General features: G+C 39.8%; 1 protein-coding gene across 1 annotated transcript; it reads left to right on the top strand.

Moving 5' to 3' along the window:
- Positions 1–31,390: 31,390 nt before the first annotated feature.
- Positions 31,391–35,675, top strand: LOC124128611. Its single transcript, XM_048396249.1, has 3 exons — positions 31,391–31,616; positions 31,708–31,848; positions 33,818–35,675. Exons 2-3 carry the CDS (start codon positions 31,749–31,751, stop codon positions 34,825–34,827), a joined length of 1,110 nt encoding a protein of 369 aa, XP_048252206.1. The 5' UTR covers positions 31,391–31,616; positions 31,708–31,748; the 3' UTR covers positions 34,828–35,675.
- The last annotated feature ends 36,414 nt before the right edge of the window (positions 35,676–72,089 follow it).

Raw genomic sequence — 72,089 nt, 5'->3', positions numbered from 1 at the left:
ACGTTGACGATTTGAAGAAGTTTCGGGCACGATCCAAGTCAGGGACCGCAGGCCAGAAAAAGATGGGAAGAAGTAGGCAAAGGATGAGTGCTCGAAGCATGTCTTCTCCCTCTTTCGGTCAGCCGTGTCTACCAGAGTCTCATCTTATGGCCTGTTTGCAGTTTTAATCCTAGTTGGTGTGCTATTTGGCCTTTGTTATATTCTTCCACGATTGAGGCAATTAATATGTTTTGTTGTTGATTGTTACTGTTGTAATATTGTTACAATGTTAGCATGTTACTATGTCCACGATGGTTCATGCATTGTTTTTTTGTAAAGAAATTGCAAATGGACATTATTATCCTGATGCGCATGCAATTGTATATCATGTGTTTGAAGTGGTTGTTAACGATTGTTACTGTTGTAATATATTTTACTTTGTGTATGACGCCGATTTATGTCCTGTTTTCAATAAAACGAATTTCAACATTACATCGATTCTGTTATTACCCTGACGTATATGTGACAAGTCATTATTTTGAGAACTAGCTCCTGGCAGAGTTCAAGAGAGAACACATACCCACAGATGTTTGCTACCCAAGTAACATTACTTTCTATCCAAAACAGACGTATATATATTTTTAAGATATGTGATTTTTTTCACACACAAAGAGTTATCATTTAGAAAAGCGTTTGAATGCATATATGTATACATCTGATCTGAGTAACTCGGATACAGTTTGTTTATGTTATTGTATGTGAAGCCACTTACATCAATGCAGCTCCAAGTTACTTGGTATGGGGGCATTGCATTCAATTAACATCAAAGGGATTTCAATAAAGCTTATTTTGTATTTCAACGTCGTCATTAAATCTGACCTCCAGATCAGTGTATACAGTCACGCCTACAAACGCGTGTTGCTTTAAGCTGTAATTGAATCAACGTTGACTTGGTCTCTGTCACTCAACCAGTCACCTCACTGTGAAATGAGCTCACACTAATCCAATCAAGAGAACATCTCTGGCTTCATTAGGAAACAGCTTATAAGCAAGCGCCCTCGGGAGACTGACCATTATATCCAGCGTCTACCAGTTGCATTGCATTTTCTTCCTAGTCCTCCAATACAAGAAGAATGTATTCCCCTAGTTTCTCTTTGAGTGTTACTTCCGAGGCTGACATCAGCTTCACCGACCTGAAGACCTTACTCTTTGACAGCCCATGTGCCTGGAGAAACAGCGACTCCGAATCAGGTGACAGTGGTTTTGGGTCACCCGACTCGTTATCAGAGGTGGGTATTCTTGGTCTTTAATATTTGAATGTAATACCTAGTACATATTTGAATGTAATACTCTAGTGAGTAACTGACACGATCAGGAGTTCATTTCGATACAGCATTCGTTTTATTCTTGATTGGTAAATTATGAGTTTGATGAATTTATTATTCTATTTCAGATTTCCACGGATGGTAGCCCCGTTTCTCTGTGCGGATCCCTTGCCAGACGTTCACTATTCTCTTCCAAAAGGCAGCGCGAGGATGTGGATGACCATGAAGATTCACCCCTCAAGCGTTCACGACAGGGGCTGATATCCTGGGATGGGGATTCTGATGATGAAGAAGAGAGAACTCGATCCGCCGTAGAACGGTTACAAGCTGTTGAGAAAAACCTGGTTGGTGATGGCTCAAAAGTACATTCCCTTCCCACTGTGGAGACGAGAAACCACAGAGATTTGAAGACTGTTACTCCTTTAACGGTATGTATGACAATATTGCATTTATCTGGAAACAACAATCAGAATATACAAAAATATGGAACTTTCTTGTATGCACAGTTTAATAACTTCATGATAAATTAGGGTGAAAAACATTTTATGCATGTTTCTTATGGTTTGTCTTCTTGTATATTTTCAGGTTCAACAGCTTATGAAAGGCCACTTTCCAGAGATTAGCGAGTATCAGATCGTTGACTGCAGGTACCCCTACGAATTCGAGGGAGGACACATCCAAGGTGCAACCAACATATACACAGAGGAAGGCATTTCCGAGCTTGTTCAACGTCCTGCTAGCCAACCGACAGTTCTCATTTTCCACTGTGAATTCTCATCTGAAAGAGGTCCCAAAATGTAGGTTGTTTAGCAATTTCATATTGCTTATGTCTATGAGACATCGTACTTTTGCTAACTTAATGTATTATCTTAAACACTATAATTTGTAAGAAGTTGTGTATCATTATTTTAATATTTGTGTATGTATTCTTGGATGTATGATGTTGTCCCTTTGCGTTATAAATTGTATTTTATATCTTTATTATCTTTATACAGGATGCGCCATTTGAGAAGCGAAGACAGGAAAGCCAACAGTCACCGTTACCCAGAGTTGCATTATCCCGAGGTCTACCTCCTACATTCAGGATACAAGACCTTCTTTGGTGAGCACAAGGTAGGTTGGCTGCATATCAGTTTATTCCACATTCATATGGACAACCTTAACAGCCCACTCTGGCATATACTTTGTATCTTGTACGGAGACTGCACGTGACTGAATTCGCTAAAGGTAGATTTTAATGTCTCTTCTTTGCAGGATATGTGTGAACCCCAGACCTACGTTCCCATGCTGCACGCTGACCACGTTGACGATTTGAAGAAGTTTCGGGCACGATCCAAGTCAGGGACCGCAGGCCAGAAAAAGATGGGAAGAAGTAGGCAAAGGATGAGTGCTCGAAGCATGTCTTCTCCCTCTTTCGGTCAGCCATGTCTACCAGAGTCTCATCTTATGGCCTGTTTGAAGTTTTAAACCTAGTTGGTGTGCTATTTGGCCTTTGTTATATTCTTCCACGATTGAGGCAATTAATATGTTTTGTTGTTGATTGTTACTGTTGTAATATTGTTACAATGTTAGCATGTTACTATGTCCACGATGGTTCATGCATTGTTTTTTTGTAAAGAAATTGCAAATGGACATTATTATCCTGATGCGCATGCAATTGTATATCATGTGTTTGAAGTGGTTGTTAACGATTGTTACTGTTGTAATATATTTTACTTTGTGTATGACGCCGATTTATGTCCTGTTTTCAATAAAACGAATTTCAACATTACATCGATTCTGTTATTACCCTGACGTATATGTGACAAGTCATTATTTTGAGAACTAGCTCCTGGCAGAGTTCAAGAGAGAACACATACCCACAGATGTTTGCTACCCAAGTAACATTACTTTCTATCCAAAACAGACGTATATATATTTTTAAGATATGTGATTTTTTTCACACACAAAGAGTTATCATTTAGAAAAGCGTTTGAATGCATATATGTACACATCTGATCTGAGTAACTCGGATACAGTTTGTTTATGTTATTGTATGTGAAGCCACTTACATCAATGCAGCTCCAAGTTACTTGGTATGGGGGCATTGCATTCAATTAACATCAAAGGGATTTCAATAAAGCTTATTTTGTATTTCAACGTCGTCATTAAATCTGACCTCCAGATCAGTGTATACAGTCACGCCTACAAACGCGTGTTGCTTTAAGCTGTAATTGAATCAACGTTGACTTGGTCTCTGTCACTCAACCAGTCACCTCACTGTGAAATGAACTCACACTAATCCAATCAAGAGAACATCTCTGGCTTCATTAGGAAACAGCTTATAAGCAAGCGCGCTCGGGAGACTGACCATTATATCCAGCGTCTACCAGTTGCATTGCATTTTCTTCCTAGTCCTCCAATACAAGAAGAATGTATTCCCCTAGTTTCTCTTTGAGTGTTACTTCCGAGGCTGACATCAGCTTCACCGACCTGAAGACCTTACTCTTTGACAGCCCATGTGCCTGGAGAAACAGCGACTCCGAATCAAGTGACAGTGGTTTTGGGTCACCCGACTCGTTATCAGAGGTGGGTATTCTTGGTCTTTAATATTTGAATGAAATACCTAGTACATATTTGAATGTAATACTCTAGTGAGTAACTGACACGATCAGGAGTTCATTTCGATACAGCATTCGTTTTATTCTTGATTGGTAAATTATGAGTTTGATGAATTTATTATTCTATTTCAGATTTCCACGGATGGTAGCCCCGTTTCTCTGTGTGGATCCCTTGCCAGACGTTCACTATTCTCTTCCAAAAGGCAGCGCGAGGATGTGGATGACCATGAAGATTCACTCCTCAAGCGTTCACGACAGGGGCTGATATCCTGGGATTGGGATTCTGATGAGGAAGAAGAGAGAACTCGATCCGCCGTAGAAAGGTTACAAGCTGTTGAGAAAAACCTGGTTGGTGATGGCTCAAAAGTACATTCCCTTCCTACTGTGGAGACGAGAAACCACAGAGATTTGAAGACTGTTACTCCTTTAACGGTATGTATGACAATATTGCATTTATCTGGAAACAACAATCAGAATATACAAAAATATGGAACTTTCTTGTATGCACAGTTTAATAACTTCATGATAAATTAGGGTGAAAAACATTTTATGCATGTTTCTTATGGTTTGTCTTCTTGTATATTTTCAGGTTCAACAGCTTATGAAAGACCACTTTCCAGAGATTAGCGAGTATCAGATCGTTGACTGCAGGTACCCCTACGAATTCGAGGGAGGACACATCCAAGGTGCAACCAACATATACACAGAGGAAGGCATTTCCGAGCTTGTTCAACGTCCTGCTAGCCAACCGACAGTTCTCATTTTCCACTGTGAATTCTCATCTGAAAGAGGTCCCAAAATGTAGGTTGTTTAGCAATTTCATATTGCTTATGTCTATGAGACATCGTACTTTTGCTAACTTAATGTATTATCTTAAACACTATAATTTGTAAGAAGTTGTGTATCATTATTTTAATATTTGTGTATGTATTCTTGGATGTATGATGTTGTCCCTTTGCGTTATAAATTGTATTTTATATCTTTATTATCTTTATACAGGATGCGCCATTTGAGAAGCGAAGACAGGAAAGCCAACAGTCACCGTTACCCAGAGTTGCATTATCCCGAGGTCTACCTCCTACATTCAGGATACAAGACCTTCTTTGGTGAGCACAAGGTAGGTTGGCTGCATATCAGTTTATTCCACATTCATATGGACAACCTTAACAGCCCACTCTGGCATATACTTTGTATCTTGTACGGAGACTGCAAGTGACTGGATTCGCTAAAGGTAGATTTTAATGTCTCTTGTTTGTTTCTTTGCAGGATATGTGTGAACCCCAGACCTACGTTCCCATGCTGCACGCTGACCACGTTGACGATTTGAAGAAGTTTCGGGCACGATCCAAGTCAGGGACCGCAGGCCAGAAAAAGATGGGAAGAAGTAGGCAAAGGATGAGTGCTCGAAGCATGTCTTCTCCCTCTTTCGGTCAGCCGTGTCTACCAGAGTCTCATCTTATGGCCTGTTTGCAGTTTTAATCCTAGTTGGTGTGCTATTTGGCCTTTGTTATATTCTTCCACGATTGAGGCAATTAATATGTTTTGTTGTTGATTGTTACTGTTGTAATATTGTTACAATGTTAGCATGTTACTATGTCCACGATGGTTCATGCATTGTTTTTTTGTAAAGAAATTGCAAATGGACATTATTATCCTGATGCGCATGCAATTGTATATCATGTGTTTGAAGTGGTTGTTAACGATTGTTACTGTTGTAATATATTTTACTTTGTGTATGACGCCGATTTATGTCCTGTTTTCAATAAAACGAATTTCAACATTACATCGATTCTGTTATTACCCTGACGTATATGTGACAAGTCATTATTTTGAGAACTAGCTCCTGGCAGAGTTCAAGAGAGAACACATACCCACAGATGTTTGCTACCCAAGTAACATTACTTTCTATCCAAAACAGACGTATATATATTTTTAAGATATGTGATTTTTTTCACACACAAAGAGTTATCATTTAGAAAAGCGTTTGAATGCATATATGTACACATCTGATCTTCAGAGTAACTCGGATACAGTTTGTTTATGTTATTGTATGTGAAGCCACTTACATCAATGCAGCTCCAAGTTACTTGGTAAGGGGGCATTGCATTCAATTAACATCAAAGGGATTTCAATAAAGCTTATTTTGTATTTCAACGTCGTCATTAAATCTGACCTCCAGATCAGTGTATACAGTCACGCCTACAAACGCGTGTTGCTTTAAGCTGTAATTGAATCAACGTTGACTTGGTCTCTGTCACTCAACCAGTCACCTCACTGTGAAATGAGCTCACACTAATCCAATCAAGAGAACATCTCTGGCTTCATTAGGAAACAGCTTATAAGCAAGCGCGCTCGGGAGACTGACCATTATATCCAGCGTCTACCAGTTGCATTGCATTTTCTTCCTAGTCCTCCAATACAAGAAGAATGTATTCCCCTAGTTTCTCTTTGAGTGTTACTTCCGAGGCTGACATCAGCTTCACCGACCTGAAGACCTTACTCTTTGACAGCCCATGTGCCTGGAGAAACAGCGACTCCGAATCAAGTGACAGTGGTTTTGGGTCACCCGACTCGTTATCAGAGGTGGGTATTCTTGGTCTTTAATATTTGAATGTAATACCTAGTACATATTTGAATGTAATACTCTAGTGAGTAACTGACACGATCAGGAGTTCATTTCGATACAGCATTCGTTTTATTCTTGATTGGTAAATTATGAGTTTGATGAATTTATTATTCTATTTCAGATTTCCACGGATGGTAGCCCCGTTTCTCTGTGCGGATCCCTTGCCAGACGTTCACTATTCTCTTCCAAAAGGCAGCGCGAGGATGTGGATGACCATGAAGATTCACCCCTCAAGCGTTCACGACAGGGGCTGATATCCTGGGATGGGGATTCTGATGATGAAGAAGAGAGAACTCGATCCGCCGTAGAACGGTTACAAGCTGTTGAGAAAAACCTGGTTGGTGATGGCTCAAAAGTACATTCCCTTCCCACTGTGGAGACGAGAAACCACAGAGATTTGAAGACTGTTACTCCTTTAACGGTATGTATGACAATATTGCATTTATCTGGAAACAACAATCAGAATATACAAAAATATGGAACTTTCTTGTATGCACAGTTTAATAACTTCATGATAAATTAGGGTGAAAAACATTTTATGCATGTTTCTTATGGTTTGTCTTCTTGTATATTTTCAGGTTCAACAGCTTATGAAAGGCCACTTTCCAGAGATTAGCGAGTATCAGATCGTTGACTGCAGGTACCCCTACGAATTCGAGGGAGGACACATCCAAGGTGCAACCAACATATACACAGAGGAAGGCATTTCCGAGCTTGTTCAACGTCCTGCTAGCCAACCGACAGTTCTCATTTTCCACTGTGAATTCTCATCTGAAAGAGGTCCCAAAATGTAGGTTGTTTAGCAATTTCATATTGCTTATGTCTATGAGACATCGTACTTTTGCTAACTTAATGTATTATCTTAAACACTATAATTTGTAAGAAGTTGTGTATCATTATTTTAATATTTGTGTATGTATTCTTGGATGTATGATGTTGTCCCTTTGCGTTATAAATTGTATTTTATATCTTTATTATCTTTATACAGGATGCGCCATTTGAGAAGCGAAGACAGGAAAGCCAACAGTCACCGTTACCCAGAGTTGCATTATCCCGAGGTCTACCTCCTACATTCAGGATACAAGACCTTCTTTGGTGAGCACAAGGTAGGTTGGCTGCATATCAGTTTATTCCACATTCATATGGACAACCTTAACAGCCCACTCTGGCATATACTTTGTATCTTGTACGGAGACTGCAAGTGACTGGATTCGCTAAAGGTAGATTTTAATGTCTCTTGTTTGTTTCTTTGCAGGATATGTGTGAACCCCAGACCTACGTTCCCATGCTGCACGCTGACCACGTTGACGATTTGAAGAAGTTTCGGGCACGATCCAAGTCAGGGACCGCAGGCCAGAAAAAGATGGGAAGAAGTAGGCAAAGGATGAGTGCTCGAAGCATGTCTTCTCCCTCTTTCGGTCAGCCGTGTCTACCAGAGTCTCATCTTATGGCCTGTTTGCAGTTTTAATCCTAGTTGGTGTGCTATTTGGCCTTTGTTATATTCTTCCACGATTGAGGCAATTAATATGTTTTGTTGTTGATTGTTACTGTTGTAATATTGTTACAATGTTAGCATGTTACTATGTCCACGATGGTTCATGCATTGTTTTTTTGTAAAGAAATTGCAAATGGACATTATTATCCTGATGCGCATGCAATTGTATATCATGTGTTTGAAGTGGTTGTTAACGATTGTTACTGTTGTAATATATTTTACTTTGTGTATGACGCCGATTTATGTCCTGTTTTCAATAAAACGAATTTCAACATTACATCGATTCTGTTATTACCCTGACGTATATGTGACAAGTCATTATTTTGAGAACTAGCTGCTGGCAGAGTTCAAGAGAGAACACATACCCACAGATGTTTGCTACCCAAGTAACATTACTTTCTATCCAAAACAGACGTATATATATTTTTAAGATATGTGATTTTTTTCACACACAAAGAGTTATCATTTAGAAAAGCGTTTGAATGCATATATGTACACATCTGATCTGAGTAACTCGGATACAGTTTGTTTATGTTATTGTATGTGAAGCCACTTACATCAATGCAGCTCCAAGTTACTTGGTATGGGGGCATTGCATTCAATTAACATCAAAGGGATTTCAATAAAGCTTATTTTGTATTTCAACGTCGTCATTAAATCTGACCTCCAGATCAGTGTATACAGTCACGCCTACAAACGCGTGTTGCTTTAAGCTGTAATTGAATCAACGTTGACTTGGTCTCTGTCACTCAACCAGTCACCTCACTGTGAAATGAACTCACACTAATCCAATCAAGAGAACATCTCTGGCTTCATTAGGAAACAGCTTATAAGCAAGCGCGCTCGGGAGACTGACCATTATATCCAGCGTCTACCAGTTGCATTGCATTTTCTTCCTAGTCCTCCAATACAAGAAGAATGTATTCCCCTAGTTTCTCTTTGAGTGTTACTTCCGAGGCTGACATCAGCTTCACCGACCTGAAGACCTTACTCTTTGACAGCCCATGTGCCTGGAGAAACAGCGACTCCGAATCAAGTGACAGTGGTTTTGGGTCACCCGACTCGTTATCAGAGGTGGGTATTCTTGGTCTTTAATATTTGAATGAAATACCTAGTACATATTTGAATGTAATACTCTAGTGAGTAACTGACACGATCAGGAGTTCATTTCGATACAACATTCGTTTTATTCTTGATTGGTAAATTATGAGTTTGATGAATTTATTATTCTATTTCAGATTTCCACGGATGGTAGCCCCGTTTCTCTGTGTGGATCCCTTGCCAGACGTTCACTATTCTCTTCCAAAAGGCAGCGCGAGGATGTGGATGACCATGAAGATTCACTCCTCAAGCGTTCACGACAGGGGCTGATATCCTGGGATTGGGATTCTGATGAGGAAGAAGAGAGAACTCGATCCGCCGTAGAAAGGTTACAAGCTGTTGAGAAAAACCTGGTTGGTGATGGCTCAAAAGTACATTCCCTTCCTACTGTGGAGACGAGAAACCACAGAGATTTGAAGACTGTTACTCCTTTAACGGTATGTATGACAATATTGCATTTATCTGGAAACAACAATCAGAATATACAAAAATATGGAACTTTCTTGTATGCACAGTTTAATAACTTCATGATAAATTAGGGTGAAAAACATTTTATGCATGTTTCTTATGGTTTGTCTTCTTGTATATTTTCAGGTTCAACAGCTTATGAAAGACCACTTTCCAGAGATTAGCGAGTATCAGATCGTTGACTGCAGGTACCCCTACGAATTCGAGGGAGGACACATCCAAGGTGCAACCAACATATACACAGAGGAAGGCATTTCCGAGCTTGTTCAACGTCCTGCTAGCCAACCGACAGTTCTCATTTTCCACTGTGAATTCTCATCTGAAAGAGGTCCCAAAATGTAGGTTGTTTAGCAATTTCATATTGCTTATGTCTATGAGACATCGTACTTTTGCTAACTTAATGTATTATCTTAAACACTATAATTTGTAAGAAGTTGTGTATCATTATTTTAATATTTGTGTATGTATTCTTGGATGTATGATGTTGTCCCTTTGCGTTATAAATTGTATTTTATATCTTTATTATCTTTATACAGGATGCGCCATTTGAGAAGCGAAGACAGGAAAGCCAACAGTCACCGTTACCCAGAGTTGCATTATCCCGAGGTCTACCTCCTACATTCAGGATACAAGACCTTCTTTGGTGAGCACAAGGTAGGTTGGCTGCATATCAGTTTATTCCACATTCATATGGACAACCTTAACAGCCCACTCTGGCATATACTTTGTATCTTGTACGGAGACTGCAAGTGACTGGATTCGCTAAAGGTAGATTTTAATGTCTCTTGTTTGTTTCTTTGCAGGATATGTGTGAACCCCAGACCTACGTTCCCATGCTGCACGCTGACCACGTTGACGATTTGAAGAAGTTTCGGGCACGATCCAAGTCAGGGACCGCAGGCCAGAAAAAGATGGGAAGAAGTAGGCAAAGGATGAGTGCTCGAAGCATGTCTTCTCCCTCTTTCGGTCAGCCGTGTCTACCAGAGTCTCATCTTATGGCCTGTTTGCAGTTTTAATCCTAGTTGGTGTGCTATTTGGCCTTTGTTATATTCTTCCACGATTGAGGCAATTAATATGTTTTGTTGTTGATTGTTACTGTTGTAATATTGTTACAATGTTAGCATGTTACTATGTCCACGATGGTTCATGCATTGTTTTTTTGTAAAGAAATTGCAAATGGACATTATTATCCTGATGCGCATGCAATTGTATATCATGTGTTTGAAGTGGTTGTTAACGATTGTTACTGTTGTAATATATTTTACTTTGTGTATGACGCCGATTTATGTCCTGTTTTCAATAAAACGAATTTCAACATTACATCGATTCTGTTATTACCCTGACGTATATGTGACAAGTCATTATTTTGAGAACTAGCTCCTGGCAGAGTTCAAGAGAGAACACATACCCACAGATGTTTGCTACCCAAGTAACATTACTTTCTATCCAAAACAGACGTATATATATTTTTAAGATATGTGATTTTTTTCACACACAAAGAGTTATCATTTAGAAAAGCGTTTGAATGCATATATGTACACATCTGATCTTCAGAGTAACTCGGATACAGTTTGTTTATGTTATTGTATGTGAAGCCACTTACATCAATGCAGCTCCAAGTTACTTGGTAAGGGGGCATTGCATTCAATTAACATCAAAGGGATTTCAATAAAGCTTATTTTGTATTTCAACGTCGTCATTAAATCTGACCTCCAGATCAGTGTATACAGTCACGCCTACAAACGCGTGTTGCTTTAAGCTGTAATTGAATCAACGTTGACTTGGTCTCTGTCACTCAACCAGTCACCTCACTGTGAAATGAGCTCACACTAATCCAATCAAGAGAACATCTCTGGCTTCATTAGGAAACAGCTTATAAGCAAGCGCGCTCGGGAGACTGACCATTATATCCAGCGTCTACCAGTTGCATTGCATTTCCTTCCTAGTCCTCCAATACAAGAAGAATGTATTCCCCTAGTTTCTCTTTGAGTGTTACTTCCGAGGCTGACATCAGCTTCACCGACCTGAAGACCTTACTCTTTGACAGCCCATGTGCCTGGAGAAACAGCGACTCCGAATCAAGTGACAGTGGTTTTGGGTCACCCGACTCGTTATCAGAGGTGGGTATTCTTGGTCTTTAATATTTGAATGTAATACCTAGTACATATTTGAATGTAATACTCTAGTGAGTAACTGACACGATCAGGAGTTCATTTCGATACAGCATTCGTTTTATTCTTGATTGGTAAATTATGAGTTTGATGAATTTATTATTCTATTTCAGATTTCCACGGATGGTAGCCCCGTTTCTCTGTGCGGATCCCTTGCCAGACGTTCACTATTCTCTTCCAAAAGGCAGCGCGAGGATGTGGATGACCATGAAGATTCACCCCTCAAGCGTTCACGACAGGGGCTGATATCCTGGGATGGGGATTCTGATGATGAAGAAGAGAGAACTCGATCCGCCGTAGAACGGTTACAAGCTGTTGAGAAAAACCTGGTTGGTGATGGCTCAAAAGTACATTCCCTTCCCACTGTGGAGACGAGAAACCACAGAGATTTGAAGACTGTTACTCCTTTAACGGTATGTATGACAATATTGCATTTATCTGGAAACAACAATCAGAATATACAAAAATATGGAACTTTCTTGTATGCACAGTTTAATAACTTCATGATAAATTAGGGTGAAAAACATTTTATGCATGTTTCTTATGGTTTGTCTTCTTGTATATTTTCAGGTTCAACAGCTTATGAAAGGCCACTTTCCAGAGATTAGCGAGTATCAGATCGTTGACTGCAGGTACCCCTACGAATTCGAGGGAGGACACATCCAAGGTGCAACCAACATATACACAGAGGAAGGCATTTCCGAGCTTGTTCAACGTCCTGCTAGCCAACCGACAGTTCTCATTTTCCACTGTGAATTCTCATCTGAAAGAGGTCCCAAAATGTAGGTTGTTTAGCAATTTCATATTGCTTATGTCTATGAGACATCGTACTTTTGCTAACTTAATGTATTATCTTAAACACTATAATTTGTAAGAAGTTGTGTATCATTATTTTAATATTTGTGTATGTATTCTTGGATGTATGATGTTGTCCCTTTGCGTTATAAATTGTATTTTATATCTTTATTATCTTTATACAGGATGCGCCATTTGAGAAGCGAAGACAGGAAAGCCAACAGTCACCGTTACCCAGAGTTGCATTATCCCGAGGTCTACCTCCTACATTCAGGATACAAGACCTTCTTTGGTGAGCACAAGGTAGGTTGGCTGCATATCAGTTTATTCCACATTCATATGGACAACCTTAACAGCCCACTCTGGCATATACTTTGTATCTTGTACGGAGACTGCAAGTGACTGGATTCGCTAAAGGTAGATTTTAATGTCTCTTGTTTGTTTCTTTGCAGGATATGTGTGAACCCCAGACCTACGTTCCCATGCTGCACGCTGACCACGTTGACGATTTGAAGAAGTTTCGGGCACGATCCAAGTCAGGGACCGCAGGCCAGAAAAAGATGGGAAGAAGTAGGCAAAGGATGAGTGCTCGAAGCATGTCTTCTCCCTCTTTCGGTCAGCCGTGTCTACCAGAGTCTCATCTTATGGCCTGTTTGCAGTTTTAATCCTAGTTGGTGTGCTATTTGGCCTTTGTTATATTCTTCCACGATTGAGGCAATTAATATGTTTTGTTGTTGATTGTTACTGTTGTAATATTGTTACAATGTTAGCATGTTACTATGTCCACGATGGTTCATGCATTGTTTTTTTGTAAAGAAATTGCAAATGGACATTATTATCCTGATGCGCATGCAATTGTATATCATGTGTTTGAAGTGGTTGTTAACGATTGTTACTGTTGTAATATATTTTACTTTGTGTATGACGCCGATTTATGTCCTGTTTTCAATAAAACGAATTTCAACATTACATCGATTCTGTTATTACCCTGACGTATATGTGACAAGTCATTATTTTGAGAACTAGCTCCTGGCAGAGTTCAAGAGAGAACACATACCCACAGATGTTTGCTACCCAAGTAACATTACTTTCTATCCAAAACAGACGTATATATATTTTTAAGATATGTGATTTTTTTCACACACAAAGAGTTATCATTTAGAAAAGCGTTTGAATGCATATATGTACACATCTGATCTTCAGAGTAACTCGGATACAGTTTGTTTATGTTATTGTATGTGAAGCCACTTACATCAATGCAGCTCCAAGTTACTTGGTAAGGGGGCATTGCATTCAATTAACATCAAAGGGATTTCAATAAAGCTTATTTTGTATTTCAACGTCGTCATTAAATCTGACCTCCAGATCAGTGTATACAGTCACGCCTACAAACGCGTGTTGCTTTAAGCTGTAATTGAATCAACGTTGACTTGGTCTCTGTCACTCAACCAGTCACCTCACTGTGAAATGAGCTCACACTAATCCAATCAAGAGAACATCTCTGGCTTCATTAGGAAACAGCTTATAAGCAAGCGCGCTCGGGAGACTGACCATTATATCCAGCGTCTACCAGTTGCATTGCATTTTCTTCCTAGTCCTCCAATACAAGAAGAATGTATTCCCCTAGTTTCTCTTTGAGTGTTACTTCCGAGGCTGACATCAGCTTCACCGACCTGAAGACCTTACTCTTTGACAGCCCATGTGCCTGGAGAAACAGCGACTCCGAATCAAGTGACAGTGGTTTTGGGTCACCCGACTCGTTATCAGAGGTGGGTATTCTTGGTCTTTAATATTTGAATGTAATACCTAGTACATATTTGAATGTAATACTCTAGTGAGTAACTGACACGATCAGGAGTTCATTTCGATACAGCATTCGTTTTATTCTTGATTGGTAAATTATGAGTTTGATGAATTTATTATTCTATTTCAGATTTCCACGGATGGTAGCCCCGTTTCTCTGTGCGGATCCCTTGCCAGACGTTCACTATTCTCTTCCAAAAGGCAGCGCGAGGATGTGGATGACCATGAAGATTCACCCCTCAAGCGTTCACGACAGGGGCTGATATCCTGGGATGGGGATTCTGATGATGAAGAAGAGAGAACTCGATCCGCCGTAGAACGGTTACAAGCTGTTGAGAAAAACCTGGTTGGTGATGGCTCAAAAGTACATTCCCTTCCCACTGTGGAGACGAGAAACCACAGAGATTTGAAGACTGTTACTCCTTTAACGGTATGTATGACAATATTGCATTTATCTGGAAACAACAATCAGAATATACAAAAATATGGAACTTTCTTGTATGCACAGTTTAATAACTTCATGATAAATTAGGGTGAAAAACATTTTATGCATGTTTCTTATGGTTTGTCTTCTTGTATATTTTCAGGTTCAACAGCTTATGAAAGGCCACTTTCCAGAGATTAGCGAGTATCAGATCGTTGACTGCAGGTACCCCTACGAATTCGAGGGAGGACACATCCAAGGTGCAACCAACATATACACAGAGGAAGGCATTTCCGAGCTTGTTCAACGTCCTGCTAGCCAACCGACAGTTCTCATTTTCCACTGTGAATTCTCATCTGAAAGAGGTCCCAAAATGTAGGTTGTTTAGCAATTTCATATTGCTTATGTCTATGAGACATCGTACTTTTGCTAACTTAATGTATTATCTTAAACACTATAATTTGTAAGAAGTTGTGTATCATTATTTTAATATTTGTGTATGTATTCTTGGATGTATGATGTTGTCCCTTTGCGTTATAAATTGTATTTTATATCTTTATTATCTTTATACAGGATGCGCCATTTGAGAAGCGAAGACAGGAAAGCCAACAGTCACCGTTACCCAGAGTTGCATTATCCCGAGGTCTACCTCCTACATTCAGGATACAAGACCTTCTTTGGTGAGCACAAGGTAGGTTGGCTGCATATCAGTTTATTCCACATTCATATGGACAACCTTAACAGCCCACTCTGGCATATACTTTGTATCTTGTACGGAGACTGCAAGTGTCTGGATTCGCTAAAGGTAGATTTTAATGTCTCTTGTTTGTTTCTTTGCAGGATATGTGTGAACCCCAGACCTACGTTCCCATGCTGCACGCTGACCACGTTGACGATTTGAAGAAGTTTCGGGCACGATCCAAGTCAGGGACCGCAGGCCAGAAAAAGATGGGAAGAAGTAGGCAAAGGATGAGTGCTCGAAGCATGTCTTCTCCCTCTTTCGGTCAGCCGTGTCTACCAGAGTCTCATCTTATGGCCTGTTTGCAGTTTTAATCCTAGTTGGTGTGCTATTTGGCCTTTGTTATATTCTTCCACGATTGAGGCAATTAATATGTTTTGTTGTTGATTGTTACTGTTGTAATATTGTTACAATGTTAGCATGTTACTATGTCCACGATGGTTCATGCATTGTTTTTTTGTAAAGAAATTGCAAATGGACATTATTATCCTGATGCGCATGCAATTGTATATCATGTGTTTGAAGTGGTTGTTAACGATTGTTACTGTTGTAATATATTTTACTTTGTGTATGACGCCGATTTATGTCCTGTTTTCAATAAAACGAATTTCAACATTACATCGATTCTGTTATTACCCTGACGTATATGTGACAAGTCATTATTTTGAGAACTAGCTCCTGGCAGAGTTCAAGAGAGAACACATACCCACAGATGTTTGCTACCCAAGTAACATTACTTTCTATCCAAAACAGACGTATATATATTTTTAAGATATGTGATTTTTTTCACACACAAAGAGTTATCATTTAGAAAAGCGTTTGAATGCATATATGTACACATCTGATCGTCAGAGTAACTCGGATACAGTTTGTTTATGTTATTGTATGTGAAGCCACTTACATCAATGCAGCTCCAAGTTACTTGGTAAGGGGGCATTGCATTCAATTAACATCAAAGGGATTTCAATAAAGCTTATTTTGTATTTCAACGTCGTCATTAAATCTGACCTCCAGATCAGTGTATACAGTCACGCCTACAAACGCGTGTTGCTTTAAGCTGTAATTGAATCAACGTTGACTTGGTCTCTGTCACTCAACCAGTCACCTCACTGTGAAATGAGCTCACACTAATCCAATCAAGAGAACATCTCTGGCTTCATTAGGAAACAGCTTATAAGCAAGCGCGCTCGGGAGACTGACCATTATATCCAGCGTCTACCAGTTGCATTGCATTTTCTTCCTAGTCCTCCAATACAAGAAGAATGTATTCCCCTAGTTTCTCTTTGAGTGTTACTTCCGAGGCTGACATCAGCTTCACCGACCTGAAGACCTTACTCTTTGACAGCCCATGTGCCTGGAGAAACAGCGACTCCGAATCAAGTGACAGTGGTTTTGGGTCACCCGACTCGTTATCAGAGGTGGGTATTCTTGGTCTTTAATATTTGAATGTAATACCTAGTACATATTTGAATGTAATACTCTAGTGAGTAACTGACACGATCAGGAGTTCATTTCGATACAGCATTCGTTTTATTCTTGATTGGTAAATTATGAGTTTGATGAATTTATTATTCTATTTCAGATTTCCACGGATGGTAGCCCCGTTTCTCTGTGCGGATCCCTTGCCAGACGTTCACTATTCTCTTCCAAAAGGCAGCGCGAGGATGTGGATGACCATGAAGATTCACCCCTCAAGCGTTCACGACAGGGGCTGATATCCTGGGATGGGGATTCTGATGATGAAGAAGAGAGAACTCGATCCGCCGTAGAACGGTTACAAGCTGTTGAGAAAAACCTGGTTGGTGATGGCTCAAAAGTACATTCCCTTCCCACTGTGGAGACGAGAAACCACAGAGATTTGAAGACTGTTACTCCTTTAACGGTATGTATGACAATATTGCATTTATCTGGAAACAACAATCAGAATATACAAAAATATGGAACTTTCTTGTATGCACAGTTTAATAACTTCATGATAAATTAGGGTGAAAAACATTTTATGCATGTTTCTTATGGTTTGTCTTCTTGTATATTTTCAGGTTCAACAGCTTATGAAAGGCCACTTTCCAGAGATTAGCGAGTATCAGATCGTTGACTGCAGGTACCCCTACGAATTCGAGGGAGGACACATCCAAGGTGCAACCAACATATACACAGAGGAAGGCATTTCCGAGCTTGTTCAACGTCCTGCTAGCCAACCGACAGTTCTCATTTTCCACTGTGAATTCTCATCTGAAAGAGGTCCCAAAATGTAGGTTGTTTAGCAATTTCATATTGCTTATGTCTATGAGACATCGTACTTTTGCTAACTTAATGTATTATCTTAAACACTATAATTTGTAAGAAGTTGTGTATCATTATTTTAATATTTGTGTATGTATTCTTGGATGTATGATGTTGTCCCTTTGCGTTATAAATTGTATTTTATATCTTTATTATCTTTATACAGGATGCGCCATTTGAGAAGCGAAGACAGGAAAGCCAACAGTCACCGTTACCCAGAGTTGCATTATCCCGAGGTCTACCTCCTACATTCAGGATACAAGACCTTCTTTGGTGAGCACAAGGTAGGTTGGCTGCATATCAGTTTATTCCACATTCATATGGACAACCTTAACAGCCCACTCTGGCATATACTTTGTATCTTGTACGGAGACTGCAAGTGACTGGATTCGCTAAAGGTAGATTTTAATGTCTCTTGTTTGTTTCTTTGCAGGATATGTGTGAACCCCAGACCTACGTTCCCATGCTGCACGCTGACCACGTTGACGATTTGAAGAAGTTTCGGGCACGATCCAAGTCAGGGACCGCAGGCCAGAAAAAGATGGGAAGAAGTAGGCAAAGGATGAGTGCTCGAAGCATGTCTTCTCCCTCTTTCGGTCAGCCGTGTCTACCAGAGTCTCATCTTATGGCCTGTTTGCAGTTTTAATCCTAGTTGGTGTGCTATTTGGCCTTTGTTATATTCTTCCACGATTGAGGCAATTAATATGTTTTGTTGTTGATTGTTACTGTTGTAATATTGTTACAATGTTAGCATGTTACTATGTCCACGATGGTTCATGCATTGTTTTTTTGTAAAGAAATTGCAAATGGACATTATTATCCTGATGCGCATGCAATTGTATATCATGTGTTTGAAGTGGTTGTTAACGATTGTTACTGTTGTAATATATTTTACTTTGTGTATGACGCCGATTTATGTCCTGTTTTCAATAAAACGAATTTCAACATTACATCGATTCTGTTATTACCCTGACGTATATGTGACAAGTCATTATTTTGAGAACTAGCTCCTGGCAGAGTTCAAGAGAGAACACATACCCACAGATGTTTGCTACCCAAGTAACATTACTTTCTATCCAAAACAGACGTATATATATTTTTAAGATATGTGATTTTTTTCACACACAAAGAGTTATCATTTAGAAAAGCGTTTGAATGCATATATGTACACATCTGATCTTCAGAGTAACTCGGATACAGTTTGTTTATGTTATTGTATGTGAAGCCACTTACATCAATGCAGCTCCAAGTTACTTGGTAAGGGGGCATTGCATTCAATTAACATCAAAGGGATTTCAATAAAGCTTATTTTGTATTTCAACGTCGTCATTAAATCTGACCTCCAGATCAGTGTATACAGTCACGCCTACAAACGCGTGTTGCTTTAAGCTGTAATTGAATCAACGTTGACTTGGTCTCTGTCACTCAACCAGTCACCTCACTGTGAAATGAGCTCACACTAATCCAATCAAGAGAACATCTCTGGCTTCATTAGGAAACAGCTTCTAAGCAAGCGCGCTCGGGAGACTGACCATTATATCCAGCGTCTACCAGTTGCATTGCATTTTCTTCCTAGTCCTCCAATACAAGAAGAATGTATTCCCCTAGTTTCTCTTTGAGTGTTACTTCCGAGGCTGACATCAGCTTCACCGACCTGAAGACCTTACTCTTTGACAGCCCATGTGCCTGGAGAAACAGCGACTCCGAATCAAGTGACAGTGGTTTTGGGTCACCCGACTCGTTATCAGAGGTGGGTATTCTTGGTCTTTAATATTTGAATGTAATACCTAGTACATATTTGAATGTAATACTCTAGTGAGTAACTGACACGATCAGGAGTTCATTTCGATACAGCATTCGTTTTATTCTTGATTGGTAAATTATGAGTTTGATGAATTTATTATTCTATTTCAGATTTCCACGGATGGTAGCCCCGTTTCTCTGTGCGGATCCCTTGCCAGACGTTCACTATTCTCTTCCAAAAGGCAGCGCGAGGATGTGGATGACCATGAAGATTCACCCCTCAAGCGTTCACGACAGGGGCTGATATCCTGGGATGGGGATTCTGATGATGAAGAAGAGAGAACTCGATCCGCCGTAGAACGGTTACAAGCTGTTGAGAAAAACCTGGTTGGTGATGGCTCAAAAGTACATTCCCTTCCCACTGTGGAGACGAGAAACCACAGAGATTTGAAGACTGTTACTCCTTTAACGGTATGTATGACAATATTGCATTTATCTGGAAACAACAATCAGAATATACAAAAATATGGAACTTTCTTGTATGCACAGTTTAATAACTTCATGATAAATTAGGGTGAAAAACATTTTATGCATGTTTCTTATGGTTTGTCTTCTTGTATATTTTCAGGTTCAACAGCTTATGAAAGGCCACTTTCCAGAGATTAGCGAGTATCAGATCGTTGACTGCAGGTACCCCTACGAATTCGAGGGAGGACACATCCAAGGTGCAACCAACATATACACAGAGGAAGGCATTTCCGAGCTTGTTCAACGTCCTGCTAGCCAACCGACAGTTCTCATTTTCCACTGTGAATTCTCATCTGAAAGAGGTCCCAAAATGTAGGTTGTTTAGCAATTTCATATTGCTTATGTCTATGAGACATCGTACTTTTGCTAACTTAATGTATTATCTTAAACACTATAATTTGTAAGAAGTTGTGTATCATTATTTTAATATTTGTGTATGTATTCTTGGATGTATGATGTTGTCCCTTTGCGTTATAAATTGTATTTTATATCTTTATTATCTTTATACAGGATGCGCCATTTGAGAAGCGAAGACAGGAAAGCCAACAGTCACCGTTACCCAGAGTTGCATTATCCCGAGGTCTACCTCCTACATTCAGGATACAAGACCTTCTTTGGTGAGCACAAGGTAGGTTGGCTGCATATCAGTTTATTCCACATTCATATGGACAACCTTAACAGCCCACTCTGGCATATACTTTGTATCTTGTACGGAGACTGCAAGTGACTGGATTCGCTAAAGGTAGATTTTAATGTCTCTTGTTTGTTTCTTTGCAGGATATGTGTGAACCCCAGACCTACGTTCCCATGCTGCACGCTGACCACGTTGACGATTTGAAGAAGTTTCGGGCACGATCCAAGTCAGGGACCGCAGGCCAGAAAAAGATGGGAAGAAGTAGGCAAAGGATGAGTGCTCGAAGCATGTCTTCTCCCTCTTTCGGTCAGCCGTGTCTACCAGAGTCTCATCTTATGGCCTGTTTGCAGTTTTAATCCTAGTTGGTGTGCTATTTGGCCTTTGTTATATTCTTCCACGATTGAGGCAATTAATATGTTTTGTTGTTGATTGTTACTGTTGTAATATTGTTACAATGTTAGCATGTTACTATGTCCACGATGGTTCATGCATTGTTTTTTTGTAAAGAAATTGCAAATGGACATTATTATCCTGATGCGCATGCAATTGTATATCATGTGTTTGAAGTGGTTGTTAACGATTGTTACTGTTGTAATATATTTTACTTTGTGTATGACGCCGATTTATGTCCTGTTTTCAATAAAACGAATTTCAACATTACATCGATTCTGTTATTACCCTGACGTATATGTGACAAGTCATTATTTTGAGAACTAGCTCCTGGCAGAGTTCAAGAGAGAACACATACCCACAGATGTTTGCTACCCAAGTAACATTACTTTCTATCCAAAACAGACGTATATATATTTTTAAGATATGTGATTTTTTTCACACACAAAGAGTTATCATTTAGAAAAGCGTTTGAATGCATATATGTACACATCTGATCTTCAGAGTAACTCGGATACAGTTTGTTTATGTTATTGTATGTGAAGCCACTTACATCAATGCAGCTCCAAGTTACTTGGTAAGGGGGCATTGCATTCAATTAACATCAAAGGGATTTCAATAAAGCTTATTTTGTATTTCAACGTCGTCATTAAATCTGACCTCCAGATCAGTGTATACAGTCACGCCTACAAACGCGTGTTGCTTTAAGCTGTAATTGAATCAACGTTGACTTGGTCTCTGTCACTCAACCAGTCACCTCACTGTGAAATGAGCTCACACTAATCCAATCAAGAGAACATCTCTGGCTTCATTAGGAAACAGCTTCTAAGCAAGCGCGCTCGGGAGACTGACCATTATATCCAGCGTCTACCAGTTGCATTGCATTTTCTTCCTAGTCCTCCAATACAAGAAGAATGTATTCCCCTAGTTTCTCTTTGAGTGTTACTTCCGAGGCTGACATCAGCTTCACCGACCTGAAGACCTTACTCTTTGACAGCCCATGTGCCTGGAGAAACAGCGACTCCGAATCAAGTGACAGTGGTTTTGGGTCACCCGACTCGTTATCAGAGGTGGGTATTCTTGGTCTTTAATATTTGAATGTAATACCTAGTACATATTTGAATGTAATACTCTAGTGAGTAACTGACACGATCAGGAGTTCATTTCGATACAGCATTCGTTTTATTCTTGATTGGTAAATTATGAGTTTGATGAATTTATTATTCTATTTCAGATTTCCACGGATGGTAGCCCCGTTTCTCTGTGCGGATCCCTTGCCAGACGTTCACTATTCTCTTCCAAAAGGCAGCGCGAGGATGTGGATGACCATGAAGATTCACCCCTCAAGCGTTCACGACAGGGGCTGATATCCTGGGATGGGGATTCTGATGATGAAGAAGAGAGAACTCGATCCGCCGTAGAACGGTTACAAGCTGTTGAGAAAAACCTGGTTGGTGATGGCTCAAAAGTACATTCCCTTCCCACTGTGGAGACGAGAAACCACAGAGATTTGAAGACTGTTACTCCTTTAACGGTATGTATGACAATATTGCATTTATCTGGAAACAACAATCAGAATATACAAAAATATGGAACTTTCTTGTATGCACAGTTTAATAACTTCATGATAAATTAGGGTGAAAAACATTTTATGCATGTTTCTTATGGTTTGTCTTCTTGTATATTTTCAGGTTCAACAGCTTATGAAAGGCCACTTTCCAGAGATTAGCGAGTATCAGATCGTTGACTGCAGGTACCCCTACGAATTCGAGGGAGGACACATCCAAGGTGCAACCAACATATACACAGAGGAAGGCATTTCCGAGCTTGTTCAACGTCCTGCTAGCCAACCGACAGTTCTCATTTTCCACTGTGAATTCTCATCTGAAAGAGGTCCCAAAATGTAGGTTGTTTAGCAATTTCATATTGCTTATGTCTATGAGACATCGTACTTTTGCTAACTTAATGTATTATCTTAAACACTATAATTTGTAAGAAGTTGTGTATCATTATTTTAATATTTGTGTATGTATTCTTGGATGTATGATGTTGTCCCTTTGCGTTATAAATTGTATTTTATATCTTTATTATCTTTATACAGGATGCGCCATTTTAAAAGAAGCGAAGACAGGAAAGCCAACAGTCACCGTTACCCAGAGTTGCATTATCCCGAGGTCTACCTCCTACATTCAGGATACAAGACCTTCTTTGGTGAGCACAAGGTAGGTTGGCTGCATATCAGTTTATTCCACATTCATATGGACAACCTTAACAGCCCACTCTGGCATATACTTTGTATCTTGTACGGAGACTGCAAGTGACTGGATTCGCTAAAGGTAGATTTTAATGTCTCTTGTTTGTTTCTTTGCAGGATATGTGTGAACCCCAGACCTACGTTCCCATGCTGCACGCTGACCACGTTGACGATTTGAAGAAGTTTCGGGCACGATCCAAGTCAGGGACCGCAGGCCAGAAAAAGATGGGAAGAAGTAGGCAAAGGATGAGTGCTCGAAGCATGTCTTCTCCCTCTTTCGGTCAGCCGTGTCTACCAGAGTCTCATCTTATGGCCTGTTTGCAGTTTTAATCCTAGTTGGTGTGCTATTTGGCCTTTGTTATATTCTTCCACGATTGAGGCAATTAATATGTTTTGTTGTTGATTGTTACTGTTGTAATATTGTTACAATGTTAGCATGTTACTATGTCCACGATGGTTCATGCATTGTTTTTTTGTAAAGAAATTGCAAATGGACATTATTATCCTGATGCGCATGCAATTGTATATCATGTGTTTGAAGTGGTTGTTAACGATTGTTACTGTTGTAATATATTTTACTTTGTGTATGACGCCGATTTATGTCCTGTTTTCAATAAAACGAATTTCAACATTACATCGATTCTGTTATTACCCTGACGTATATGTGACAAGTCATTATTTTGAGAACTAGCTCCTGGCAGAGTTCAAGAGAGAACACATACCCACAGATGTTTGCTACCCAAGTAACATTACTTTCTATCCAAAACAGACGTATATATATTTTTAAGATATGTGATTTTTTTCACACACAAAGAGTTATCATTTAGAAAAGCGTTTGAATGCATATATGTACACATCTGATCGTCAGAGTAACTCGGATACAGTTTGTTTATGTTATTGTATGTGAAGCCACTTACATCAATGCAGCTCCAAGTTACTTGGTAAGGGGGCATTGCATTCAATTAACATCAAAGGGATTTCAATAAAGCTTATTTTGTATTTCAACGTCGTCATTAAATCTGACCTCCAGATCAGTGTATACAGTCACGCCTACAAACGCGTGTTGCTTTAAGCTGTAATTGAATCAACGTTGACTTGGTCTCTGTCACTCAACCAGTCACCTCACTGTGAAATGAGCTCACACTAATCCAATCAAGAGAACATCTCTGGCTTCATTAGGAAACAGCTTATAAGCAAGCGCGCTCGGGAGACTGACCATTATATCCAGCGTCTACCAGTTGCATTGCATTTTCTTCCTAGTCCTCCAATACAAGAAGAATGTATTCCCCTAGTTTCTCTTTGAGTGTTACTTCCGAGGCTGACATCAGCTTCACCGACCTGAAGACCTTACTCTTTGACAGCCCATGTGCCTGGAGAAACAGCGACTCCGAATCAAGTGACAGTGGTTTTGGGTCACCCGACTCGTTATCAGAGGTGGGTATTCTTGGTCTTTAATATTTGAATGTAATACCTAGTACATATTTGAATGTAATACTCTAGTGAGTAACTGACACGATCAGGAGTTCATTTCGATACAGCATTCGTTTTATTCTTGATTTGTAAATTATGAGTTTGATGAATTTATTATTCTATTTCAGATTTCCACGGATGGTAGCCCCGTTTCTCTGTGTGGATCCCTTGCCAGACGTTCACTATTCTCTTCCAAAAGGCAGCGCGAGGATGTGGATGACCATGAAGATTCACCCCTCAAGCGTTCACGACAGGGGCTGATATCCTGGGATGGGGATTCTGATGATGAAGAAGAGAGAACTCGATCCGCCGTAGAAAGGTTACAAGCTGTTGAGAAAAACCTGGTTGGTGATGGCTCAAAAGTACATTCCCTTCCCACTGTGGAGACGAGAAACCACAGAGATTTGAAGACTGTTACTCCTTTAACGGTATGTATGACAATATTGCATTTATCTGGAAACAACAATCAGAATATACAAAAATATGTAACTTTCTTGTATGCACAGTTTAATAACTTCATGATAAATTAGGGTGAAAAACATTTTATGCATGTTTCTTATGGTTTGTCTTCTTGTATATTTTCAGGTTCAACAGCTTATGAAAGGCCACTTTCCAGAGATTAGCGAGTATCAGATCGTTGACTGCAGGTACCCCTACGAATTCGAGGGAGGACACATCCAAGGTGCAACCAACATATACACAGAGGAAGGCATTTCCGAGCTTGTTCAACGTCCTGCTAGCCAACCGACAGTTCTCATTTTCCACTGTGAATTCTCATCTGAAAGAGGTCCCAAAATGTAGGTTGTTTAGCAATTTCATATTGCTTATGTCTATGAGACATCGTACTTTTGCTAACTTAATGTATTATCTTAAACACTATAATTTGTAAGAAGTTGTGTATCATTATTTTAATATTTGTGTATGTATTCTTGGATGTATGATGTTGTCCCTTTGCGTTATAAATTGTATTTTATATCTTTATTATCTTTATACAGGATGCGCCATTTGAGAAGCGAAGACAGGAAAGCCAACAGTCACCGTTACCCAGAGTTGCATTATCCCGAGGTCTACCTCCTACATTCAGGATACAAGACCTTCTTTGGTGAGCACAAGGTAGGTTGGCTGCATATCAGTTTATTCCACATTCATATGGACAACCTTAACAGCCCACTCTGGCATATACTTTGTATCTTGTACGGAGACTGCAAGTGACTGGATTCGCTAAAGGTAGATTTTAATGTCTCTTGTTTGTTTCTTTGCAGGATATGTGTGAACCCCAGACCTACGTTCCCATGCTGCACGCTGACCACGTTGACGATTTGAAGAAGTTTCGGGCACGATCCAAGTCAGGGACCGCAGGCCAGAAAAAGATGGGAAGAAGTAGGCAAAGGATGAGTGCTCGAAGCATGTCTTCTCCCTCTTTCGGTCAGCCGTGTCTACCAGAGTCTCATCTTATGGCCTGTTTGCAGTTTTAATCCTAGTTGGTGTGCTATTTGGCCTTTGTTATATTCTTCCACGATTGAGGCAATTAATATGTTTTGTTGTTGATTGTTACTGTTGTAATATTGTTACAATGTTAGCATGTTACTATGTCCACGATGGTTCATGCATTGTTTTTTTGTAAAGAAATTGCAAATGGACATTATTATCCTGATGCGCATGCAATTGTATATCATGTGTTTGAAGTGGTTGTTAACGATTGTTACTGTTGTAATATATTTTACTTTGTGTATGACGCCGATTTATGTCCTGTTTTCAATAAAACGAATTTCAACATTACATCGATTCTGTTATTACCCTGACGTATATGTGACAAGTCATTATTTTGAGAACTAGCTGCTGGCAGAGTTCAAGAGAGAACACATACCCACAGATGTTGCTACCCAAGTAACATTACTTTCTATCCAAAACAGACGTATATATATTTTTAAGATATGTGATTTTTTTCACACACAAAGAGTTATCATTTAGAAAAGCGTTTGAATGCATATATGTACACATCTGATCTTCAGAGTAACTCGGATACAGTTTGTTTATGTTATTGTATGTGAAGCCACTTACATCAATGCAGCTCCAAGTTACTTGGTAAGGGGGCATTGCATTCAATTAACATCAAAGGGATTTCAATAAAGCTTATTTTGTATTTCAACGTCGTCATTAAATCTGACCTCCAGATCAGTGTATACAGTCACGCCTACAAACGCGTGTTGCTTTAAGCTGTAATTGAATCAACGTTGACTTGGTCTCTGTCACTCAACCAGTCACCTCACTGTGAAATGAGCTCACACTAATCCAATCAAGAGAACATCTCTGGCTTCATTAGGAAACAGCTTATAAGCAAGCGCGCTCGGGAGACTGACCATTATATCCAGCGTCTACCAGTTGCATTGCATTTTCTTCCTAGTCCTCCAATACAAGAAGAATGTATTCCCCTAGTTTCTCTTTGAGTGTTACTTCCGAGGCTGACATCAGCTTCACCGACCTGAAGACCTTACTCTTTGACAGCCCATGTGCCTGGAGAAACAGCGACTCCGAATCAAGTGACAGTGGTTTTGGGTCACCCGACTCGTTATCAGAGGTGGGTATTCTTGGTCTTTAATATTTGAATGTAATACCTAGTACATATTTGAATGTAATACTCTAGTGAGTAACTGACACGATCAGGAGTTCATTTCGATACAGCATTCGTTTTATTCTTGATTGGTAAATTATGAGTTTGATGAATTTATTATTCTATTTCAGATTTCCACGGATGGTAGCCCCGTTTCTCTGTGTGGATCCCTTGCCAGACGTTCACTATTCTCTTCCAAAAGGCAGCGCGAGGATGTGGATGACCATGAAGATTCACCCCTCAAGCGTTCACGACAGGGGCTGATATCCTGGGATGGGGATTCTGATGATGAAGAAGAGAGAACTCGATCCGCCGTAGAAAGGTTACAAGCTGTTGAGAAAAACCTGGTTGGTGATGGCTCAAAAGTACATTCCCTTCCTACTGTGGAGACGAGAAACCACAGAGATTTGAAGACTGTTACTCCTTTAACGGTATGTATGACAATATTGCATTTATCTGGAAACAACAATCAGAATATACAAAAATATGGAACTTTCTTGTATGCACAGTTTAATAACTTCATGATAAATTAGGGTGAAAAACATTTTATGCATGTTTCTTATGGTTTGTCTTCTTGTATATTTTCAGGTTCAACAGCTTATGAAAGGCCACTTTCCAGAGATTAGCGAGTATCAGATCGTTGACTGCAGGTACCCCTACGAATTCGAGGGAGGACACATCCAAGGTGCAACCAACATATACACAGAGGAAGGCATTTCCGAGCTTGTTCAACGTCCTGCTAGCCAACCGACAGTTCTCATTTTCCACTGTGAATTCTCATCTGAAAGAGGTCCCAAAATGTAGGTTGTTTAGCAATTTCATATTGCTTATGTCTATGAGACATCGTACTTTTGCTAACTTAATGTATTATCTTAAACACTATAATTTGTAAGAAGTTGTGTATCATTATTTTAATATTTGTGTATGTATTCTTGGATGTATGATGTTGTCCCTTTGCGTTATAAATTGTATTTTATATCTTTATTATCTTTATACAGGATGCGCCATTTGAGAAGCGAAGACAGGAAAGCCAACAGTCACCGTTACCCAGAGTTGCATTATCCCGAGGTCTACCTCCTACATTCAGGATACAAGACCTTCTTTGGTGAGCACAAGGTAGGTTGGCTGCATATCAGTTTATTCCACATTCATATGGACAACCTTAACAGCCCACTCTGGCATATACTTTGTATCTTGTACGGAGACTGCAAGTGACTGGATTCGCTAAAGGTAGATTTTAATGTCTCTTGTTTGTTTCTTTGCAGGATATGTGTGAACCCCAGACCTACGTTCCCATGCTGCACGCTGACCACGTTGACGATTTGAAGAAGTTTCGGGCACGATCCAAGTCAGGGACCGCAGGCCAGAAAAAGATGGGAAGAAGTAGGCAAAGGATGAGTGCTCGGAGCATGTCTTCTCCCTCTTTCGGTCAGCCGTGTCTACCAGAGTCTCATCTTATGGCCTGTTTGCAGTTTTAAACCTAGTTGGTGTGCTATTTGGCCTTTGTTATATTCTTCCACGATTGAGGCAATTAATATGTTTTGTTGTTGATTGTTACTGTTGTAATATTGTTAGCATGTTACTATGTCCACGATGGTTCATGCATTGTTTTTTTGTAAAGAAATTGCAAATGGACATTATTATCCTGATGCGCATGCAATCGTATATCATGTGTTTGAAGTGGTTGTTAACGATTGTTACTGTTGTAATATATTTTACAATAATGTTACTTTGTGTATGACGCCGATTTATGTCCTGTTTTCAATAAAACGAATTTCAACATTACATCGATTCTGTTATTACCCTGACGTATATGTGACAAGTCATTATTTTGAGAACTAGCTGCTGGCAGAGTTCAAGACAGAACACATACCCACAGATGTTTGCTACCCAAGTAACATTACTTTCTATCCAAAACAGACGTATATATATTTTTAAGATATATGATTTTTTTCACACACAAAGAGTTATCATTTAGACAAGCGTTTGAATGCATATATGCACACATCAGATCTTCAGAGTAACTCGGATACAGTTTGTTTATGTTATTGTATGTGAAGCCACTTACATCAATGCAGCTCCAAGTTACTTGGTATGGGGGCATTGCATTCAATTAACATCAAAGGGATTACAATAAAGCTTATTTTGTATTTCAACGTCGTCATTAAATCTGACCTCCAGATCAGTGTATACAGTCACGCCTACAAACGCGTGTTGCTTTAAGCTGTAATTGAATCAACGTTGACTTGGTCTCTGTCACTCAACCAGTCACCTCACTGTGAAATGAGCTCACACTAATCCAATCAAGAGAACATCCTTGGCTTCATTAGGAAACAGCTTATAAGCAAGCGCCCTCGGGAGACTGACCATTATATCCAGCGTCTACCAGTTGCATTGCATTTTCTTCCTAGTCCTCCAATACAAGAAGAATGTCTTCCCCTAGTTTCTCTTTGAGTGTTACTTCCGAGGCTGACATCAGCTTCACCGACCTGAAGACCTTACTCTTTGACAGCCCATGTGCCTGGAGAAACAGCGACTCCGAATCAAGTGACAGTGGTTTTGGGTCACCCGACTCGTTATCAGAGGTGGGTATTCTTGGTCTTTAATATTTGAATGTAATACCTAGTAAATATTTGAATGTAATACTCTAGTGAGTAACTGACACGATCAGGAGTTCATTTCGATACAACATTCGTTTTATTCTTGATTGGTAAATTGTGAGTTTGATGAATTTATTATTCTATTTCAGATTTCCACGGATGGTAGCCCCGTTTCTCTGTGTGGATCCCTTGCCAGACGTTCACTATTCTCTTCCAAAAGGCAGCGCGAGGATGTGGATGACCATGAAGATTCACCCCTCAAGCGTTCACGACAGGGGCTGATATCCTGGGATGGGGATTCTGATGATGAAGAAGAGAGAACTCGATCCGCCGTAGAAAGGTTACAAGCTGTTGAGAAAAACCTGGTTGGTGATGGCTCAAGAGTACATTCCCTTCCCACTGTGGAGACGAGAAACCACAGAGATTTGAAGACTGTTACTCCTTTAACGGTATGTATGACAATATTGCATTTATCTGGAAACAACAATCAGAATATACAAAAATATGGAACTTTCTTGTATGCACAGTTTAATAACTTCATGATAAATTAGGGTGAAAAACATTTTATGCATGTTTCTTATGGTTTGTCTTCTTGTATATTTTCAGGTTCAACAGCTTATGAAAGGCCACTTTCCAGAGATTAGCGAGTATCAGATCGTTGACTGCAGGTACCCCTACGAATTCGAGGGAGGACACATCCAAGGTGCAACCAACATATACACAGAGGAAGGCATTTCCGAGCTTGTTCAACGTCCTGCTAGCCAACCGACAGTTCTCATTTTCCACTGTGAATTCTCATCTGAAAGAGGTCCCAAAATGTAGGTTGTTTAGCAATTTCATATTGCTTATGTCTATGAGACATCGTACTTTTGCTAACTTAATGTATTATCTTAAACACTATAAATGTATTTACTATGGGGTAAATACGGTAACGAATGTGATTTGAAGAAGGCTGTGCACGTGAAAGCGGTGGCGTCACGTGCTTAAGGTGCAGAGGAGAGGGCAAGAAACACCACTCGAGGCCTTCGCGTCACACAGGCGAGCTGTTGTCTTCTTTGTTCGGAATGGATTCACCACAGCAGGAAAATTCTTGACTCCGTTGAAGAACTACACATTCCTGGTCAACCTAACAAAGCACAGGATTCTGTTGAAGGACTTGCAGACAGATCTACAGCCGGTTGGGCAGTAGTCTCGGAGTTGGAAGGGGATGAGTTGGCTTCAAACTCGGATGAAGAGAGACGTTTCGAGAGAGCAGAAAGTAAGGCACAGCGCAGAAAGCGCCCTACTTCTTTCAATTCCCGTGGTAGAGGTTATAGTCCTTATCCTTCTGCAACTTCCCCCAATCCTAACAGCGAATTACCCAAACAGGCCCCTCAGGTTCAGCAGAACCAGCCCTTTCGTTTTCAACCCAGGAAAACACCACTTCCAAACCAACAATGCTACTTTTGCGGAGCCTTTGGGCACTGGAGAGCCACATGTCCCCTTGCAGCCGCCCAGAGGTCATCACAGTCAAGTAATTTCAACCCACCACAAGGACTTCAGCCTACAGAGGCCTGCAAAAAGCAGTGATTATTCAGGTAAATCAAAACCACTTTTGAGATATGACATATATATTTGAGTGGCTAATGCGTTACTATCTTGATTGAGATCGTATTACATATGTTTCAGGGGATCAGAACTCAAGCAGAAGTATTAAAAGAAAAACTAACATGGATTTGCCACAGGTCTCCCGTTCAATATCAGAACAGCCTAGTAGTAGGTCACAGCTTGATGTTTCACCCATAGACAAAGTCAAACCTGAAACCAGAGGTATTAGTACTGATTTTGTACCTGTACCTAGTTATCTTGACAGAACAGATACGTCAGCGAGTAAGCATAACATTAAGGGAAATCTTAAGAGGCACATCTCATTTTGGAAGGATATAGAAGCTCCAGAATTCATCATTAGAACTATTATGGAAGGTTACATCATCCCCTTTGTGGAGTCGCCTCCCTTGTCTATTAGTAAGAACAACGCTTCTGCTGTAAAACATAGCGACTTTGTCTCTGAGGCTATCCAGGATCTCCTGTTAAACAACTGTATTGTTGAAGTCGTAGACTTACCTCAGGTTGTAAATCCCCTATCAGTTTCTATTAATAGCTCTGGTAAGAAAAGGTTGATTTTAGACCTAAGAGTGGTAAACAAATATGTTTGGAAAGAAAAGATAGTCTTTGAGGATTACAAGATTGCTTTGGATTTCGTTAGACCTTGTGGATACATGTACAAGTTTGATCTTAAGTCTGGGTATCACCACATAGATATTCACCCTAGTCAACACACGTTTTTGGGCTTTTCTTGGTCAGTTAAAGGTGTACAGCGTTTTTATTGTTTCACAGTTTTACCTTTTGGTCTAACCTCGGCCCCTTATATATTTACTAAGTGTTTTAGGCCATTAGTTAGATACTGGAGAAAACATTCTGTAGATGTTGTAGTTTACTTAGATGATGGATTTGGGTTTGCTTCGTCTGAAGCCTTAGGCAAGGAGCGATCTGGTTTTGTTAAATCTTCTTTGTGCAGAGCAGGCTTTGTTTGTAACGATCAGAAGTCAGTTTGGGAACCCACAAGACACCTTGAATGGCTCGGGCTGAATTGGAATCTTGACATAGGTGTGATATCTATTCCTTCTAGGAGATTAGATAATGTGAGAAACACATGCGCAGGAGTTTTGGCAGGTTTACCGCAATTCACAGCACGTAACCTGGCTAGTTTAACAGGACAAATTATCTCTCTTTCACCAGTTTATGGGGATGTCTGCAGACTTTTGACTAGACGCATGTATTCAGTAATACAAAGAGCTTCAAGTTGGGATAGAAAGCAAAGTCTAGTTGACCCCCTGTGTGTATTTGAACTTATATTCTGGAGAGATAATGTTTACACTTTTAATAGCAGAAGATTTTATGAAACTTTTGCTCCTGTTTTGACCGTTTTCTCAGATGCTAGTTCCAAGGGCTGTGCTGCTTATATACAGAATTCTGACCGGATATTTCAGTGTTTATGGGATGAGGATCAAGTGGGCAAGAGTTCAACTTGGCGGGAATTGAAGGCTGTTGAATTATCTTTGAACGTTTTCAGAGAGGTTCTGTCTAATCAGACTGTTAAGTGGTTCTCAGATAGCAAGGCTTGCTGTCAAATTGTTTCTTGTGGTAGTTTCAATTCATCCTTACAGGAGCTTGCTATGTCCGTGTTCACCGTGGTTAGGATGTATAACATCAGGATAAAGTTTAGCTGGATTCCACGTTCAGAGAACGACAGAGCAGATGCGTTAAGTAAATTTAAAGATGCTGATGACTGGATTGTTACTGATGCTGTCTTCAAGTTGCTAAACCAGAAGTGGGGTCCACATACTGTTGATAGATTTGCTAGTCATTATAATGCTAAGTTGTGTAGATTCAATTCCAGATCTTGGTGCCCTGGCACAGAAGCAGTAGATTCTTTTACACAGTCATGGCAATATGATAACAACTGGGTTGTCCCCCCTGTGCATTTGGTAACAAAGGCTATTAGATATGCTCTTCAAAGTGAAGCTAGCATAACTTTAGTAGTGCCTAGGTGGCAATCAGCTGTGTTCTGGACTTCACTTTTTGATGACGGAAAGTTCAAACATTATATCGCTGATAGTTTGCAATTAAATGGAAGTATTGCATTTTCAGGCGGCAGCAAGAAATCCTTGTTTGACAAATTCGATGGCTACGCATTAGCAGTTAGAATTATTCCATGAGATCAATGTTGTTGTTTCAGACATGTTCTCCTCCGGTATCTGGAAGCTGAAGAACAATTTAGTTCATACAGACCTTATTGATCTAGCAGGACATATGCCAGATTTAGTTCTCAAGTCTAAGGCCCCAGCGACAGTCTATAAGTATGAAAGATCTTATAATAGTTGGAAAAAATGGAGTTCAAAATTTAAGGAGATTACATGTTTGCCTGCTCATCCATTTCATGTTGCTTTGTATCTTACATCACTTGTTCAGGGAGGTAAGAAAGCTCCATCTGTCATGGAAGCTATTTACGGTATTAGTTGGGCGCACAAGCTTGCATGTCTGCCAGATCCTTGTAAACATGATTTGATTTTGAACATCAGAGAAGCGGCATTAAGAACGTGTAGTACTCCAGTCAAGAAAAAAGAACCTGTTACTTGTGACACGTTAAAGAAATTGGTTAGTATATCTGGGAAAACTCCCTCTCTACTTGATTTAAGGTTTTTAACAATGTCACTTTTATCTTTTGCTGGGTTTTTCAGATTTTCTGAAGTAGTGAATATCAGACGGTCAAACATTAAATTCAAGGATGGCTTCATGAGTATTTTTGTTGAGAACAGTAAAACTGACGTTTATAGGGATGGGCGTCATGTTTTGATCGCTGCTACAGGCTCAGATCTATGTCCAGTAAATATGCTAAACAGGTACCTGATTGCTGGAAATGTTGCTGAAACTTCCAATGAATATATTTTTCGTCAACTTTCCTTCTGTAAATCTGTACAAAAGTATGTACTTAAAGGTCAGAAACCTTTATCATATACCAGAGCGAGGGAAATCTTTATTGAGAAATTCAAACTAATTGGTGAAGATGTCAAAAAAGTGGGTCTTCACAGTTTTCGGTCAGGAGGGGCGACTGCTGCAGCTAACGCCGGAGTAACAGACAGACTGTTCAAGAGACACGGACGCTGGGCGTCAGATAAGGCCAAAGACGGTTATATCAAAGACAATGTTTCTGAACTGTTGAGTGTGTCATCAATGTTGGGATTGTAAATAAGTCGAAATAAATCTGCTGCATGGACCCGTTCTTTTAATTCGAGCAGCGGTAGGCATTACCCATGAGTGGAGTATGTTGTCATAGTAAATGTTTTATGTTCGGTTGAACATAGTGAATTAGAACATAAATGTATTTACTATGGGGTAAATACGGTAACGAATGTGATTTGAAGAAGGCTGTGCACGTGAAAGCGGTGGCGTCACGTGCTTAAGGTGCAGAGGAGAGGGCAAGAAACACCACTCGAGGCCTTCGCGTCACACAGGCGAGCTGTTGTCTTCTTTGTTTGTTAAAAATATACACATAAAGGTAATCAGATTTTTAGTGTAATGCTTGTCTGTGTTGGACGGCCTGTTATTGCAGTGTTGCCGAATGGCAGGTAAAACCGTATGGGAAAAATTGCCGCAGGGCATTGAGTGCTGTTTAGCACGAAGAAGGGTGTTGCTTTCTTTCAGTGAGTGATCCCACAGAGAGGTGATTCAGGAGTCCGGACATGGATTTGTATACACAAGAAGACCCACCGTCCAGATAAGTTATCTTTATATTTTCAAAAAGTTAATTTCGCAGTAATTTATAAAGCGTTCAAGCGCGATATTACAAGGATATTGCAGTATTTCGTAACGGTTTTATGTGCCAAAAATATTAAAATGTACGTTTTTGTTACAGAAAGAATACCTTAGAGAATATGGAGTGTCGGTGTTTGGAATGGAATATAACACGACAGTCGCGTGTCTACATGTATGATTTTGTAAATAAACCTTCTCGCCTGTTAACAGCGGTAGGCATTACCCATGAGTGGAGTATGTTGTCATAGTAAATGTTTTATGTTCGGTTGAACATAGTGAATTAGAACATAATTTGTAAGAAGTTGTGTATCATTATTTTAATATTTGTGTATGTATTCTTGGATGTATGATGTTGTCCCTTTGCGTTATAAATTGTATTTTATATCTTTATTATCTTTATACAGGATGCGCCATTTGAGAAGCGAAGACAGGAAAGCCAACAGTCACCGTTACCCAGAGTTGCATTATCCCGAGGTCTACCTCCTACATTCAGGATACAAGACCTTCTTTGGTGAGCACAAGGTAGGTTGGCTGCACATTCATATGGACAACCTTAATAGCCCACTCTGGCATATACTTTGTATCTTGTACGGAGACTGCACGTGACTGAATTCGCTAAAGGTAGATTTTAATGTCTCTTGTTTGTTTCTTTGCAGGATATGTGTGAACCCCAGACCTACGTTCCCATGCTGCACGCTGACCACGTTGACGATTTGAAGAAGTTTCGGGAACGATCCAAGTCAGGGACCGCAGGCCAGAAAAAGATGGGAAGAAGTAGGCAAAGGATGAGTGCTCGGAGCATGTCTTCTCCCTCTTTCGGTCAGCCGTGTCTACCAGAGTCTCATCTAATGGCCTGTTTGAAGTTTTAAACCTAGTTGGTGTGCTATTTGGCCTTTGTTATATTCTTCCACGATTGAGGCAATTAATATGTTTTGTTGTTGATTGTTACTGTTGTAATATTGTTACAATGTTAGCATGTTACTATGTCCACGATGGTTCATGCATTGTTTTTTTGTAAAGAAATTGCAAATGGACATTATTATCCTGATGCGCATGCAATCGTATATCATGTGTTTGAAGTGGTTGTTAACGATTGTTACTGTTGTAATATATTTTACAATAATGTTACTTTGTGTATGACGCCGATTTATGTCCTGTTTTCAATAAAACGAATTTCAACATTACATCGATTCTGTTATTACCCTGACGTATATGTGACAAGTCATTATTTTGAGAACTAGCTCCTGGCAGAGTTCAAGAGAGAACACATACCCACAGATGTTTGCTACCCAAGTAACATTACTTTCTATCCAAAACAGACGTATATATATTTTTAAGATATGTGATTTTTTTCACACACAAAGAGTTATCATTTAGAAAAGCGTTTGAATGCATATATGTACACATCTGATCTGAGTAACTCGGATACAGTTTGTTTATGTTATTGTATGTGAAGCCACTTACATCAATGCAGCTCCAAGTTACTTGGTATGGGGGCATTGCATTCAATTAACATCAAAGGGATTTCAATAAAGCTTATTTTGTATTTCAACGTCGTCATTAAATCTGACCTCCAGATCAGTGTATACAGTCACGCCTACAAACGCGTGTTGCTTTAAGCTGTAATTGAATCAACGTTGACTTGGTCTCTGTCACTCAACCAGTCACCTCACTGTGAAATGAGCTCACACTAATCCAATCAAGAGAACATCTCTGGCTTCATTAGGAAACAGCTTATAAGCAAGCGCGCTCGGGAGACTGACCATTATATCCAGCGTCTACCAGTTGCATTGCATTTTCTTCCTAGTCCTCCAATACAAGAAGAATGTCTTCCCCTAGTTTCTCTTTGAGTGTTACTTCCGAGGCTGACATCAGCTTCACCGACCTGAAGACCTTACTCTTTGACAGCCCATGTGCCTGGAGAAACAGCGACTCCGAATCAAGTGACAGTGGTTTTGGGTCACCCGACTCGTTATCAGAGGTGGGTATTCTTGGTCTTTAATATTTGAATGTAATACCTAGTACATATTTGAATGTAATACTCTAGTGAGTAACTGACACGATCAGGAGTTCATTTCGATACAGCATTCGTTTTATTCTTGATTGGTAAATTATGAGTTTGATGAATTTATTATTCTATTTCAGATTTCCACGGATGGTAGCCCCGTTTCTCTGTGCGGATCCCTTGCCAGACGTTCACTATTCTCTTCCAAAAGGCAGCGCGAGGATGTGGATGACCATGAAGATTCACCCCTCAAGCGTTCACGACAGGGGCTGATATCCTGGGATGGGGATTCTGATGATGAAGAAGAGAGAACTCGATCCGCCGTAGAAAGGTTACAAGCTGTTGAGAAAAACCTGGTTGGTGATGGTTCAAAAGTACATTCCCTTCCCACTGTGGAGACGAGAAACCACAGAGATTTGAAGACTGTTACTCCTTTAACGGTATGTATGACAATATTGCATTTATCTGGAAACAACAATCAGAATATACAAAAATATGGAACTTTCTTGTATGCACAGTTTAATAACTTCATGATAAATTAGGGTGAAAAACATTTTATGCATGTTTCTTATGGTTTGTCTTCTTGTATATTTTCAGGTTCAACAGCTTATGAAAGGCCACTTTCCAGAGATTAGCGAGTATCAGATCGTTGACTGCAGGTACCCCTACGAATTCGAGGGAGGACACATCCAAGGTGCAACCAACATATACACAGAGGAAGGCATTTCCGAGCTTGTTCAACGTCCTGCTAGCCAACCGACAGTTCTCATTTTCCACTGTGAATTCTCATCTGAAAGAGGTCCCAAAATGTAGGTTGTTTAGCAATTTCATATTGCTTATGTCTATGAGACATCGTACTTTTGCTAACTTAATGTATTATCTTAAACACTATAATTTGTAAGAAGTTGTGTATCATTATTTTAATATTTGTGTTTGTATTCTTGGATGTATGATGTTGTCCCTTTGCGTTATAAATTGTATTTTATATCTTTATTATCTTTATACAGGATGCGCCATTTGAGAAGCGAAGACAGGAAAGCCAACAGTCACCGTTACCCAGAGTTGCATTATCCCGAGGTCTACCTCCTACATTCAGGATACAAGACCTTCTTTGGTGAGCACAAGGTAGGTTGGCTGCATATCAGTTTATTCCACATTCATATGGACAACCTTAACAGCCCACTCTGGCATATACTTTGTATCTTGTACGGAGACTGCAAGTGACTGGATTCGCTAAAGGTAGATTTTAATGTCTCTTGTTTGTTTCTTTGCAGGATATGTGTGAACCCCAGACCTACGTTCCCATGCTGCACGCTGACCACGTTGACGATTTGAAGAAGTTTCGGGCACGATCCAAGTCAGGGACCGCAGGCCAGAAAAAGATGGGAAGAAGTAGGCAAAGGATGAGTGCTCGAAGCATGTCTTCTCCCTCTTTCGGTCAGCCGTGTCTACCAGAGTCTCATCTTATGGCCTGTTTGCAGTTTTAATCCTAGTTGGTGTGCTATTTGGCCTTTGTTATATTCTTCCACGATTGAGGCAATTAATATGTTTTGTTGTTGATTGTTACTGTTGTAATATTGTTACAATGTTAGCATGTTACTATGTCCACGATGGTTCATGCATTGTTTTTTTGTAAAGAAATTGCAAATGGACATTATTATCCTGATGCGCATGCAATTGTATATCATGTGTTTGAAGTGGTTGTTAACGATTGTTACTGTTGTAATATATTTTACTTTGTGTATGACGCCGATTTATGTCCTGTTTTCAATAAAACGAATTTCAACATTACATCGATTCTGTTATTACCCTGACGTATATGTGACAAGTCATTATTTTGAGAACTAGCTCCTGGCAGAGTTCAAGAGAGAACACATACCCACAGATGTTTGCTACCCAAGTAACATTACTTTCTATCCAAAACAGACGTATATATATTTTTAAGATATGTGATTTTTTTCACACACAAAGAGTTATCATTTAGAAAAGCGTTTGAATGCATATATGTATACATCTGATCTGAGTAACTCGGATACAGTTTGTTTATGTTATTGTATGTGAAGCCACTTACATCAATGCAGCTCCAAGTTACTTGGTATGGGGGCATTGCATTCAATTAACATCAAAGGGATTTCAATAAAGCTTATTTTGTATTTCAACGTCGTCATTAAATCTGACCTCCAGATCAGTGTATACAGTCACGCCTACAAACGCGTGTTGCTTTAAGCTGTAATTGAATCAACGTTGACTTGGTCTCTGTCACTCAACCAGTCACCTCACTGTGAAATGAGCTCACACTAATCCAATCAAGAGAACATCTCTGGCTTCATTAGGAAACAGCTTATAAGCAAGCGCCCTCGGGAGACTGACCATTATATCCAGCGTCTACCAGTTGCATTGCATTTTCTTCCTAGTCCTCCAATACAAGAAGAATGTATTCCCCTAGTTTCTCTTTGAGTGTTACTTCCGAGGCTGACATCAGCTTCACCGACCTGAAGACCTTACTCTTTGACAGCCCATGTGCCTGGAGAAACAGCGACTCCGAATCAGGTGACAGTGGTTTTGGGTCACCCGACTCGTTATCAGAGGTGGGTATTCTTGGTCTTTAATATTTGAATGTAATACCTAGTACATATTTGAATGTAATACTCTAGTGAGTAACTGACACGATCAGGAGTTCATTTCGATACAGCATTCGTTTTATTCTTGATTGGTAAATTATGAGTTTGATGAATTTATTATTCTATTTCAGATTTCCACGGATGGTAGCCCCGTTTCTCTGTGCGGATCCCTTGCCAGACGTTCACTATTCTCTTCCAAAAGGCAGCGCGAGGATGTGGATGACCATGAAGATTCACCCCTCAAGCGTTCACGACAGGGGCTGATATCCTGGGATGGGGATTCTGATGATGAAGAAGAGAGAACTCGATCCGCCGTAGAACGGTTACAAGCTGTTGAGAAAAACCTGGTTGGTGATGGCTCAAAAGTACATTCCCTTCCCACTGTGGAGACGAGAAACCACAGAGATTTGAAGACTGTTACTCCTTTAACGGTATGTATGACAATATTGCATTTATCTGGAAACAACAATCAGAATATACAAAAATATGGAACTTTCTTGTATGCACAGTTTAATAACTTCATGATAAATTAGGGTGAAAAACATTTTATGCATGTTTCTTATGGTTTGTCTTCTTGTATATTTTCAGGTTCAACAGCTTATGAAAGGCCACTTTCCAGAGATTAGCGAGTATCAGATCGTTGACTGCAGGTACCCCTACGAATTCGAGGGAGGACACATCCAAGGTGCAACCAACATATACACAGAGGAAGGCATTTCCGAGCTTGTTCAACGTCCTGCTAGCCAACCGACAGTTCTCATTTTCCACTGTGAATTCTCATCTGAAAGAGGTCCCAAAATGTAGGTTGTTTAGCAATTTCATATTGCTTATGTCTATGAGACATCGTACTTTTGCTAACTTAATGTATTATCTTAAACACTATAATTTGTAAGAAGTTGTGTATCATTATTTTAATATTTGTGTATGTATTCTTGGATGTATGATGTTGTCCCTTTGCGTTATAAATTGTATTTTATATCTTTATTATCTTTATACAGGATGCGCCATTTGAGAAGCGAAGACAGGAAAGCCAACAGTCACCGTTACCCAGAGTTGCATTATCCCGAGGTCTACCTCCTACATTCAGGATACAAGACCTTCTTTGGTGAGCACAAGGTAGGTTGGCTGCATATCAGTTTATTCCACATTCATATGGACAACCTTAACAGCCCACTCTGGCATATACTTTGTATCTTGTACGGAGACTGCACGTGACTGAATTCGCTAAAGGTAGATTTTAATGTCTCTTCTTTGCAGGATATGTGTGAACCCCAGACCTACGTTCCCATGCTGCACGCTGACCACGTTGACGATTTGAAGAAGTTTCGGGCACGATCCAAGTCAGGGACCGCAGGCCAGAAAAAGATGGGAAGAAGTAGGCAAAGGATGAGTGCTCGAAGCATGTCTTCTCCCTCTTTCGGTCAGCCATGTCTACCAGAGTCTCATCTTATGGCCTGTTTGAAGTTTTAAACCTAGTTGGTGTGCTATTTGGCCTTTGTTATATTCTTCCACGATTGAGGCAATTAATATGTTTTGTTGTTGATTGTTACTGTTGTAATATTGTTACAATGTTAGCATGTTACTATGTCCACGATGGTTCATGCATTGTTTTTTTGTAAAGAAATTGCAAATGGACATTATTATCCTGATGCGCATGCAATTGTATATCATGTGTTTGAAGTGGTTGTTAACGATTGTTACTGTTGTAATATATTTTACTTTGTGTATGACGCCGATTTATGTCCTGTTTTCAATAAAACGAATTTCAACATTACATCGATTCTGTTATTACCCTGACGTATATGTGACAAGTCATTATTTTGAGAACTAGCTCCTGGCAGAGTTCAAGAGAGAACACATACCCACAGATGTTTGCTACCCAAGTAACATTACTTTCTATCCAAAACAGACGTATATATATTTTTAAGATATGTGATTTTTTTCACACACAAAGAGTTATCATTTAGAAAAGCGTTTGAATGCATATATGTACACATCTGATCTGAGTAACTCGGATACAGTTTGTTTATGTTATTGTATGTGAAGCCACTTACATCAATGCAGCTCCAAGTTACTTGGTATGGGGGCATTGCATTCAATTAACATCAAAGGGATTTCAATAAAGCTTATTTTGTATTTCAACGTCGTCATTAAATCTGACCTCCAGATCAGTGTATACAGTCACGCCTACAAACGCGTGTTGCTTTAAGCTGTAATTGAATCAACGTTGACTTGGTCTCTGTCACTCAACCAGTCACCTCACTGTGAAATGAGCTCACACTAATCCAATCAAGAGAACATCTCTGGCTTCATTAGGAAACAGCTTATAAGCAAGCGCGCTCGGGAGACTGACCATTATATCCAGCGTCTACCAGTTGCATTGCATTTTCTTCCTAGTCCTCCAATACAAGAAGAATGTATTCCCCTAGTTTCTCTTTGAGTGTTACTTCCGAGGCTGACATCAGCTTCACCGACCTGAAGACCTTACTCTTTGACAGCCCATGTGCCTGGAGAAACAGCGACTCCGAATCAAGTGACAGTGGTTTTGGGTCACCCGACTCGTTATCAGAGGTGGGTATTCTTGGTCTTTAATATTTGAATGAAATACCTAGTACATATTTGAATGTAATACTCTAGTGAGTAACTGACACGATCAGGAGTTCATTTCGATACAGCATTCGTTTTATTCTTGATTGGTAAATTATGAGTTTGATGAATTTATTATTCTATTTCAGATTTCCACGGATGGTAGCCCCGTTTCTCTGTGTGGATCCCTTGCCAGACGTTCACTATTCTCTTCCAAAAGGCAGCGCGAGGATGTGGATGACCATGAAGATTCACTCCTCAAGCGTTCACGACAGGGGCTGATATCCTGGGATTGGGATTCTGATGAGGAAGAAGAGAGAACTCGATCCGCCGTAGAAAGGTTACAAGCTGTTGAGAAAAACCTGGTTGGTGATGGCTCAAAAGTACATTCCCTTCCCACTGTGGAGACGAGAAACCACAGAGATTTGAAGACTGTTACTCCTTTAACGGTATGTATGACAATATTGCATTTATCTGGAAACAACAATCAGAATATACAAAAATATGGAACTTTCTTGTATGCACAGTTTAATAACTTCATGATAAATTAGGGTGAAAAACATTTTATGCATGTTTCTTATGGTTTGTCTTCTTGTATATTTTCAGGTTCAACAGCTTATGAAAGACCACTTTCCAGAGATTAGCGAGTATCAGATCGTTGACTGCAGGTACCCCTACGAATTCGAGGGAGGACACATCCAAGGTGCAACCAACATATACACAGAGGAAGGCATTTCCGAGCTTGTTCAACGTCCTGCTAGCCAACCGACAGTTCTCATTTTCCACTGTGAATTCTCATCTGAAAGAGGTCCCAAAATGTAGGTTGTTTAGCAATTTCATATTGCTTATGTCTATGAGACATCGTACTTTTGCTAACTTAATGTATTATCTTAAACACTATAATTTGTAAGAAGTTGTGTATCATTATTTTAATATTTGTGTATGTATTCTTGGATGTATGATGTTGTCCCTTTGCGTTATAAATTGTATTTTATATCTTTATTATCTTTATACAGGATGCGCCATTTGAGAAGCGAAGACAGGAAAGCCAACAGTCACCGTTACCCAGAGTTGCATTATCCCGAGGTCTACCTCCTACATTCAGGATACAAGACCTTCTTTGGTGAGCACAAGGTAGGTTGGCTGCATATCAGTTTATTCCACATTCATATGGACAACCTTAACAGCCCACTCTGGCATATACTTTGTATCTTGTACGGAGACTGCAAGTGACTGGATTCGCTAAAGGTAGATTTTAATGTCTCTTGTTTGTTTCTTTGCAGGATATGTGTGAACCCCAGACCTACGTTCCCATGCTGCACGCTGACCACGTTGACGATTTGAAGAAGTTTCGGGCACGATCCAAGTCAGGGACCGCAGGCCAGAAAAAGATGGGAAGAAGTAGGCAAAGGATGAGTGCTCGAAGCATGTCTTCTCCCTCTTTCGGTCAGCCGTGTCTACCAGAGTCTCATCTTATGGCCTGTTTGCAGTTTTAATCCTAGTTGGTGTGCTATTTGGCCTTTGTTATATTCTTCCACGATTGAGGCAATTAATATATTGTTGTTGATTGTTACTGTTGTAATATTGTTACAATGTTAGCATGTTACTATGTCCACGATGGTTCATGCATTGTTTTTTTGTAAAGAAATTGCAAATGGACATTATTATCCTGATGCGCATGCAATTGTATATCATGTGTTTGAAGTGGTTGTTAACGATTGTTACTGTTGTAATATATTTTACTTTGTGTATGACGCCGATTTATGTCCTGTTTTCAATAAAACGAATTTCAACATTACATCGATTCTGTTATTACCCTGACGTATATGTGACAAGTCATTATTTTGAGAACTAGCTCCTGGCAGAGTTCAAGAGAGAACACATACCCACAGATGTTTGCTACCCAAGTAACATTACTTTCTATCCAAAACAGACGTATATATATTTTTAAGATATGTGATTTTTTTCACACACAAAGAGTTATCATTTAGAAAAGCGTTTGAATGCATATATGTACACATCTGATCTTCAGAGTAACTCGGATACAGTTTGTTTATGTTATTGTATGTGAAGCCACTTACATCAATGCAGCTCCAAGTTACTTGGTAAGGGGGCATTGCATTCAATTAACATCAAAGGGATTTCAATAAAGCTTATTTTGTATTTCAACGTCGTCATTAAATCTGACCTCCAGATCAGTGTATACAGTCACGCCTACAAACGCGTGTTGCTTTAAGCTGTAATTGAATCAACGTTGACTTGGTCTCTGTCACTCAACCAGTCACCTCACTGTGAAATGAGCTCACACTAATCCAATCAAGAGAACATCTCTGGCTTCATTAGGAAACAGCTTATAAGCAAGCGCGCTCGGGAGACTGACCATTATATCCAGCGTCTACCAGTTGCATTGCATTTTCTTCCTAGTCCTCCAATACAAGAAGAATGTATTCCCCTAGTTTCTCTTTGAGTGTTACTTCCGAGGCTGACATCAGCTTCACCGACCTGAAGACCTTACTCTTTGACAGCCCATGTGCCTGGAGAAACAGCGACTCCGAATCAAGTGACAGTGGTTTTGGGTCACCCGACTCGTTATCAGAGGTGGGTATTCTTGGTCTTTAATATTTGAATGTAATACCTAGTACATATTTGAATGTAATACTCTAGTGAGTAACTGACACGATCAGGAGTTCATTTCGATACAGCATTCGTTTTATTCTTGATTGGTAAATTATGAGTTTGATGAATTTATTATTCTATTTCAGATTTCCACGGATGGTAGCCCCGTTTCTCTGTGCGGATCCCTTGCCAGACGTTCACTATTCTCTTCCAAAAGGCAGCGCGAGGATGTGGATGACCATGAAGATTCACCCCTCAAGCGTTCACGACAGGGGCTGATATCCTGGGATGGGGATTCTGATGATGAAGAAGAGAGAACTCGATCCGCCGTAGAACGGTTACAAGCTGTTGAGAAAAACCTGGTTGGTGATGGCTCAAAAGTACATTCCCTTCCCACTGTGGAGACGAGAAACCACGGAGATTTGAAGACTGTTACTCCTTTAACGGTATGTATGACAATATTGCATTTATCTGGAAACAACAATCAGAATATACAAAAATATGGAACTTTCTTGTATGCACAGTTTAATAACTTCATGATAAATTAGGGTGAAAAACATTTTATGCATGTTTCTTATGGTTTGTCTTCTTGTATATTTTCAGGTTCAACAGCTTATGAAAGGCCACTTTCCAGAGATTAGCGAGTATCAGATCGTTGACTGCAGGTACCCCTACGAATTCGAGGGAGGACACATCCAAGGTGCAACCAACATATACACAGAGGAAGGCATTTCCGAGCTTGTTCAACGTCCTGCTAGCCAACCGACAGTTCTCATTTTCCACTGTGAATTCTCATCTGAAAGAGGTCCCAAAATGTAGGTTGTTTAGCAATTTCATATTGCTTATGTCTATGAGACATCGTACTTTTGCTAACTTAATGTATTATCTTAAACACTATAATTTGTAAGAAGTTGTGTATCATTATTTTAATATTTGTGTATGTATTCTTGGATGTATGATGTTGTCCCTTTGCGTTATAAATTGTATTTTATATCTTTATTATCTTTATACAGGATGCGCCATTTGAGAAGCGAAGACAGGAAAGCCAACAGTCACCGTTACCCAGAGTTGCATTATCCCGAGGTCTACCTCCTACATTCAGGATACAAGACCTTCTTTGGTGAGCACAAGGTAGGTTGGCTGCATATCAGTTTATTCCACATTCATATGGACAACCTTAACAGCCCACTCTGGCATATACTTTGTATCTTGTACGGAGACTGCACGTGACTGAATTCGCTAAAGGTAGATTTTAATGTCTCTTCTTTGCAGGATATGTGTGAACCCCAGACCTACGTTCCCATGCTGCACGCTGACCACGTTGACGATTTGAAGAAGTTTCGGGCACGATCCAAGTCAGGGACCGCAGGCCAGAAAAAGATGGGAAGAAGTAGGCAAAGGATGAGTGCTCGAAGCATGTCTTCTCCCTCTTTCGGTCAGCCATGTCTACCAGAGTCTCATCTTATGGCCTGTTTGAAGTTTTAAACCTAGTTGGTGTGCTATTTGGCCTTTGTTATATTCTTCCACGATTGAGGCAATTAATATGTTTTGTTGTTGATTGTTACTGTTGTAATATTGTTACAATGTTAGCATGTTACTATGTCCACGATGGTTCATGCATTGTTTTTTTGTAAAGAAATTGCAAATGGACATTATTATCCTGATGCGCATGCAATTGTATATCATGTGTTTGAAGTGGTTGTTAACGATTGTTACTGTTGTAATATATTTTACTTTGTGTATGACGCCGATTTATGTCCTGTTTTCAATAAAACGAATTTCAACATTACATCGATTCTGTTATTACCCTGACGTATATGTGACAAGTCATTATTTTGAGAACTAGCTCCTGGCAGAGTTCAAGAGAGAACACATACCCACAGATGTTTGCTACCCAAGTAACATTACTTTCTATCCAAAACAGACGTATATATATTTTTAAGATATGTGATTTTTTTCACACACAAAGAGTTATCATTTAGAAAAGCGTTTGAATGCATATATGTACACATCTGATCTGAGTAACTCGGATACAGTTTGTTTATGTTATTGTATGTGAAGCCACTTACATCAATGCAGCTCCAAGTTACTTGGTATGGGGGCATTGCATTCAATTAACATCAAAGGGATTTCAATAAAGCTTATTTTGTATTTCAACGTCGTCATTAAATCTGACCTCCAGATCAGTGTATACAGTCACGCCTACAAACGCGTGTTGCTTTAAGCTGTAATTGAATCAACGTTGACTTGGTCTCTGTCACTCAACCAGTCACCTCACTGTGAAATGAGCTCACACTAATCCAATCAAGAGAACATCTCTGGCTTCATTAGGAAACAGCTTATAAGCAAGCGCGCTCGGGAGACTGACCATTATATCCAGCGTCTACCAGTTGCATTGCATTTTCTTCCTAGTCCTCCAATACAAGAAGAATGTATTCCCCTAGTTTCTCTTTGAGTGTTACTTCCGAGGCTGACATCAGCTTCACCGACCTGAAGACCTTACTCTTTGACAGCCCATGTGCCTGGAGAAACAGCGACTCCGAATCAAGTGACAGTGGTTTTGGGTCACCCGACTCGTTATCAGAGGTGGGTATTCTTGGTCTTTAATATTTGAATGAAATACCTAGTACATATTTGAATGTAATACTCTAGTGAGTAACTGACACGATCAGGAGTTCATTTCGATACAGCATTCGTTTTATTCTTGATTGGTAAATTATGAGTTTGATGAATTTATTATTCTATTTCAGATTTCCACGGATGGTAGCCCCGTTTCTCTGTGTGGATCCCTTGCCAGACGTTCACTATTCTCTTCCAAAAGGCAGCGCGAGGATGTGGATGACCATGAAGATTCACTCCTCAAGCGTTCACGACAGGGGCTGATATCCTGGGATTGGGATTCTGATGAGGAAGAAGAGAGAACTCGATCCGCCGTAGAAAGGTTACAAGCTGTTGAGAAAAACCTGGTTGGTGATGGCTCAAAAGTACATTCCCTTCCCACTGTGGAGACGAGAAACCACAGAGATTTGAAGACTGTTACTCCTTTAACGGTATGTATGACAATATTGCATTTATCTGGAAACAACAATCAGAATATACAAAAATATGGAACTTTCTTGTATGCACAGTTTAATAACTTCATGATAAATTAGGGTGAAAAACATTTTATGCATGTTTCTTATGGTTTGTCTTCTTGTATATTTTCAGGTTCAACAGCTTATGAAAGACCACTTTCCAGAGATTAGCGAGTATCAGATCGTTGACTGCAGGTACCCCTACGAATTCGAGGGAGGACACATCCAAGGTGCAACCAACATATACACAGAGGAAGGCATTTCCGAGCTTGTTCAACGTCCTGCTAGCCAACCGACAGTTCTCATTTTCCACTGTGAATTCTCATCTGAAAGAGGTCCCAAAATGTAGGTTGTTTAGCAATTTCATATTGCTTATGTCTATGAGACATCGTACTTTTGCTAACTTAATGTATTATCTTAAACACTATAATTTGTAAGAAGTTGTGTATCATTATTTTAATATTTGTGTATGTATTCTTGGATGTATGATGTTGTCCCTTTGCGTTATAAATTGTATTTTATATCTTTATTATCTTTATACAGGATGCGCCATTTGAGAAGCGAAGACAGGAAAGCCAACAGTCACCGTTACCCAGAGTTGCATTATCCCGAGGTCTACCTCCTACATTCAGGATACAAGACCTTCTTTGGTGAGCACAAGGTAGGTTGGCTGCATATCAGTTTATTCCACATTCATATGGACAACCTTAACAGCCCACTCTGGCATATACTTTGTATCTTGTACGGAGACTGCAAGTGACTGGATTCGCTAAAGGTAGATTTTAATGTCTCTTGTTTGTTTCTTTGCAGGATATGTGTGAACCCCAGACCTACGTTCCCATGCTGCACGCTGACCACGTTGACGATTTGAAGAAGTTTCGGGCACGATCCAAGTCAGGGACCGCAGGCCAGAAAAAGATGGGAAGAAGTAGGCAAAGGATGAGTGCTCGAAGCATGTCTTCTCCCTCTTTCGGTCAGCCGTGTCTACCAGAGTCTCATCTTATGGCCTGTTTGCAGTTTTAATCCTAGTTGGTGTGCTATTTGGCCTTTGTTATATTCTTCCACGATTGAGGCAATTAATATGTTTTGTTGTTGATTGTTACTGTTGTAATATTGTTACAATGTTAGCATGTTACTATGTCCACGATGGTTCATGCATTGTTTTTTTGTAAAGAAATTGCAAATGGACATTATTATCCTGATGCGCATGCAATTGTATATCATGTGTTTGAAGTGGTTGTTAACGATTGTTACTGTTGTAATATATTTTACTTTGTGTATGACGCCGATTTATGTCCTGTTTTCAATAAAACGAATTTCAACATTACATCGATTCTGTTATTACCCTGACGTATATGTGACAAGTCATTATTTTGAGAACTAGCTCCTGGCAGAGTTCAAGAGAGAACACATACCCACAGATGTTTGCTACCCAAGTAACATTACTTTCTATCCAAAACAGACGTATATATATTTTTAAGATATGTGATTTTTTTCACACACAAAGAGTTATCATTTAGAAAAGCGTTTGAATGCATATATGTACACATCTGATCTTCAGAGTAACTCGGATACAGTTTGTTTATGTTATTGTATGTGAAGCCACTTACATCAATGCAGCTCCAAGTTACTTGGTAAGGGGGCATTGCATTCAATTAACATCAAAGGGATTTCAATAAAGCTTATTTTGTATTTCAACGTCGTCATTAAATCTGACCTCCAGATCAGTGTATACAGTCACGCCTACAAACGCGTGTTGCTTTAAGCTGTAATTGAATCAACGTTGACTTGGTCTCTGTCACTCAACCAGTCACCTCACTGTGAAATGAGCTCACACTAATCCAATCAAGAGAACATCTCTGGCTTCATTAGGAAACAGCTTATAAGCAAGCGCGCTCGGGAGACTGACCATTATATCCAGCGTCTACCAGTTGCATTGCATTTTCTTCCTAGTCCTCCAATACAAGAAGAATGTATTCCCCTAGTTTCTCTTTGAGTGTTACTTCCGAGGCTGACATCAGCTTCACCGACCTGAAGACCTTACTCTTTGACAGCCCATGTGCCTGGAGAAACAGCGACTCCGAATCAAGTGACAGTGGTTTTGGGTCACCCGACTCGTTATCAGAGGTGGGTATTCTTGGTCTTTAATATTTGAATGTAATACCTAGTACATATTTGAATGTAATACTCTAGTGAGTAACTGACACGATCAGGAGTTCATTTCGATACAGCATTCGTTTTATTCTTGATTGGTAAATTATGAGTTTGATGAATTTATTATTCTATTTCAGATTTCCACGGATGGTAGCCCCGTTTCTCTGTGCGGATCCCTTGCCAGACGTTCACTATTCTCTTCCAAAAGGCAGCGCGAGGATGTGGATGACCATGAAGATTCACCCCTCAAGCGTTCACGACAGGGGCTGATATCCTGGGATGGGGATTCTGATGATGAAGAAGAGAGAACTCGATCCGCCGTAGAACGGTTACAAGCTGTTGAGAAAAACCTGGTTGGTGATGGCTCAAAAGTACATTCCCTTCCCACTGTGGAGACGAGAAACCACGGAGATTTGAAGACTGTTACTCCTTTAACGGTATGTATGACAATATTGCATTTATCTGGAAACAACAATCAGAATATACAAAAATATGGAACTTTCTTGTATGCACAGTTTAATAACTTCATGATAAATTAGGGTGAAAAACATTTTATGCATGTTTCTTATGGTTTGTCTTCTTGTATATTTTCAGGTTCAACAGCTTATGAAAGGCCACTTTCCAGAGATTAGCGAGTATCAGATCGTTGACTGCAGGTACCCCTACGAATTCGAGGGAGGACACATCCAAGGTGCAACCAACATATACACAGAGGAAGGCATTTCCGAGCTTGTTCAACGTCCTGCTAGCCAACCGACAGTTCTCATTTTCCACTGTGAATTCTCATCTGAAAGAGGTCCCAAAATGTAGGTTGTTTAGCAATTTCATATTGCTTATGTCTATGAGACATCGTACTTTTGCTAACTTAATGTATTATCTTAAACACTATAATTTGTAAGAAGTTGTGTATCATTATTTTAATATTTGTGTATGTATTCTTGGATGTATGATGTTGTCCCTTTGCGTTATAAATTGTATTTTATATCTTTATTATCTTTATACAGGATGCGCCATTTGAGAAGCGAAGACAGGAAAGCCAACAGTCACCGTTACCCAGAGTTGCATTATCCCGAGGTCTACCTCCTACATTCAGGATACAAGACCTTCTTTGGTGAGCACAAGGTAGGTTGGCTGCATATCAGTTTATTCCACATTCATATGGACAACCTTAACAGCCCACTCTGGCATATACTTTGTATCTTGTACGGAGACTGCAAGTGACTGGATTCGCTAAAGGTAGATTTTAATGTCTCTTGTTTGTTTCTTTGCAGGATATGTGTGAACCCCAGACCTACGTTCCCATGCTGCACGCTGACCACGTTGACGATTTGAAGAAGTTTCGGGCACGATCCAAGTCAGGGACCGCAGGCCAGAAAAAGATGGGAAGAAGTAGGCAAAGGATGAGTGCTCGAAGCATGTCTTCTCCCTCTTTCGGTCAGCCGTGTCTACCAGAGTCTCATCTTATGGCCTGTTTGCAGTTTTAATCCTAGTTGGTGTGCTATTTGGCCTTTGTTATATTCTTCCACGATTGAGGCAATTAATATGTTTTGTTGTTGATTGTTACTGTTGTAATATTGTTACAATGTTAGCATGTTACTATGTCCACGATGGTTCATGCATTGTTTTTTTGTAAAGAAATTGCAAATGGACATTATTATCCTGATGCGCATGCAATTGTATATCATGTGTTTGAAGTGGTTGTTAACGATTGTTACTGTTGTAATATATTTTACTTTGTGTATGACGCCGATTTATGTCCTGTTTTCAATAAAACGAATTTCAACATTACATCGATTCTGTTATTACCCTGACGTATATGTGACAAGTCATTATTTTGAGAACTAGCTCCTGGCAGAGTTCAAGAGAGAACACATACCCACAGATGTTTGCTACCCAAGTAACATTACTTTCTATCCAAAACAGACGTATATATATTTTTAAGATATGTGATTTTTTTCACACACAAAGAGTTATCATTTAGAAAAGCGTTTGAATGCATATATGTATACATCTGATCTGAGTAACTCGGATACAGTTTGTTTATGTTATTGTATGTGAAGCCACTTACATCAATGCAGCTCCAAGTTACTTGGTATGGGGGCATTGCATTCAATTAACATCAAAGGGATTTCAATAAAGCTTATTTTGTATTTCAACGTCGTCATTAAATCTGACCTCCAGATCAGTGTATACAGTCACGCCTACAAACGCGTGTTGCTTTAAGCTGTAATTGAATCAACGTTGACTTGGTCTCTGTCACTCAACCAGTCACCTCACTGTGAAATGAGCTCACACTAATCCAATCAAGAGAACATCTCTGGCTTCATTAGGAAACAGCTTATAAGCAAGCGCCCTCGGGAGACTGACCATTATATCCAGCGTCTACCAGTTGCATTGCATTTTCTTCCTAGTCCTCCAATACAAGAAGAATGTATTCCCCTAGTTTCTCTTTGAGTGTTACTTCCGAGGCTGACATCAGCTTCACCGACCTGAAGACCTTACTCTTTGACAGCCCATGTGCCTGGAGAAACAGCGACTCCGAATCAGGTGACAGTGGTTTTGGGTCACCCGACTCGTTATCAGAGGTGGGTATTCTTGGTCTTTAATATTTGAATGTAATACCTAGTACATATTTGAATGTAATACTCTAGTGAGTAACTGACACGATCAGGAGTTCATTTCGATACAGCATTCGTTTTATTCTTGATTGGTAAATTATGAGTTTGATGAATTTATTATTCTATTTCAGATTTCCACGGATGGTAGCCCCGTTTCTCTGTGCGGATCCCTTGCCAGACGTTCACTATTCTCTTCCAAAAGGCAGCGCGAGGATGTGGATGACCATGAAGATTCACCCCTCAAGCGTTCACGACAGGGGCTGATATCCTGGGATGGGGATTCTGATGATGAAGAAGAGAGAACTCGATCCGCCGTAGAACGGTTACAAGCTGTTGAGAAAAACCTGGTTGGTGATGGCTCAAAAGTACATTCCCTTCCCACTGTGGAGACGAGAAACCACGGAGATTTGAAGACTGTTACTCCTTTAACGGTATGTATGACAATATTGCATTTATCTGGAAACAACAATCAGAATATACAAAAATATGGAACTTTCTTGTATGCACAGTTTAATAACTTCATGATAAATTAGGGTGAAAAACATTTTATGCATGTTTCTTATGGTTTGTCTTCTTGTATATTTTCAGGTTCAACAGCTTATGAAAGGCCACTTTCCAGAGATTAGCGAGTATCAGATCGTTGACTGCAGGTACCCCTACGAATTCGAGGGAGGACACATCCAAGGTGCAACCAACATATACACAGAGGAAGGCATTTCCGAGCTTGTTCAACGTCCTGCTAGCCAACCGACAGTTCTCATTTTCCACTGTGAATTCTCATCTGAAAGAGGTCCCAAAATGTAGGTTGTTTAGCAATTTCATATTGCTTATGTCTATGAGACATCGTACTTTTGCTAACTTAATGTATTATCTTAAACACTATAATTTGTAAGAAGTTGTGTATCATTATTTTAATATTTGTGTATGTATTCTTGGATGTATGATGTTGTCCCTTTGCGTTATAAATTGTATTTTATATCTTTATTATCTTTATACAGGATGCGCCATTTGAGAAGCGAAGACAGGAAAGCCAACAGTCACCGTTACCCAGAGTTGCATTATCCCGAGGTCTACCTCCTACATTCAGGATACAAGACCTTCTTTGGTGAGCACAAGGTAGGTTGGCTGCATATCAGTTTATTCCACATTCATATGGACAACCTTAACAGCCCACTCTGGCATATACTTTGTATCTTGTACGGAGACTGCAAGTGACTGGATTCGCTAAAGGTAGATTTTAATGTCTCTTGTTTGTTTCTTTGCAGGATATGTGTGAACCCCAGACCTACGTTCCCATGCTGCACGCTGACCACGTTGACGATTTGAAGAAGTTTCGGGCACGATCCAAGTCAGGGACCGCAGGCCAGAAAAAGATGGGAAGAAGTAGGCAAAGGATGAGTGCTCGAAGCATGTCTTCTCCCTCTTTCGGTCAGCCGTGTCTACCAGAGTCTCATCTTATGGCCTGTTTGCAGTTTTAATCCTAGTTGGTGTGCTATTTGGCCTTTGTTATATTCTTCCACGATTGAGGCAATTAATATGTTTTGTTGTTGATTGTTACTGTTGTAATATTGTTACAATGTTAGCATGTTACTATGTCCACGATGGTTCATGCATTGTTTTTTTGTAAAGAAATTGCAAATGGACATTATTATCCTGATGCGCATGCAATTGTATATCATGTGTTTGAAGTGGTTGTTAACGATTGTTACTGTTGTAATATATTTTACTTTGTGTATGACGCCGATTTATGTCCTGTTTTCAATAAAACGAATTTCAACATTACATCGATTCTGTTATTACCCTGACGTATATGTGACAAGTCATTATTTTGAGAACTAGCTCCTGGCAGAGTTCAAGAGAGAACACATACCCACAGATGTTTGCTACCCAAGTAACATTACTTTCTATCCAAAACAGACGTATATATATTTTTAAGATATGTGATTTTTTTCACACACAAAGAGTTATCATTTAGAAAAGCGTTTGAATGCATATATGTATACATCTGATCTGAGTAACTCGGATACAGTTTGTTTATGTTATTGTATGTGAAGCCACTTACATCAATGCAGCTCCAAGTTACTTGGTATGGGGGCATTGCATTCAATTAACATCAAAGGGATTTCAATAAAGCTTATTTTGTATTTCAACGTCGTCATTAAATCTGACCTCCAGATCAGTGTATACAGTCACGCCTACAAACGCGTGTTGCTTTAAGCTGTAATTGAATCAACGTTGACTTGGTCTCTGTCACTCAACCAGTCACCTCACTGTGAAATGAGCTCACACTAATCCAATCAAGAGAACATCTCTGGCTTCATTAGGAAACAGCTTATAAGCAAGCGCCCTCGGGAGACTGACCATTATATCCAGCGTCTACCAGTTGCATTGCATTTTCTTCCTAGTCCTCCAATACAAGAAGAATGTATTCCCCTAGTTTCTCTTTGAGTGTTACTTCCGAGGCTGACATCAGCTTCACCGACCTGAAGACCTTACTCTTTGACAGCCCATGTGCCTGGAGAAACAGCGACTCCGAATCAGGTGACAGTGGTTTTGGGTCACCCGACTCCTTATCAGAGGTGGGTATTCTTGGTCTTTAATATTTGAATGTAATACCTAGTACATATTTGAATGTAATACTCTAGTGAGTAACTGACACGATCAGGAGTTCATTTCGATACAGCATTCGTTTTATTCTTGATTGGTAAATTATGAGTTTGATGAATTTATTATTCTATTTCAGATTTCCACGGATGGTAGCCCCGTTTCTCTGTGCGGATCCCTTGCCAGACGTTCACTATTCTCTTCCAAAAGGCAGCGCGAGGATGTGGATGACCATGAAGATTCACCCCTCAAGCGTTCACGACAGGGGCTGATATCCTGGGATGGGGATTCTGATGATGAAGAAGAGAGAACTCGATCCGCCGTAGAACGGTTACAAGCTGTTGAGAAAAACCTGGTTGGTGATGGCTCAAAAGTACATTCCCTTCCCACTGTGGAGACGAGAAACCACGGAGATTTGAAGACTGTTACTCCTTTAACGGTATGTATGACAATATTGCATTTATCTGGAAACAACAATCAGAATATACAAAAATATGGAACTTTCTTGTATGCACAGTTTAATAACTTCATGATAAATTAGGGTGAAAAACATTTTATGCATGTTTCTTATGGTTTGTCTTCTTGTATATTTTCAGGTTCAACAGCTTATGAAAGGCCACTTTCCAGAGATTAGCGAGTATCAGATCGTTGACTGCAGGTACCCCTACGAATTCGAGGGAGGACACATCCAAGGTGCAACCAACATATACACAGAGGAAGGCATTTCCGAGCTTGTTCAACGTCCTGCTAGCCAACCGACAGTTCTCATTTTCCACTGTGAATTCTCATCTGAAAGAGGTCCCAAAATGTAGGTTGTTTAGCAATTTCATATTGCTTATGTCTATGAGACATCGTACTTTTGCTAACTTAATGTATTATCTTAAACACTATAATTTGTAAGAAGTTGTGTATCATTATTTTAATATTTGTGTATGTATTCTTGGATGTATGATGTTGTCCCTTTGCGTTATAAATTGTATTTTATATCTTTATTATCTTTATACAGGATGCGCCATTTGAGAAGCGAAGACAGGAAAGCCAACAGTCACCGTTACCCAGAGTTGCATTATCCCGAGGTCTACCTCCTACATTCAGGATACAAGACCTTCTTTGGTGAGCACAAGGTAGGTTGGCTGCATATCAGTTTATTCCACATTCATATGGACAACCTTAACAGCCCACTCTGGCATATACTTTGTATCTTGTACGGAGACTGCAAGTGACTGGATTCGCTAAAGGTAGATTTTAATGTCTCTTGTTTGTTTCTTTGCAGGATATGTGTGAACCCCAGACCTACGTTCCCATGCTGCACGCTGACCACGTTGACGATTTGAAGAAGTTTCGGGCACGATCCAAGTCAGGGACCGCAGGCCAGAAAAAGATGGGAAGAAGTAGGCAAAGGATGAGTGCTCGAAGCATGTCTTCTCCCTCTTTCGGTCAGCCGTGTCTACCAGAGTCTCATCTTATGGCCTGTTTGCAGTTTTAATCCTAGTTGGTGTGCTATTTGGCCTTTGTTATATTCTTCCACGATTGAGGCAATTAATATGTTTTGTTGTTGATTGTTACTGTTGTAATATTGTTACAATGTTAGCATGTTACTATGTCCACGATGGTTCATGCATTGTTTTTTTGTAAAGAAATTGCAAATGGACATTATTATCCTGATGCGCATGCAATTGTATATCATGTGTTTGAAGTGGTTGTTAACGATTGTTACTGTTGTAATATATTTTACTTTGTGTATGACGCCGATTTATGTCCTGTTTTCAATAAAACGAATTTCAACATTACATCGATTCTGTTATTACCCTGACGTATATGTGACAAGTCATTATTTTGAGAACTAGCTCCTGGCAGAGTTCAAGAGAGAACACATACCCACAGATGTTTGCTACCCAAGTAACATTACTTTCTATCCAAAACAGACGTATATATATTTTTAAGATATGTGATTTTTTTCACACACAAAGAGTTATCATTTAGAAAAGCGTTTGAATGCATATATGTATACATCTGATCTGAGTAACTCGGATACAGTTTGTTTATGTTATTGTATGTGAAGCCACTTACATCAATGCAGCTCCAAGTTACTTGGTATGGGGGCATTGCATTCAATTAACATCAAAGGGATTTCAATAAAGCTTATTTTGTATTTCAACGTCGTCATTAAATCTGACCTCCAGATCAGTGTATACAGTCACGCCTACAAACGCGTGTTGCTTTAAGCTGTAATTGAATCAACGTTGACTTGGTCTCTGTCACTCAACCAGTCACCTCACTGTGAAATGAGCTCACACTAATCCAATCAAGAGAACATCTCTGGCTTCATTAGGAAACAGCTTATAAGCAAGCGCCCTCGGGAGACTGACCATTATATCCAGCGTCTACCAGTTGCATTGCATTTTCTTCCTAGTCCTCCAATACAAGAAGAATGTATTCCCCTAGTTTCTCTTTGAGTGTTACTTCCGAGGCTGACATCAGCTTCACCGACCTGAAGACCTTACTCTTTGACAGCCCATGTGCCTGGAGAAACAGCGACTCCGAATCAGGTGACAGTGGTTTTGGGTCACCCGACTCGTTATCAGAGGTGGGTATTCTTGGTCTTTAATATTTGAATGTAATACCTAGTACATATTTGAATGTAATACTCTAGTGAGTAACTGACACGATCAGGAGTTCATTTCGATACAGCATTCGTTTTATTCTTGATTGGTAAATTATGAGTTTGATGAATTTATTATTCTATTTCAGATTTCCACGGATGGTAGCCCCGTTTCTCTGTGCGGATCCCTTGCCAGACGTTCACTATTCTCTTCCAAAAGGCAGCGCGAGGATGTGGATGACCATGAAGATTCACCCCTCAAGCGTTCACGACAGGGGCTGATATCCTGGGATGGGGATTCTGATGATGAAGAAGAGAGAACTCGATCCGCCGTAGAACGGTTACAAGCTGTTGAGAAAAACCTGGTTGGTGATGGCTCAAAAGTACATTCCCTTCCCACTGTGGAGACGAGAAACCACAGAGATTTGAAGACTGTTACTCCTTTAACGGTATGTATGACAATATTGCATTTATCTGGAAACAACAATCAGAATATACAAAAATATGGAACTTTCTTGTATGCACAGTTTAATAACTTCATGATAAATTAGGGTGAAAAACATTTTATGCATGTTTCTTATGGTTTGTCTTCTTGTATATTTTCAGGTTCAACAGCTTATGAAAGGCCACTTTCCAGAGATTAGCGAGTATCAGATCGTTGACTGCAGGTACCCCTACGAATTCGAGGGAGGACACATCCAAGGTGCAACCAACATATACACAGAGGAAGGCATTTCCGAGCTTGTTCAACGTCCTGCTAGCCAACCGACAGTTCTCATTTTCCACTGTGAATTCTCATCTGAAAGAGGTCCCAAAATGTAGGTTGTTTAGCAATTTCATATTGCTTATGTCTATGAGACATCGTACTTTTGCTAACTTAATGTATTATCTTAAACACTATAATTTGTAAGAAGTTGTGTATCATTATTTTAATATTTGTGTATGTATTCTTGGATGTATGATGTTGTCCCTTTGCGTTATAAATTGTATTTTATATCTTTATTATCTTTATACAGGATGCGCCATTTGAGAAGCGAAGACAGGAAAGCCAACAGTCACCGTTACCCAGAGTTGCATTATCCCGAGGTCTACCTCCTACATTCAGGATACAAGACCTTCTTTGGTGAGCACAAGGTAGGTTGGCTGCATATCAGTTTATTCCACATTCATATGGACAACCTTAACAGCCCACTCTGGCATATACTTTGTATCTTGTACGGAGACTGCACGTGACTGAATTCGCTAAAGGTAGATTTTAATGTCTCTTCTTTGCAGGATATGTGTGAACCCCAGACCTACGTTCCCATGCTGCACGCTGACCACGTTGACGATTTGAAGAAGTTTCGGGCACGATCCAAGTCAGGGACCGCAGGCCAGAAAAAGATGGGAAGAAGTAGGCAAAGGATGAGTGCTCGAAGCATGTCTTCTCCCTCTTTCGGTCAGCCATGTCTACCAGAGTCTCATCTTATGGCCTGTTTGAAGTTTTAAACCTAGTTGGTGTGCTATTTGGCCTTTGTTATATTCTTCCACGATTGAGGCAATTAATATGTTTTGTTGTTGATTGTTACTGTTGTAATATTGTTACAATGTTAGCATGTTACTATGTCCACGATGGTTCATGCATTGTTTTTTTGTAAAGAAATTGCAAATGGACATTATTATCCTGATGCGCATGCAATTGTATATCATGTGTTTGAAGTGGTTGTTAACGATTGTTACTGTTGTAATATATTTTACTTTGTGTATGACGCCGATTTATGTCCTGTTTTCAATAAAACGAATTTCAACATTACATCGATTCTGTTATTACCCTGACGTATATGTGACAAGTCATTATTTTGAGAACTAGCTCCTGGCAGAGTTCAAGAGAGAACACATACCCACAGATGTTTGCTACCCAAGTAACATTACTTTCTATCCAAAACAGACGTATATATATTTTTAAGATATGTGATTTTTTTCACACACAAAGAGTTATCATTTAGAAAAGCGTTTGAATGCATATATGTACACATCTGATCTGAGTAACTCGGATACAGTTTGTTTATGTTATTGTTTGTGAAGCCACTTACATCAATGCAGCTCCAAGTTACTTGGTATGGGGGCATTGCATTCAATTAACATCAAAGGGATTTCAATAAAGCTTATTTTGTATTTCAACGTCGTCATTAAATCTGACCTCCAGATCAGTGTATACAGTCACGCCTACAAACGCGTGTTGCTTTAAGCTGTAATTGAATCAACGTTGACTTGGTCTCTGTCACTCAACCAGTCACCTCACTGTGAAATGAGCTCACACTAATCCAATCAAGAGAACATCTCTGGCTTCATTAGGAAACAGCTTATAAGCAAGCGCGCTCGGGAGACTGACCATTATATCCAGCGTCTACCAGTTGCATTGCATTTTCTTCCTAGTCCTCCAATACAAGAAGAATGTATTCCCCTAGTTTCTCTTTGAGTGTTACTTCCGAGGCTGACATCAGCTTCACCGACCTGAAGACCTTACTCTTTGACAGCCCATGTGCCTGGAGAAACAGCGACTCCGAATCAAGTGACAGTGGTTTTGGGTCACCCGACTCGTTATCAGAGGTGGGTATTCTTGGTCTTTAATATTTGAATGAAATACCTAGTACATATTTGAATGTAATACTCTAGTGAGTAACTGACACGATCAGGAGTTCATTTCGATACAGCATTCGTTTTATTCTTGATTGGTAAATTATGAGTTTGATGAATTTATTATTCTATTTCAGATTTCCACGGATGGTAGCCCCGTTTCTCTGTGTGGATCCCTTGCCAGACGTTCACTATTCTCTTCCAAAAGGCAGCGCGAGGATGTGGATGACCATGAAGATTCACTCCTCAAGCGTTCACGACAGGGGCTGATATCCTGGGATTGGGATTCTGATGAGGAAGAAGAGAGAACTCGATCCGCCGTAGAAAGGTTACAAGCTGTTGAGAAAAACCTGGTTGGTGATGGCTCAAAAGTACATTCCCTTCCTACTGTGGAGACGAGAAACCACAGAGATTTGAAGACTGTTACTCCTTTAACGGTATGTATGACAATATTGCATTTATCTGGAAACAACAATCAGAATATACAAAAATATGGAACTTTCTTGTATGCACAGTTTAATAACTTCATGATAAATTAGGGTGAAAAACATTTTATGCATGTTTCTTATGGTTTGTCTTCTTGTATATTTTCAGGTTCAACAGCTTATGAAAGACCACTTTCCAGAGATTAGCGAGTATCAGATCGTTGACTGCAGGTACCCCTACGAATTCGAGGGAGGACACATCCAAGGTGCAACCAACATATACACAGAGGAAGGCATTTCCGAGCTTGTTCAACGTCCTGCTAGCCAACCGACAGTTCTCATTTTCCACTGTGAATTCTCATCTGAAAGAGGTCCCAAAATGTAGGTTGTTTAGCAATTTCATATTGCTTATGTCTATGAGACATCGTACTTTTGCTAACTTAATGTATTATCTTAAACACTATAATTTGTAAGAAGTTGTGTATCATTATTTTAATATTTGTGTATGTATTCTTGGATGTATGATGTTGTCCCTTTGCGTTATAAATTGTATTTTATATCTTTATTATCTTTATACAGGATGCGCCATTTGAGAAGCGAAGACAGGAAAGCCAACAGTCACCGTTACCCAGAGTTGCATTATCCCGAGGTCTACCTCCTACATTCAGGATACAAGACCTTCTTTGGTGAGCACAAGGTAGGTTGGCTGCATATCAGTTTATTCCACATTCATATGGACAACCTTAACAGCCCACTCTGGCATATACTTTGTATCTTGTACGGAGACTGCAAGTGACTGGATTCGCTAAAGGTAGATTTTAATGTCTCTTGTTTGTTTCTTTGCAGGATATGTGTGAACCCCAGACCTACGTTCCCATGCTGCACGCTGACCACGTTGACGATTTGAAGAAGTTTCGGGCACGATCCAAGTCAGGGACCGCAGGCCAGAAAAAGATGGGAAGAAGTAGGCAAAGGATGAGTGCTCGAAGCATGTCTTCTCCCTCTTTCGGTCAGCCGTGTCTACCAGAGTCTCATCTTATGGCCTGTTTGCAGTTTTAATCCTAGTTGGTGTGCTATTTGGCCTTTGTTATATTCTTCCACGATTGAGGCAATTAATATGTTTTGTTGTTGATTGTTACTGTTGTAATATTGTTACAATGTTAGCATGTTACTATGTCCACGATGGTTCATGCATTGTTTTTTTGTAAAGAAATTGCAAATGGACATTATTATCCTGATGCGCATGCAATTGTATATCATGTGTTTGAAGTGGTTGTTAACGATTGTTACTGTTGTAATATATTTTACTTTGTGTATGACGCCGATTTATGTCCTGTTTTCAATAAAACGAATTTCAACATTACATCGATTCTGTTATTACCCTGACGTATATGTGACAAGTCATTATTTTGAGAACTAGCTCCTGGCAGAGTTCAAGAGAGAACACATACCCACAGATGTTTGCTACCCAAGTAACATTACTTTCTATCCAAAACAGACGTATATATATTTTTAAGATATGTGATTTTTTTCACACACAAAGAGTTATCATTTAGAAAAGCGTTTGAATGCATATATGTACACATCTGATCTTCAGAGTAACTCGGATACAGTTTGTTTATGTTATTGTATGTGAAGCCACTTACATCAATGCAGCTCCAAGTTACTTGGTAAGGGGGCATTGCATTCAATTAACATCAAAGGGATTTCAATAAAGCTTATTTTGTATTTCAACGTCGTCATTAAATCTGACCTCCAGATCAGTGTATACAGTCACGCCTACAAACGCGTGTTGCTTTAAGCTGTAATTGAATCAACGTTGACTTGGTCTCTGTCACTCAACCAGTCACCTCACTGTGAAATGAGCTCACACTAATCCAATCAAGAGAACATCTCTGGCTTCATTAGGAAACAGCTTATAAGCAAGCGCGCTCGGGAGACTGACCATTATATCCAGCGTCTACCAGTTGCATTGCATTTTCTTCCTAGTCCTCCAATACAAGAAGAATGTATTCCCCTAGTTTCTCTTTGAGTGTTACTTCCGAGGCTGACATCAGCTTCACCGACCTGAAGACCTTACTCTTTGACAGCCCATGTGCCTGGAGAAACAGCGACTCCGAATCAAGTGACAGTGGTTTTGGGTCACCCGACTCGTTATCAGAGGTGGGTATTCTTGGTCTTTAATATTTGAATGTAATACCTAGTACATATTTGAATGTAATACTCTAGTGAGTAACTGACACGATCAGGAGTTCATTTCGATACAGCATTCGTTTTATTCTTGATTGGTAAATTATGAGTTTGATGAATTTATTATTCTATTTCAGATTTCCACGGATGGTAGCCCCGTTTCTCTGTGCGGATCCCTTGCCAGACGTTCACTATTCTCTTCCAAAAGGCAGCGCGAGGATGTGGATGACCATGAAGATTCACCCCTCAAGCGTTCACGACAGGGGCTGATATCCTGGGATGGGGATTCTGATGATGAAGAAGAGAGAACTCGATCCGCCGTAGAACGGTTACAAGCTGTTGAGAAAAACCTGGTTGGTGATGGCTCAAAAGTACATTCCCTTCCCACTGTGGAGACGAGAAACCACAGAGATTTGAAGACTGTTACTCCTTTAACGGTATGTATGACAATATTGCATTTATCTGGAAACAACAATCAGAATATACAAAAATATGGAACTTTCTTGTATGCACAGTTTAATAACTTCATGATAAATTAGGGTGAAAAACATTTTATGCATGTTTCTTATGGTTTGTCTTCTTGTATATTTTCAGGTTCAACAGCTTATGAAAGGCCACTTTCCAGAGATTAGCGAGTATCAGATCGTTGACTGCAGGTACCCCTACGAATTCGAGGGAGGACACATCCAAGGTGCAACCAACATATACACAGAGGAAGGCATTTCCGAGCTTGTTCAACGTCCTGCTAGCCAACCGACAGTTCTCATTTTCCACTGTGAATTCTCATCTGAAAGAGGTCCCAAAATGTAGGTTGTTTAGCAATTTCATATTGCTTATGTCTATGAGACATCGTACTTTTGCTAACTTAATGTATTATCTTAAACACTATAATTTGTAAGAAGTTGTGTATCATTATTTTAATATTTGTGTATGTATTCTTGGATGTATGATGTTGTCCCTTTGCGTTATAAATTGTATTTTATATCTTTATTATCTTTATACAGGATGCGCCATTTGAGAAGCGAAGACAGGAAAGCCAACAGTCACCGTTACCCAGAGTTGCATTATCCCGAGGTCTACCTCCTACATTCAGGATACAAGACCTTCTTTGGTGAGCACAAGGTAGGTTGGCTGCATATCAGTTTATTCCACATTCATATGGACAACCTTAACAGCCCACTCTGGCATATACTTTGTATCTTGTACGGAGACTGCAAGTGACTGGATTCGCTAAAGGTAGATTTTAATGTCTCTTGTTTGTTTCTTTGCAGGATATGTGTGAACCCCAGACCTACGTTCCCATGCTGCACGCTGACCACGTTGACGATTTGAAGAAGTTTCGGGCACGATCCAAGTCAGGGACCGCAGGCCAGAAAAAGATGGGAAGAAGTAGGCAAAGGATGAGTGCTCGAAGCATGTCTTCTCCCTCTTTCGGTCAGCCGTGTCTACCAGAGTCTCATCTTATGGCCTGTTTGCAGTTTTAATCCTAGTTGGTGTGCTATTTGGCCTTTGTTATATTCTTCCACGATTGAGGCAATTAATATGTTTTGTTGTTGATTGTTACTGTTGTAATATTGTTACAATGTTAGCATGTTACTATGTCCACGATGGTTCATGCATTGTTTTTTTGTAAAGAAATTGCAAATGGACATTATTATCCTGATGCGCATGCAATTGTATATCATGTGTTTGAAGTGGTTGTTAACGATTGTTACTGTTGTAATATATTTTACTTTGTGTATGACGCCGATTTATGTCCTGTTTTCAATAAAACGAATTTCAACATTACATCGATTCTGTTATTACCCTGACGTATATGTGACAAGTCATTATTTTGAGAACTAGCTCCTGGCAGAGTTCAAGAGAGAACACATACCCACAGATGTTTGCTACCCAAGTAACATTACTTTCTATCCAAAACAGACGTATATATATTTTTAAGATATGTGATTTTTTTCACACACAAAGAGTTATCATTTAGAAAAGCGTTTGAATGCATATATGTACACATCTGATCTGAGTAACTCGGATACAGTTTGTTTATGTTATTGTTTGTGAAGCCACTTACATCAATGCAGCTCCAAGTTACTTGGTATGGGGGCATTGCATTCAATTAACATCAAAGGGATTTCAATAAAGCTTATTTTGTATTTCAACGTCGTCATTAAATCTGACCTCCAGATCAGTGTATACAGTCACGCCTACAAACGCGTGTTGCTTTAAGCTGTAATTGAATCAACGTTGACTTGGTCTCTGTCACTCAACCAGTCACCTCACTGTGAAATGAGCTCACACTAATCCAATCAAGAGAACATCTCTGGCTTCATTAGGAAACAGCTTATAAGCAAGCGCGCTCGGGAGACTGACCATTATATCCAGCGTCTACCAGTTGCATTGCATTTTCTTCCTAGTCCTCCAATACAAGAAGAATGTATTCCCCTAGTTTCTCTTTGAGTGTTACTTCCGAGGCTGACATCAGCTTCACCGACCTGAAGACCTTACTCTTTGACAGCCCATGTGCCTGGAGAAACAGCGACTCCGAATCAAGTGACAGTGGTTTTGGGTCACCCGACTCGTTATCAGAGGTGGGTATTCTTGGTCTTTAATATTTGAATGAAATACCTAGTACATATTTGAATGTAATACTCTAGTGAGTAACTGACACGATCAGGAGTTCATTTCGATACAGCATTCGTTTTATTCTTGATTGGTAAATTATGAGTTTGATGAATTTATTATTCTATTTCAGATTTCCACGGATGGTAGCCCCGTTTCTCTGTGTGGATCCCTTGCCAGACGTTCACTATTCTCTTCCAAAAGGCAGCGCGAGGATGTGGATGACCATGAAGATTCACTCCTCAAGCGTTCACGACAGGGGCTGATATCCTGGGATTGGGATTCTGATGAGGAAGAAGAGAGAACTCGATCCGCCGTAGAAAGGTTACAAGCTGTTGAGAAAAACCTGGTTGGTGATGGCTCAAAAGTACATTCCCTTCCTACTGTGGAGACGAGAAACCACAGAGATTTGAAGACTGTTACTCCTTTAACGGTATGTATGACAATATTGCATTTATCTGGAAACAACAATCAGAATATACAAAAATATGGAACTTTCTTGTATGCACAGTTTAATAACTTCATGATAAATTAGGGTGAAAAACATTTTATGCATGTTTCTTATGGTTTGTCTTCTTGTATATTTTCAGGTTCAACAGCTTATGAAAGACCACTTTCCAGAGATTAGCGAGTATCAGATCGTTGACTGCAGGTACCCCTACGAATTCGAGGGAGGACACATCCAAGGTGCAACCAACATATACACAGAGGAAGGCATTTCCGAGCTTGTTCAACGTCCTGCTAGCCAACCGACAGTTCTCATTTTCCACTGTGAATTCTCATCTGAAAGAGGTCCCAAAATGTAGGTTGTTTAGCAATTTCATATTGCTTATGTCTATGAGACATCGTACTTTTGCTAACTTAATGTATTATCTTAAACACTATAATTTGTAAGAAGTTGTGTATCATTATTTTAATATTTGTGTATGTATTCTTGGATGTATGATGTTGTCCCTTTGCGTTATAAATTGTATTTTATATCTTTATTATCTTTATACAGGATGCGCCATTTGAGAAGCGAAGACAGGAAAGCCAACAGTCACCGTTACCCAGAGTTGCATTATCCCGAGGTCTACCTCCTACATTCAGGATACAAGACCTTCTTTGGTGAGCACAAGGTAGGTTGGCTGCATATCAGTTTATTCCACATTCATATGGACAACCTTAACAGCCCACTCTGGCATATACTTTGTATCTTGTACGGAGACTGCAAGTGACTGGATTCGCTAAAGGTAGATTTTAATGTCTCTTGTTTGTTTCTTTGCAGGATATGTGTGAACCCCAGACCTACGTTCCCATGCTGCACGCTGACCACGTTGACGATTTGAAGAAGTTTCGGGCACGATCCAAGTCAGGGACCGCAGGCCAGAAAAAGATGGGAAGAAGTAGGCAAAGGATGAGTGCTCGAAGCATGTCTTCTCCCTCTTTCGGTCAGCCGTGTCTACCAGAGTCTCATCTTATGGCCTGTTTGCAGTTTTAATCCTAGTTGGTGTGCTATTTGGCCTTTGTTATATTCTTCCACGATTGAGGCAATTAATATGTTTTGTTGTTGATTGTTACTGTTGTAATATTGTTACAATGTTAGCATGTTACTATGTCCACGATGGTTCATGCATTGTTTTTTTGTAAAGAAATTGCAAATGGACATTATTATCCTGATGCGCATGCAATTGTATATCATGTGTTTGAAGTGGTTGTTAACGATTGTTACTGTTGTAATATATTTTACTTTGTGTATGACGCCGATTTATGTCCTGTTTTCAATAAAACGAATTTCAACATTACATCGATTCTGTTATTACCCTGACGTATATGTGACAAGTCATTATTTTGAGAACTAGCTCCTGGCAGAGTTCAAGAGAGAACACATACCCACAGATGTTTGCTACCCAAGTAACATTACTTTCTATCCAAAACAGACGTATATATATTTTTAAGATATGTGATTTTTTTCACACACAAAGAGTTATCATTTAGAAAAGCGTTTGAATGCATATATGTACACATCTGATCTTCAGAGTAACTCGGATACAGTTTGTTTATGTTATTGTATGTGAAGCCACTTACATCAATGCAGCTCCAAGTTACTTGGTAAGGGGGCATTGCATTCAATTAACATCAAAGGGATTTCAATAAAGCTTATTTTGTATTTCAACGTCGTCATTAAATCTGACCTCCAGATCAGTGTATACAGTCACGCCTACAAACGCGTGTTGCTTTAAGCTGTAATTGAATCAACGTTGACTTGGTCTCTGTCACTCAACCAGTCACCTCACTGTGAAATGAGCTCACACTAATCCAATCAAGAGAACATCTCTGGCTTCATTAGGAAACAGCTTATAAGCAAGCGCGCTCGGGAGACTGACCATTATATCCAGCGTCTACCAGTTGCATTGCATTTTCTTCCTAGTCCTCCAATACAAGAAGAATGTATTCCCCTAGTTTCTCTTTGAGTGTTACTTCCGAGGCTGACATCAGCTTCACCGACCTGAAGACCTTACTCTTTGACAGCCCATGTGCCTGGAGAAACAGCGACTCCGAATCAAGTGACAGTGGTTTTGGGTCACCCGACTCGTTATCAGAGGTGGGTATTCTTGGTCTTTAATATTTGAATGTAATACCTAGTACATATTTGAATGTAATACTCTAGTGAGTAACTGACACGATCAGGAGTTCATTTCGATACAGCATTCGTTTTATTCTTGATTGGTAAATTATGAGTTTGATGAATTTATTATTCTATTTCAGATTTCCACGGATGGTAGCCCCGTTTCTCTGTGTGGATCCCTTGCCAGACGTTCACTATTCTCTTCCAAAAGGCAGCGCGAGGATGTGGATGACCATGAAGATTCACCCCTCAAGCGTTCACGACAGGGGCTGATATCCTGGGATGGGGATTCTGATGATGAAGAAGAGAGAACTCGATCCGCCGTAGAACGGTTACAAGCTGTTGAGAAAAACCTGGTTGGTGATGGCTCAAAAGTACATTCCCTTCCCACTGTGGAGACGAGAAACCACAGAGATTTGAAGACTGTTACTCCTTTAACGGTATGTATGACAATATTGCATTTATCTGGAAACAACAATCAGAATTTACAAAAATATGTAACTTTCTTGTATGCACAGTTTAATAACTTCATGATAAATTAGGGTGAAAAACATTTTATGCATGTTTCTTATGGTTTGTCTTCTTGTATATTTTCAGGTTCAACAGCTTATGAAAGGCCACTTTCCAGAGATTAGCGAGTATCAGATCGTTGACTGCAGGTACCCCTACGAATTCGAGGGAGGACACATCCAAGGTGCAACCAACATATACACAGAGGAAGGCATTTCCGAGCTTGTTCAACGTCCTGCTAGCCAACCGACAGTTCTCATTTTCCACTGTGAATTCTCATCTGAAAGAGGTCCCAAAATGTAGGTTGTTTAGCAATTTCATATTGCTTATGTCTATGAGACATCGTACTTTTGCTAACTTAATGTATTATCTTAAACACTATAATTTGTAAGAAGTTGTGTATCATTATTTTAATATTTGTGTATGTATTCTTGGATGTATGATGTTGTCCCTTTGCGTTATAAATTGTATTTTATATCTTTATTATCTTTATACAGGATGCGCCATTTGAGAAGCGAAGACAGGAAAGCCAACAGTCACCGTTACCCAGAGTTGCATTATCCCGAGGTCTACCTCCTACATTCAGGATACAAGACCTTCTTTGGTGAGCACAAGGTAGGTTGGCTGCATATCAGTTTATTCCACATTCATATGGACAACCTTAACAGCCCACTCTGGCATATACTTTGTATCTTGTACGGAGACTGCAAGTGACTGGATTCGCTAAAGGTAGATTTTAATGTCTCTTGTTTGTTTCTTTGCAGGATATGTGTGAACCCCAGACCTACGTTCCCATGCTGCACGCTGACCACGTTGACGATTTGAAGAAGTTTCGGGCACGATCCAAGTCAGGGACCGCAGGCCAGAAAAAGATGGGAAGAAGTAGGCAAAGGATGAGTGCTCGAAGCATGTCTTCTCCCTCTTTCGGTCAGCCGTGTCTACCAGAGTCTCATCTTATGGCCTGTTTGCAGTTTTAATCCTAGTTGGTGTGCTATTTGGCCTTTGTTATATTCTTCCACGATTGAGGCAATTAATATGTTTTGTTGTTGATTGTTACTGTTGTAATATTGTTACAATGTTAGCATGTTACTATGTCCACGATGGTTCATGCATTGTTTTTTTGTAAAGAAATTGCAAATGGACATTATTATCCTGATGCGCATGCAATTGTATATCATGTGTTTGAAGTGGTTGTTAACGATTGTTACTGTTGTAATATATTTTACTTTGTGTATGACGCCGATTTATGTCCTGTTTTCAATAAAACGAATTTCAACATTACATCGATTCTGTTATTACCCTGACGTATATGTGACAAGTCATTATTTTGAGAACTAGCTCCTGGCAGAGTTCAAGAGAGAACACATACCCACAGATGTTTGCTACCCAAGTAACATTACTTTCTATCCAAAACAGACGTATATATATTTTTAAGATATGTGATTTTTTTCACACACAAAGAGTTATCATTTAGAAAAGCGTTTGAATGCATATATGTACACATCTGATCTTCAGAGTAACTCGGATACAGTTTGTTTATGTTATTGTATGTGAAGCCACTTACATCAATGCAGCTCCAAGTTACTTGGTAAGGGGGCATTGCATTCAATTAACATCAAAGGGATTTCAATAAAGCTTATTTTGTATTTCAACGTCGTCATTAAATCTGACCTCCAGATCAGTGTATACAGTCACGCCTACAAACGCGTGTTGCTTTAAGCTGTAATTGAATCAACGTTGACTTGGTCTCTGTCACTCAACCAGTCACCTCACTGTGAAATGAGCTCACACTAATCCAATCAAGAGAACATCTCTGGCTTCATTAGGAAACAGCTTATAAGCAAGCGCGCTCGGGAGACTGACCATTATATCCAGCGTCTACCAGTTGCATTGCATTTTCTTCCTAGTCCTCCAATACAAGAAGAATGTATTCCCCTAGTTTCTCTTTGAGTGTTACTTCCGAGGCTGACATCAGCTTCACCGACCTGAAGACCTTACTCTTTGACAGCCCATGTGCCTGGAGAAACAGCGACTCCGAATCAAGTGACAGTGGTTTTGGGTCACCCGACTCGTTATCAGAGGTGGGTATTCTTGGTCTTTAATATTTGAATGTAATACCTAGTACATATTTGAATGTAATACTCTAGTGAGTAACTGACACGATCAGGAGTTCATTTCGATACAGCATTCGTTTTATTCTTGATTGGTAAATTATGAGTTTGATGAATTTATTATTCTATTTCAGATTTCCACGGATGGTAGCCCCGTTTCTCTGTGCGGATCCCTTGCCAGACGTTCACTATTCTCTTCCAAAAGGCAGCGCGAGGATGTGGATGACCATGAAGATTCACCCCTCAAGCGTTCACGACAGGGGCTGATATCCTGGGATGGGGATTCTGATGATGAAGAAGAGAGAACTCGATCCGCCGTAGAACGGTTACAAGCTGTTGAGAAAAACCTGGTTGGTGATGGCTCAAAAGTACATTCCCTTCCCACTGTGGAGACGAGAAACCACAGAGATTTGAAGACTGTTACTCCTTTAACGGTATGTATGACAATATTGCATTTATCTGGAAACAACAATCAGAATATACAAAAATATGGAACTTTCTTGTATGCACAGTTTAATAACTTCATGATAAATTAGGGTGAAAAACATTTTATGCATGTTTCTTATGGTTTGTCTTCTTGTATATTTTCAGGTTCAACAGCTTATGAAAGGCCACTTTCCAGAGATTAGCGAGTATCAGATCGTTGACTGCAGGTACCCCTACGAATTCGAGGGAGGACACATCCAAGGTGCAACCAACATATACACAGAGGAAGGCATTTCCGAGCTTGTTCAACGTC

Source organism: Haliotis rufescens, unplaced genomic scaffold (genome assembly GCF_023055435.1).
Source record: "Haliotis rufescens isolate VD_foot unplaced genomic scaffold, xgHalRufe1.0.p SCAF_15, whole genome shotgun sequence".
Lineage (NCBI taxonomy): Eukaryota > Metazoa > Mollusca > Gastropoda > Lepetellida > Haliotidae > Haliotis > Haliotis rufescens.
Note: the sequence above shows the minus strand (reverse complement) of the source record. Positions and strands in the feature narration are given on the sequence as shown.

What these genes read in the sequence shown, in the direction of transcription:
- LOC124128611 (XM_048396249.1), top strand. Translation starts at nt 31,749, where the DNA reads ATGGATTTGCCACAGGTCTCCCGTTCAATATCAGAACAGCCTAGTAGT. An exon ending in AGTCAAACCTGAAACCAGAG is followed by an intron (nt 31,849 to 33,817) that starts GTATTAGTACTG and finishes TTGTTGTTTCAG; the next exon opens with ACATGTTCTCCTCCGGTATC.